The sequence below is a fragment of the Hipposideros armiger genome, unplaced genomic scaffold, assembly GCF_001890085.2.
Source record: "Hipposideros armiger isolate ML-2016 unplaced genomic scaffold, ASM189008v1 scaffold_1311, whole genome shotgun sequence".
Lineage (NCBI taxonomy): Eukaryota > Metazoa > Chordata > Mammalia > Chiroptera > Hipposideridae > Hipposideros > Hipposideros armiger.
The window spans coordinates 196,163-260,737 of NW_017732661.1; the positions used below are offsets into that span (position 1 = coordinate 196,163).

At 41.8% G+C, this 64,575-nt stretch overlaps 1 protein-coding gene across 1 annotated transcript; it reads right to left on the reverse strand.

Moving 5' to 3' along the window:
- Nucleotides 1-6,341: 6,341 nt before the first annotated feature.
- SYNDIG1 (synapse differentiation inducing 1) lies at nucleotides 6,342-60,416 on the reverse strand. Its single transcript, XM_019633429.1, has 3 exons — nucleotides 60,309-60,416; nucleotides 34,525-34,662; nucleotides 6,342-8,700 (listed from the first exon to the last, which is right to left on the reverse strand). The coding sequence occupies exons 1-3, from the start codon at nucleotides 60,414-60,416 to the stop codon at nucleotides 8,542-8,544; spliced, it is 405 nt and encodes a 134-aa protein (XP_019488974.1). The 3' UTR covers nucleotides 6,342-8,541.
- Between the last annotated feature and the right edge of the window lie 4,159 nt (nucleotides 60,417-64,575).

Consider the following 64,575-nt stretch of genomic DNA (forward strand, 5'->3'; position numbering starts at 1 on the left):
GCAGGAAATGGCAACCCCTACACAAAATAGAGCACTATACACTTAAACATAACATACAGGATAAAGAAGAAAAAAAAACACTTAAAAAAAAGAGGAAAAAGACAACTTGCTACTGCAGCACAGAAATCAACTCACAGCATAAATAGGGATAATTTGTGACAACAAAAACATAAAAGGGGAAAGAGTGAAAGAAATGGCAAAAGGGAATGGAGAAAGGAGGCATGCTGAAGAATATGGAATACTCTAAATATGAAACTTTCTTTTCCATAAACTTAAAGGTAGCCACTAAAAAAAAAAAATCCAGAGCTGAAATATAAAACATAAAAAAAGAGGGAAAAATCATAGAATACCACACTGAAATAATAGACAGCAACAAAAACACAAAGAAACAATGGAGACACAGTCTTACCAGAAAACTAAAGATAGAATGATAGGAAATCCTCATATATTAATGGTCATCTTAAATATAAATGGACTGAACTGAACAATAAAAAGGCACAGAGTAGCAGATTGGATAAAAAAAACTAAACCAACCATATGCTGCATCCAAAAGACACATCTCAGCCATAAGGGCAAATATAGACTCAATGTGACGGGTGGAAATTGACATTTCAAACAAATGGTTTTAAGAGAAAAGCAGGTGTAGTTATATTGATATCAGATGAACAGACTTCAGAATAAAAAAGGTGACATTATGAAGATTAACATTTCATAATGTTAAAGGGGACTACACAGCAAGAAGGCATAACAGACATCAATAACTATGTCCCTAATCAGGGTGTACCAAAATATAAAAAACAACTACTAACAGAACTAAAAGGAGAAATTGACCAAAACACAATTATAGTAGGTGACCTAAGTGCATCATTGACAACTATGGATAGATCAGCTAAACAGAAAATAAATAAGGAAATGTCAGCCCTAAATGACACATTAGATGAAATGGACATAATTGTCATCTGTAGAGCACTTCATCCTAGATAATCAGACTATACATTCTTTCTAGTGTACATGGAACATTTTCAAGGATAGACCATATATTGGGACATAAAACTAGCCTCAGCAAATTTAAGAAGATTAAAATCATACCAAGCACATTCTCTGATCACAAGGCTTTGAAATTGGATATCAACTTTCAAAAGAAATCAGGAGAAACTACAAATATCTGGAGATTAAACAACATACTTTTAAATAATGACTGGGTCAAAGAAGTAATAAGAGGAGAGATCAAAAGATATATATATATATATATATATATATATATATATATATAAATTTGTTTGTCTTGTTTTGTTGTTTTCATTTTTATATACCACATATCAGTCATCCCCAATAAACTTTAATTAAAAAAAAACAAAAAAGCATACATAGAAACAAATGAGAATGAAAATAAACTCTACCAAAATTTTTGGAATGCAGCAAAACAGTTTTGAGAGGGAAACTTACATCATTATAAGCTATCTCAAAAAAGAAGAAAAATCTCCAAAAAACAACCTCATGTTATACCTTAAAGAACCAGAAAAAGAAAAACAACGTCAGTAGAAGGAAGGGAATAACAAAAATCAGAGCAGAACTAAATAAAATAGAGAACCAAAAGACAATAGAAAAAATGAATGTAACAAAGAGCTAGCTGTTCTTTGAAAAGATTAATAAAATTGACAAACCCTTGGCTAGACTCACTAAGATAAAAAGACAATAGACACAAATAAACAAAACCAGAAATGAAAGAGGGGAAGTTACCATGGATGCCACGGAAATACAAAGGATCATCCAAGAATACTATGAAGGACTATATGCCACCAAATTCAATAACCTAGAAGAAATGTACACGTTCTTAGAAACATATAGCCTTCCTAGGCTGAATCATGAAGAAATGGAAAATCTAAATAGACTGATCAACAATAAGTAAATTGAATCAGTCATCCAAAACCTTCCCAAAAGCAAAAGTCCAGGGTCAGATGGCTTCACTAGTGAACTCTACCAAACATTCAAAGAGGATCTAATACCTGTCCTACTCAAACTCTTCCAAAAAATCGAAGAAGAGACAATACTTTTTAACTCATTGTATGAGGCCAACATTACCCTGATACCGAAACCTGGTAAGGATAACACACACACACACAAATTTCAGACAATATCTCTAATGAATACAGATGCAAAAATCCTAAACAAAATTCTAGCAAATCGAATGCAATAATACATTAAAAAAATTATACATCACGACCAAGTGGGGTTCATCCCAGGGGAACAAAGATTGTTCAACGTACATAAATCGATCAATATGGTACACCACATAAACAAAATAACGGACAAAAATCATATGGTTATATCAATAGATGCAGAAAAAGCACTTGACAAGATGTAACATCCATTTATGATCAAAACACTTAGTAAGATGGGTACAGAAGGAAAATACTTTAACATAATAATGGTCATATATGAGGAACCCTCAGCTAATATCATAATTAATGGTGAAAAACTGAAGCCTTTCACTCTATGTTCAGGAACACGACAGGGCTGTCCCCTATCACCTCTACTTTTCAACATAGTATTGGAAGTTCCAGCCAGAGGAATCAGGCAAGAGAAAGGAATAAAAGGCATCCAAATAAGGAATGAAAAAGTTAAATTGTCACTTTTTGCAGATGACATGATGCTATATATAGAAAACCTTGAAGACTCCACCGAAAAGCTATTAGAAACAATAAGCAATTAAAGTAGCTGGCTACGAAATTAACATACAAAAATGAAATAAGTCAGACAATAAAAATCGAGAAACACATAATTTCACTGATATGTGGGATATAAAACTAAAAACAAAAGAACAAGAAAAACAAATGAAGAAACAAAACTCATAGACACAGACAATAGTTTAGTGGTTACCAGAGGGTAAGGGGGGAGGAGGATGGTAGATGAGGGTAAAAGGGATCAATTATATGGTGATAGAAGGAGAACTGACTCTGGGTGGTGAACACACAATGTGATATATAGGTGATGTGTTACAGAATTGTACACCTGAAACCTATGTAACTTTACTGACAATTGTCAACAACTTTAAACAAACAAACAAACAAAAAACACCTCAGGGGTGAGGCCCTGAAACTCAGGCCAGGGGCTTTAGGCAGCTTTGGTCATGGCTTGGTGAATATTTGACATGTACATATCTGGGAGCTGTAGTTGTTGGCAAATGGGAAGGCTCCTCCATTAATGCATTTTAAACCCAGAGGCTGCTGTAAATGAGGGAGACCTCTAACATCTTGAGAGGTTCCAGGTAACTGGCTAAGGGTGAGAAATGTACTCCCCATGTTTGAAGAGGTTGGGCCTATTGTCAGGGCCCTGTTGCCAGTTAGTTATGTGGACCAACTGTCTGTGGCATCTTGGGCAGCTGCTGATAGCACAGTGACCTACAGATGAGGCCTTTCTCATCATGGTCCTATTGTAGTTCATTGGGAAGAGCTGGAATATCTGGGCAAGTGGAAACACCTGGTGAAACTTGAGGTACCTGGTAAAGTGGGGGGGACACCTGATGAAGAGGGGAACACCTCGTGAAGTGAGGACACTTGGTGAAGTGAAGTGAGGATGACTGGTAAAGTGAGCATGCCTGGTGAAGTGAAGGGAGGATGCCTGTTGAAGCAGGGGCAGGGAAGAACCTTGTGGCAGATAGAGATAGGTTCGTCATGAATGCCTCTAAGGATAAAGAAGGGAGAGCACTGTGCACAGAAATGAGATAAGCTCTAACCAGTTTCTGCTGAGATATTTTCCATGGTAGTCACCTCAGGTCTTCCACCCTTCTCCCTGCATTGCTCCCACCACCAGCTGGCAGACATGCTGTGAAACATAAACCAAAATACCTTTCGGGTCCCTAAGAGTCTTGACACAGCAACAGTGGGGTCTGGGCTCACGTGCAACTTTTCTTGCTTGTAAAAGCCACAGCTGAGCAGCACAGTGTAAAAGGAAGTTGAGGGGGTTTAGGATCCAATGGTCTGGGATGCATCTTGACTTTGCTGTTTCCCAGGTGCATGACCTAGGTGAAAATTACCTCTGTTCTCTGGGTCTGTATCAATAAAATAGTTGTAGTAAAGAGTTTTTACAGGAATGGAATGAGCTGCTGCCGAAGGGCAGGCTATGCTACAATGAGGGACGAGAAAGCAAGTTCCACGAGTAGTGCTTTGCTGCCTGGAGGGGGTGCCAGGCTGGGGCTTTCCTCGTTGCTCTGCGGCTGCCAATTGCATGGTGCTGGGCAAGTTACCTTCTCTAAACCTCAGTTCTGTCACCTACCCGCTGGGATTCTTGGGACTACATAACGTGCAGGGCCTGTGCAGGGTGGTGTCTCATCCGTGGTGGCTTCAATGACAATGATGATAATGTGAATTTAGGGACACATGGCAGCTCTGGCACACTTAGAAGATTGCTGTGCTGTGCAGCAGTCATGATCAGAGCCATTGGAGATGACATATGACCATGTTCCCCATTGGTCACAGGACTGGGCTGCACTGTGTCTACCTATTAAGTGAGTGGTAGGGCCACATGTGCTTCATTCAGCTATCCTAACAGGTTTGGTCCTGACCCTACAGCACACACATGATAATCCACACCATATAGCACTACATGTGCTTCTGGTGATGGTCTTTGGGAAGGACTTGGTAGAGCTTCATAAAGTACAGACAGGACTGAGCTACAGGTTGTGATAAAAAACTACAGTGAATGTTTAAATTTTAGAAAAAATATTACAGTAAAAGACACATTGCAGTTAATCCTCCCTCAAAATACTCCTCCTTGCTTTGAACACACTTATCCCATCATTCTTGCTACTTTTAAAAAATATATTTATTATAAATGCAATTAATTTTATACTTCCCAAATTCAATTTGTAAGTCGAGTGTTTAACTTCTTTCTCTACCCCCGCCCACCCCACTGGGGAATTAGGGGAGGGGAACAGTGTTGGGAAACTCGGAAGGGTACCAGCCAAGTTGTTGTTCTTCAATCTTAGTTGTGGAGGGTGTCAGCCGCAATCTGGCTGCCCATTGGCAGCTCATGGCTTCTAAGCCCAGCTGTTGTGTTCAACTTTAGTTGCACATGGGCATAACCACCATCCCATGCAGGAGTCGAACCAGCAGCCTTGTTGTTAAGAGCACACGCTCTATCCACTGAGCCATCTGGGCGGCAGCTCAGCTCAATGTGCCAAGTTCAGTCTTAGTTGTGGGCGGGCATAGCTCACCATCGAACAGGCAGTCTTGTTGTTAGGAGCACGTGCTCTCACCAGATAAGCCATCCTTCCACCTGTTGGCAGCTCAGCAGCAGCTCAGCTCAGGCGCAGCATCACTGGCCCATGTGGGAATCAAACCGGCGGCCCTGTTGCTCAGAGCTCACTCTCTTAAGCTAACTCTTAACCAACTAAGCCACTCGGCTGGCCCTATTCTCACTACTTTCTGAAGCAGTTCTGGACGTCCTTATTCGTTATTGTCTTTATGAGTGTTTAAGAAATGTTGTATGTAGAAAACAGCCTGAGGGCCGGCCGAGTGGCGCGATGGTTAATAACTGGCTTGGGACGCCAGAGGGCCCCGGTTCGGATCCCACATATGAGGGCCAGTGACACTGCCCTCTACAGCTAAGATGCTGAACAACAGCTCAACCTGGAGCTGGGCTGCCGTGAGTCACCGGCGACGGCGTGGGCTGCAGTCCCTGTGGCAGTGGGTTGCCATGGGCTACCATGTGTAGCCAGCAGCCAGCGTGAGTAGCCAGCAGCCAGCGTGAGCGTCCAGCAGCCGCTGTGAGCGGCCGTCCAGAAGCCGGCGACTGATCTGCCTCGCCCAGGAAGAGCGCAATGATGGTGCCAACTTGGGCCAGAGAAGCAACGCCCTCCACAACTAGACTGAAGAACAAAACAACAGCAACTTGTCTGTTCCCCTTCCCCCAATTCCCCAGCGCTGTTCCCATCCCCCAATTCCCCAATTAAAAAAAAAAAAACCAAAAAAAAAAAACAGCCTGAGAAATGGGCAAATGGACTCATTCTCCATGACAATGCTCCGTGTCATACATCGCTTCTGGTATGGCAATGCCTGTCAAATAAAAACATTAGTGTTTCCTCATCCACCTTATTCAGCGGATCTGGCATCATGTGACTCCTGGCTCTTCCCCAAAGTCAAAATGACCATGAAAGGTAAAGGTTTTGAATTGATTCAGGACATTGAGGCAGCCATGACAGCGCAACTAAAGACACTCATGAAAGACTTCCAGAACTGCTTCAGAAAGAGGCAAGAATGATGGGATAAGTGTGTCCAAAGCGAGGGGGATTAATGACAATGTCTTTTACTTTAATAAATTTTTTATTTAAACATTCACTGTATTTTTTTATCATACCTCATATTTTAAATGGAGGCTTTTTTCATCTGCATAGTCAGGGGCTGAGAGAGAATGGGAGGTTGGTCTAGCAGGAGGCAGGATACCTGGGCACAGAGGGGCTAGTGTAGAGCAACCATGATGTGGTGGTTGAGATGGTGGGGCGGGATACACAGGGTTGGTTCCACTTCTTAACCAAATCCAAAAACATGACACTTTGGGCACCTCTTGAACTTAAAATGAACTGTTTTAGGACAAGTACAAATAAGTCCATTTCACACAATGGCTCCTGATGAATAAACTCTGAGAGATAGCACTGAAAAGATGGGAGGACACAAACAAGTCGTGGGATAACTACCTGAACACTGGGAATAATGGTGACCACCCCATGTTTCTCACATGACCCATGCCAGGGACTGGGCTCTGTGTCCATACACTCAGCAGAAGTCCTAGGAAGTGGGCCTCATTTATTATCCACTTCTAAAGGTGAGGTTCAGAGAAATAAACCCATCTACTCAGGGACACAGAGCTAGAAAGTAGCACAACTGGATTCAAATCCAGGTTGATTTGATCCCAAATCCATGCTATCTCCAGATTACTCTGACTCTTGCAGGGACATTTGGGCTTCTTCCATATATTCTTTTTGGAGTATGTTTTTGAAGCATCCATTAGAGCCAAATGATAGAGAATCTTAGACTTGACCCAGGAAGGCAGTGACAATAATTTTCAAAATATTAAGTTTTTAAGGTCAAGGGTGAGGGAGATCAAACTTGAGTTCTTTCTTCAGAACAGTGGTTCTGAACTTGTGCCACACACTGGAACCATGAGGCTGTACCTCTGATCAATCAAACCAGGAATTTGGAGCTGGGACCCAGGCAGCAGGAATTCTATAAATGCTGGGGTGGAATCTCTCCTAGAGAGATGATCTAGGCATCCACCAAAAGTATCAGGATAATAATACTTATTAACAGTATTCAAGGTGGAACTCAAACAGCCAGAGATGATTTAATTTTCATCTTAGGAGACCCTACTACTGTTTCAGCAGCTGAGTCCTGGGTGGCTCTGCAATTATTTAAACAAATAAAAACTATAAGTGAAACCCCAAAATTGTTATTATTCAGAAAGAAAAGTCTTAAGCAAAAAAGCTAAAAAATAATTTTTGTTGAATAATGAACACTCGTGAACCAGCAGAGAAATGATATTAAAATGTCTGTGATTACTTATTTCTCAGCATTCATCTAATAACTTAAGCAGCATGAAGCGATAGTTGCACTTAAAAAAATGACAAGAAAATAACTGTTGATTTAGCTGACAGAGAATGGTCATATCCTTCTAAAATCACTAGTGCCACTACTTATCACCAAGGTGAGTGCCAACTCTTTATGCTGAGGGAGTATCCTTAAAGCTCCTTTGCTTTGAGTTCCTGGAGCAAACCTTGGTGTCTTTCTGGGAGGAGTTTTAGGGAAAGACTGTGGCCTGCTCCCCACCCCCAGATCAATGAGGCCCAAGATTGCAGATTGCTGTGTGGTGGCTGCTGAATTTGGACATGTTCCAAGGAAGAGTGGATGTTACTAGGCTGGGGACAGTGTGGAAGGAATAAAAGACTGGGCCTGGGGACAGGTCCCATGCTATTCTGGCTTTGTATGCTCAAGGCTGGACCTATTTGAAGACCAGTGACAACATGGGTCGTGCTAGCAGTATTGTCTCTCTTCCTGCTCAGGGAAGGCAAGTGGACTGGGGGAATGCCAGAGGAGTCAACCAGGGCAACAGACAGAAGGCATGTCCCCTGCCTTCTCCCTATTGCACCATACTCCATAAAAGATAAACACATTGTTACTATTTGTATACTGCTTAATACTATGGTATTCCAGGCACTGGCAGACCGCAGAGAGAGCCACACTGTCATTAATCCACCAGAAACCATCCAGAGATTGTCTCGTGGGTCAGGATCTTTGGAGCTTCCACTTTGAAAGGTTAGCAGTGCCCATTTGTCTCGAGCTCTACACAGTGCTGTGAACATTAAATTAAAGGGCAAAAACCAAGGAAATCCATGGGTAGAAAATTTCAGGTTGTTATGGAGCTGTTTGGCAATAATTTATACTATACAGTGTTACACATATGAGTCTCTCTTGCCAGTCCTGATTTCTCTGCATCCACACGCAACTGCCCCCAGGTTCTTTCTTCCCCTGTGTACCCAGAGGAAGCTCATAAGTGGTTGTTCTTGGAGAGGTAGGCAATGAGGGCTACAGCCACACCCACATAGATGCCAGTTCCGATTGTGATGGAGAGCACAGCCAGGAACAGGGCCCGCCGGGAGCTGGTGCCGGCCTGGTGGAAGTCCCCTTTGGCCACGGCTTTGTTCGTCTGTAGAGTTGGAAAGGAAGGGGGGAGAAGAAAGTCAAGATGAGCAAGTCAGAACAAATGAAGTGAGTGTAGGGCTCGTCTCTGGCTCCCTTTCAATCTTGAACTTAACTTACTCCAGGGAAAAAGGTCTTGCCAAGGGGAACTGTGCATGCTTTCAGCTGTTGACAACAGTTCTAACGGGCAGTGAAGGAATGGGTGGCTGTTGCTTATTACTGCTTCCCCACTACAAGGCACTCAAAGCGCGCGCGCGCGCACACACACACACACACACACACACACACACACACACACAAGACAAAAGAGTCCCAAGGAAACACCCATGGTTGGCGGTAGCCCAGCTGAGCACCACCAGTGTGGGGCTTGGAGGCTAGCATACCAGTACGCCAGGGATGGTATAGATATTACACCTCCAGTGGCCTTCTTTCTACCCAAAATGATGCTTCCTTTCATTTGAACAGCACTAATTTTTTAAAACTATGTTCATACTTATCTTACTTAATCTTTACAATATAGTAGGAGTGTGGGGAAAGATATTATGGTTCTCATTTCCCAGAGAAGAAACTGTGGCATGAGATCATTAAGCCAACTGCAGGACACTTAAGGCTTTACTCTTCAGCTGGTGGCCCTGGAGTTACGCTTTCCTGACTATCGCCCTTCTTTCATAGCTAGTACAATTCATCCATCAATAGAATGATTTGATGTAAGGCCAATACCTAGATTTCAGGATGCTCAATTACATAACAAGGCATTGATTTAATAAGATTCATGTTTCTTGGGGTCATGCGGTGGCAAGAATGAGCAGATTTTGGATGCTGTATCTAATTTGGCATTTTCTGGCAGACCCATATGCCCACCCTAAACCCCTCCCTTTTTTGTCTCACTCTACAAATGAAATTAGAAAAAAGCAGTGGAGATCCTTGTGTGATTCAGCTGTGACCATCATGGCGGGAGTACCTAGTAAAACGATGGCTTATCTGACAGATGAGGGCAGAGGCTGCCAGGGTGCATAACTTCCAGGAGTGCCATGTGATGCTGAGGGCAATAACCCCACGTGGGTGGTCAGATAAAGGCAGAGCCTACTGCCCTAGTAGAATGTCCTAACTCACTCTGGACATCTCTAGGAACCAGATTCTGGCCAGATCCCATACCCACATGTCACCAATAGTATTTCTACATTGTGGGCAGGTATGGGAATCAGTATGTTTTTTTACTCAAACTAAAAACACCAAGGCCTTTGCAATGGACCGCAAAGAGTGAGACTCCAAGAGGACTCACGAAGTGATTTTCCATCCTCTGTGGTCCTGACCCAATCTTATGGGGTCTGAAGCTGTGTTGGGTTGAGAAGGGACTCTGGTCTGCTCTGTAGCCTCCCTCTCTTTTCCCCAATTTCTGGATCTCAAAGGCCAGTTTCTATGCCTTCCTTCCCCTCTGCCCCACCTTCTTTTTGGCTTGGAAATGAGTTTGGAAACTAACCACCACCAATTTTTAATGAAGCAGGGAGGGCTAAAGGGAATGCAGAATGGGAAGCCTCCTAGGACAGAATTAATTAATTAGTTAATTAATTAATTAAGTCTTAATTAGCTGAGTTTAATTTTATCTAGCAGCACTCCCACACTCTAAGGTCCTAGAACATAATTCACTGTAAATGCCTGTCCTTAGCCAAGCAGCCACCTCCATTAGAATGTAATTTGCTGCTATCTCTGCCATTAGCACTGTCCTTTCACCATCACTGGATTCTGCTACAGGAGCAATGCAGAGATACAGAGAGAAAGTCAGGGTGGCCACTTCACATTCCTTACCCCTGGACTCAGGCTACTAACGGGCCTCCTGTGTCTCAGAGACCTGACCTATCTCATCAGAGTTCATGCATTTTAATAATGCCCTTTACTGGTTGCCTTCCTTGCTCGATGGTGAACTCCAGAGACAGGTCCACATCTCACTTGTTCATGTGTTCTGTCTGAAGCCTGGGCTCATGCTCTGGGAGGATGGCAGGAACTCACTAAACATTTTTATTAAAATATAGCTGATGTATAGCTGATATTATATTAGCTTCCTGCTACACCATAGTTATTCAACATTTATATACTTAAAGAAGTGATCACCATGATAAGTCCGGCAATCATCTGACACTATACCATGCTATCACAACATTACTGACTATATTCTCTATGCTGTACATTATATCCCCATGACATATTTGTTTTATACCTGGAAATTTGAACATTTTATTTCCCTTCACCTTTTAAAAATTTTCAATTACAGTTGACATTAAATATTATTTTCTATTAATTTCAGGTGTACAGCATAGTGATTAGATATTTATATAATTTGAGAAGCGATCCCCCTGACTAATCTAGTACTCACCTGGCACTATACATAGTTATTACCATATTATTGACTATATTTTCTATGTTTTATTTTACATCCCCATAGCTCTTTTGTAACTACAATTTGTACTTTATAATCCCTTTCTCATTTCCACTCACCCCACCCAAACCCCCTCCCATCTGGCAAACATCAAAATATTCTCTATATCTACAAGTTTCATTCTGTTTTGTTTGTTTGTTTACTTTGTTCTTTAGATTCCACATACAAGCAAAATCACATTGCACCTGCCTTTCTCTGTCTGACATACTCCACTCAGTACAATATGCTTCAGGTCTATCCATGCTGCAGCAGATGGCAAGAAGCCATTCCCTCCTATGGCCAAGCAATATTCCATTGTATATATGTACCACCTCCTCTTTATCCATTCATCCATCGACAGGTACCCAGGCTGCCTCCTCATCTTGGCCATTGTAAACAATGCTGCAATGAACATATGAATGCACATGCCTCCTCAAATTAGCGTTTTGGGTTTCTTCAGATAAATCGCAGAAGTGGGATTACTGGGTCCTTCTTTGTCTCTTGTTATATATAGCCTTTGTTTTAAAGTCTATTTTGTATGGTATAAGTATTGCTACACCAGTTTTTTTTTAATTGTTTGAAGATCATCTCCCTTCAAATCCCCCAAGTGGCATTGGCCCCCAAGTGCATGCTCCTGGTTTCTCTGGTGGCCTTTGTGAAGAAGGCAGAGCAGTGGGAAATCTTAACCTAAGCTTTGGCTCAACTCTACAGACCACTGCCTCACACCTGTCTGTGGGTTCTCAGCACACACAGCACTGGCGCTCTCATCCCCAGAGCCCCAAGTGTCTGCTTGGGAGTCACTCTCCTCTGTTTGCTATCATAGCTGCGGGACTTTGATCTGTAGTTTTGTTTAGTTCTAAGGTGATTGTTCAACAGAACCCAGGAATTTTGTTGTGTTAGAGACACTATCAGCTGAGATGTGTCAGAAACAGTAAGGAGAGAAAGCCTCATTGATAATCAGGCTTCTTTCAGTTATGCTACTTAGCATCTGCATGTCACAGAAGCTCTGTGAGGCAGCACTGCTGTTTACATGCTCCATACAGACTGGACACCAAGGTTTAACATATGATCCCTGAACATGCTTCCTTTGTTTTAGAAAATGTATCACAATGTTACAAAACAGCTTGCTTCTTCCTTTGAGAGGGTACAGGCTAGGAGAAATGTTTCCACCCTGACAACTTCTGGACTAAAGCTCCAGGCTTTTGGGACGAGTTTTCTTGCTGTGCATGAGGGCAGGAGCTTTTTCCCTAGGTCCCTGGGTCTTTGAACCCCTGATTCTGAAGGTAAGACTGTGCATGCACTTGCATTTTTATAAGAAGAGGGTCAGCCAGGTTCTCTGCTTTCCCCAAATGGCTGTGTTCCCAGCTGCTCTGCCTGCTGTATAGGGAGGGAAGGAGAGGAGGTACTAAGGAGCAGAACCAACACAGCATCTGCTGGCAGGGGCAGGAGGACATCACCAGTGATTTTTGACTGGAATGAGCAGATGTCATTTGCTTGTCCTAATGGGAAATCTAGACTCGTCTCCTCATGTAGTGTTCAGCAAGCACACTGAGAAGCTGGACCCCAGGGCATCCTGTGGGCCTGCTTAGCACCAACTGTGCTGTCAGAGAACTTTGTAGCAGGGGTTCTCAAATCCGGTGGACATTCAAATCCCCAGGGATCTTGAAAACTCCCAATGCCCAGGCCACACCCCAGGTAAGTCAGAAGCCCTGGGCTGGGACTTGGTCTTCTCTGCCTTTCAACCTCTTAGGAAATTCCAAAGTACAGGCAAGGTTAAGACCAAGGTGGCCAACTGTCCTGGTTTCTCAGGACGTGGGACTTGCTGTGCTAGGTTGGGACAGTCCAGGCAAACCGGGATGAGAACCATGACTTTGCAGGGAGGAAGCTGTAGATCCACCCAATGGAGAGGATTCTGGTGACTCATGTATTTCTGGCAGAATCACCTTTTCACTTCAGCAGGCTCATGATGGGTGGGAAAGAAACTGGGTGAGTTGGATGTCTATAAGCTCAGCCTCCCTGGAGGCACCACTTTGGCTCCTCCTGCACGTCACACATGAGGCTACAATTTGCAGGAAGGGAAGTGGCCTAGACCCATGGCTCTCCCAGTTTCATTTTCAGCTTATGGGGTGTTATCTCCAAACCCCAAAATTCCCTCTTCACTGGTTTATGGCCCCCAGGATTTTATAACCTCTTGATTGCCTCCTTTCTAATGGCAGTATCAGGCTAACACCTGTTTATGCAGGGCCAATGCTCCCTGCAGGAGGATGCCTGGTCCTTGATCCTAGTTGGTCCTCCTGGGAAAAGGCCTTCAGCTCTGGGAGGTGACATGAGCCAAAGAAAATGGGAGTCTTAATCTCACTTTCACACTTTGTTCTGAGACAATCAAATAACTCATTTTATGTGGTCTTGGGCTTATTAAAGGGTCTCCTTCCTCCTGCCTTGTCCACACTTCTCTCGCTCCCTCTGAATGCTGCCTGAGACAGATCTTTCCATAGGCAGACCTGTTCACATTGCTCCGGAGTGCCTTATATGGTTCCCATGTCCTGCAGAGCAGCCTATGGCCTTCTGACCCTGACCCTGGACCCACAGGGACCCATCTTTTTCCATAACCCATATCTCACCTTCAAGCCCCTCCCATTGTGAGGCCGCAGGTGTTTCCAGCCAAGGCTTCATGTAGGACTGTGTGAGATTTTACTTCAAATACGCCACTGATTTCAAAAGGGGAGTAGAGAGCCTGAGACATAGTGCCCCTATCTGCACAATGGACCCCACAAATGACTGTGAGGATGAAATAAGGTCCATGTGAAGCCCTTAGCATGACCTGGGCACCTGGCATGCCCAGTCAGCGGGGTCTCTCCCATTGCCACCTGCTTTCTGCCCTCCAGACTCCTCCCATGGTCTCCTACCTGTGGCCAAGAGGCTGACCCATGCTCCACTGCCAGGTCCCTGGCTACTTCCTGAGTACTACCTGGACAGCCCCTGTCAGACACTGGAGGAGAGGACGGGGCTCATCAATCTGTGAGGCCCCAGGACTGACCCCTCCTCCAGCTTCTCCTAAGCCTCCCTACGCTCTCAGCTGCCCCTTGCTCCAGCCACTGCACTGTCCCTTGGACTAGCCCCCCTCTCCACTGTCTTTGTAAATAAACTCTCCTCAAATGATCTAATTGGGGGAGGCCATCTCTTTCCTGACTGCAATTACAGTTGTTATAAATGCTTGCATCAGTTGTGAAAAGGCTCTCCATCTGGAGAGGGGTCCCCAAGGACTGTTTCAGATAGCCTGGTGAGAGACTCGCTGGTGTCCAGCACCCAACCTAGGCAGCCTGCTCTCACCTAAAGGGTGGGTTCATTATCCATTGCTGAGAAACACTGCACCTCCAATTTTGTGACTTAAAACAAGAACAAGTACGTATATCTCTCCCAGTTTCTGAGGGTCAGAAATTTGGAAGCCTCTTTACTTGGGCTCAGAGGGTCCTGGGCTGCAGTCACTTTGACGTTCCCATGGCATTACCAGCAGAAGCAGAAGCATCAGGGGCCCTGTGCATATATGCTTGCTCAGCACAGCTGCCCGGATGAGGGTGGGGCAGGTCACACCTGTTCACAGCACACCCTGGCCTGACCTCTCTCTCCTTCCTCATGTCCCTCTAGTCTCCAGTCCGCTTACAGTGCCCTCATAGACAGATGGCCTGTTTCCACACCATCTAGGGTTCTGCTTCTGGGGGCATCTTTATGGATTGTGACTCAGGCTGGTGCTCACAGAGCCTTCTCTTGCTTGCCAGGGTGACTGTAAACTCCTATGAAGCCACAGGACACATACCTAGTGTCATAGTAGACATAGCCTTCTGCCAGAGCAGAATAAAATTGGTGCCAGCCATCAGGGGAGTGACAAATTCAGGCTTCTGATACTAGGCTAAGTGCTGTACCTCCTTCTGGAGCTCGGGTTCCAAAGACAGGCCGCCTCCAACAGCTTTCTTTCAGTACTTCCTCTGTCACCACGAAGGCAGAACTATGAGGGCCAGTGCTTTGGATGGAAGGGAGGTGACTGTGTGTGACACCAGCCAGCCTGTCGCCCACTATGCAATCCCATTCATGCCCTGAACATGGCAGGAGAGCACCTGTCCCCCTTTGGGCGGGGACCTTCTCCCTTGTGGTTGGATATTTCTTCCCTGCCCTTTTGCACATAGGTCACCAGTGAAGTGTGTTACTTTCTTTTAGGGGGCTTTTTGCTCAGTAAACAAAAAGTGCAGGTCGTTGGCTTAGTCTTGAATAGCACCCAGCTACAATTTCTGTGTGACAGTGGGGGCCCAGTGGGACCCAGAAAGCCATGACTTCCATCTTCATGAAATCTGCTTGGAGTGAGTCACAGGAGAGGGAGAGAGGCCCTTGATACATGGCTTGGAATCAGAAAACAAGAATCAGTGGCCAGAACAGAAGAAATGCTCAGGCTTCAGGGGGCTCACTGCAGCAGGGCTCAGACACAGCCAGGACAAGGGAAATATTCTTTAAGCCCACTGAAACATTTCACAATGAAACACTGAATGTGCACTCTGGTTCTTTATTTATATAACTATTCTCAATTATCTGGTTGCAAAGATGCATAGACAACCCATTTTTAAAAAAAAATTAAAGTTTATTGGGGTGACAATTGTTAACAAAGTTACATAGATTTCAGGTGTACAATTCTGTAATACATCGTCTCTATATCACATTGTGTGTTCACCACCCAGAGTCAGTTCTGTTTCCATCACCATATATTTGGTCCCTTTTACCCTCATCTACCACCCCCTTCCCCCCTACCCTTTGGTAATCACTAAACTATTGTCTGTGTCGGTGAGTTTTGTTTCTTCATTTGTTTTTCTTGTTCTTTTGTTGTTTTCAGTTTCATATATCACATATCAGTGAAATCATATGGTTCTCTACTATTTTTTTTAAAGATTTTTTTTTAATTGGGGAATTGGGAGGATGGGAACAGTGCTGGGGAATTGGGGGAAGGGGAACAGACAAGTTGCTGTCGTCTTGTTCTTCAGTCTAGTTGTGGAGGACGTTTGCTTCACTGGCCCAAGTTGGCACCATCATTGCGCTCTTCCCAGGTGAGACAGATCAGTTGCCGGTTTTTGGACGGCCACTCAGTGCGGCTGCTGGCCGCTCACGCTGGCTGCTGGCTACACACAGTAGCCCATGGCAACCCACTGCAGCAGGGGCTGCAGCCTACGCCGTCGCCAGCGACTCACGGCAGCTCAGCTCCAGGTTGAGCTGTTGTTCAGCATCTTAGCTGTAGAGGGCAGTGTCACTGGCCCTCATATGTGGGATCCGAACTGGGGCCCTCTGGCGTCCCAAGCCAGTTCTTAAGCATCGCGCCACTCGGCCGGCCCTCTTGTTGCCTTTTTTATCCTGAAGTCTGGTTTATCTGATATCAGCATGGGAACACCTGCTTTTCTCTGAATACCATTTGCTTGGAGTGTCAATTTTCACCCTTTCACTTTGAGTCTATATTTGTTCTTGTAGCTGAGATATGTCTCTTGGAGGCAGCATATAGTGGGGTTGTTTTTTGGCCTAATCTGCTACTCTGTAACTTTTTATTGGTGAGTTCAGATCATTTATATTTATGGTGATTATTGATATATGAAGATTTCCTATCATTCTATCTTTGGTTTTCTGGTAGGACTGTGTCTTCATTGTTTCTTTGCTTTTTTGTTGCTGTCTATTATTTCAGTGTGGTTGTATTCTATGATTTTCCCCCTGTTTCTTCTTTTTTTTGTTATATATTTCAGTTCTTGATTTTTTTGTCCTGTGGTTACCATTAAGTTTATGTAAAAGAAAGTTTCATATTTAGAGTATTCCATTTTCTTCAGTATGCCTCCTTTTTCCATTCCCTTGTGCCAGTTCAGACCTTTACCCTCTCCCCTTTTATGTTTTTGTTGTCACAAATTATCCCTTTATGCTGAGAATTGATTTCTACGCTGTAGTAGCAAGTTGTCTTTTCCCTCTTTTTTAAAAAAAATATTTGTTTGTTTGTTTTTTGTCTTTTCCCTGTATATTATGTTAAAGTGTATAGTGTTTAGTAAAGTGTATAGTAAAGTGTAAAGTGTATAGTTATTTGGTGAAGGGGTTGCCATTTCCTAATTCTGTCTTCTGTTTGTAATATACTACTCATGGTTTTGTATTTTTGCTTTTTTGTTTCTGGTCAAATAGCCTCCTTCAGTATTTCTTGTAGTGCAGGTTGTGTGTTAGAAAATTCTCTCTGCTTCTGTATGTCTGGAAAGGTCTTTATTCCTCCTTCATATCTAAAGGATATCTTTGCTGCATACATTATTCTTGCCTCATAATTTCTCTCTCTCAATAGTTTGAATATTTGAGTCCACTCCCTTCTGGCTTGTAGAGTTTCTGCTGAAAAATCTGATGACAATCTAATGACTTTGCTTTGTAGGTTACTGTCATATTTTTCCTGGCTGCCTTGAGAATTCTTTCTCTGTCATTAATTTTTGACAGTTTCAATACAATATGCCTTGGAGAAGGCCTGTTGGGATTGAGGTAATTAGGTGTTCTGTTTACTTTCTGGATTCAGGGATCCCGTTCTTTCCACAAGTTTGGAAAGGTCTCATTGACGATTTGCTTGAATATACTCTCTGTTCCCTTCTATCTTTCTTCTCCTTCCGGTATGCCCATTATTTTTATATTGCTATTTTTGATGGAGTACGAAGGTTCTTGTAGAGTTCTTTCATTTTTTTTAACTCTCAGTTCTCTCTCTTCTTTGACGTGTGTCATTTCCAGATTTCTACATTCAATGTCACTGATTCTTTACTCCATCTGGTCAGCTCTATTACCTAAGCTGGTCATTTCATTCTTTCTTTCTTTTATTGAGTTCTTAATCTACAGAAATTCTATTTGGTTCTTTTTCAAAATTTCAATCTCTTTGGTAAAATGTTCATTTTGTTCTTTGATTGTGTTTCTGAGTTCATTCAACTGCCTGTCTGTGTTTTCTTGCATCTCGTTGAGATTTTTCAGAACTGCAATCTTGAATTCTCTGTCATTTAAGTCATATATAAGTCTTATATGACATATAAGTCATATATGTTTAAGTTCATTTTCTGGAGACTTTTCATTCCCTTTCTGAGCTGCCTTGTTACCTTGGTTATTCATAGCAATTAATGAATTATTATTTCTCTTCCTAGGCATCTACAGGAGTGGGTTCTGCAACAAGTTAGTAGGAAGAGGTCTTTCTTTTGTTTTCCAGTAGGTGTTGGTAGAATGCTTTACTTTCTGTCCTACTGCAGCCTTTTATTCTTCTCATGCTGTAGTGTTATAGTGTCTCTGCACTGTTCCAGTTTCTCACACAATGGGGGGATTCCCTGGAAGATGAGCTACTCCTGTATGAGCAGGTCACCTGGGTCTCAGGGCACCACCTCCATTGGGGGATGTGGAAAGATTCTGAAATTCCAAAGCTTTTCCTGCACCAGATTCAGGGCCTGTGTGTTTCATTGGCTCTGTTTTCCCCCTGCAGTGGTCAGGAGCAGGGTGGGTGTTAGAGGTGGCCATGAGCAATGGTGGCAACCACCAGCACTGCCAGTCCTGCACCCAAGTCTTCCTCCCCTTCACCAGAACTAATTGGGCTGTGTGTCTGTGGCTATGCCCCACAGTGTTCGGAACTGCAAATATTCTATTCTTTTGATCTGTCACTGCTACTGTTCCACTTCTAGCACTAGGCAGGTGGGGGTGGGGCGAGCTCTGGGAGGGTGAAGATGGGGCAGCTCAGTTCTGTGCCTATGTCTTCTGGCCTCTGCTTAGCAGTGAGGGCTTAGAACTGCCATTTTCACCCTTCTTCCCTCAGTCTTTGCTCTGAGGTATCTGCTGTGAGCATTAGGTTCAGGTGTGTTATATGCTGATCCCTCAGGCAGGACTTTGGGCCAGAAGGGGAGTGCTAGCAGTCCTAATTTTTCCTTCTCATGTGACTGTGGTAGCTCTGGAATGCAGGGAACTCGAAGCTCCAAGCTCTGGTCTGCATCCTGCAACTGCACGGCCCTTGTCTCCGCTCTTCCCCCTTCTCTCCTCCCCAGCTCGCCAGATTTGCCCACCTTTAGATGATTTCAGTTGCACATTTCTTAGTCTTGCCTACCTGCTGTGCAGTTAGTCCTTTGTGCAATTATAGTTGTTCAATTTGTTGTAAATTCCAGGGGAGATTTCAAGAGGCTCACCTCATGCCACCATTTCTATGACATCATCCCTGGGAGACATCCTTTGATGATCATCCAGCTGCCATTGCACATTTTTGTTATACATGTTAAAATATTTCCATCTGCTATACTGGGCCCATCCATCTAGCAATGTTTTTTAATCCCTTTGTCTGTGAAGCCAATGCTATTCCTGAGTCTGGCTGGTCTGTTGCAGCCCCATTATTACCCATACCACAACCTTAATTTATATGTCACTCACCTTGGGAGGCTGAGGTTGGCCTGGTCTAAATCCTTCCCCCTTTTTGTCCTTTGGTAGAATTTTCCTTCCCACATGGTCCCATCACTCCCTTCTCCACAACTCCTGGGGCTTGGGCATGCTTTACTAGGTCTTTCTCCCCAATTCCAGCACAGATTTTATGGCTTTAATAGTTATCCTGCTGAACCAGATAAGCTCTAACTATGTGCCTATTACCTTGGATAACCTTTGACTCTCAAGTAAAACTGTGGATCTTAGGTAAATTCTGAATTTGCTAGTGCCTATGGATGTATTCATTGGGTTCTATTCAATTTACTATAAATCAGGGGACATTCAAGAATAATGAACTTCAGGACAAAAGAAGGGCATGGTAAAGTACATAAAACACTAATTCCAAAACTTGTTGATGATTATGAATGACACCATTCAATGTGTGGAATACACAGTTCCATTTTTATGTATGCACATGTTGTAAGCACACAATTTTGAAGTAAAAAACAGTGATGAACATTTCAAAGGTCTGTCTTTGTGACAAGGTTTAGATAAGAGAACAGGAAAATGCTAGTTTGTTTTGGTGAGATAAATGGTGAGAAAGATGGACAGGTAACAGCTTCTGAAATTATCCAAAGCATTTTGCTTCAAATGTTTCAAAAAGTCCCAGTTCAATTATCACACCCATCTGAGGCTTACTGTATGCTCCTGGCTGACAGGAGTGTGGAAGGAGATGAACTGTTTCAGGTTTTCCTCTATCTATCTCTGGTGACTCCAAAGGTGTACAGCAGATAGTCACAGAGACTCCACAGAACCTGACAATGTGTTTGCTCACTTACTTGTGACAAGATTTTCTGGACTAAGGTTGAGTCTATTTTAGAGCATATTGTTTCCATGCTGTACTTTTGATTATTCTTCCTTTAGTTCTATTCCTGACCTGTTATCCTCTGGCTTAAAATACTTTGTTAAGAGACAGACTCTAGTTTGCTTTAAAGTCTTTCTGGCCCTACCGTGCCTTCCTAGTCTTATGTCAATCTACTTCCTTCTGCAGCATAAAACTTACATCAGTGTGATTTACTTCCTCCCTGAGGCAGTGCTCCCACTCAAGTCACCTCTGTCTTTATTGTTTCCACCTATGATGCAGGAGGAACAAGCCAGAAGGACTAGAGAATTAACACAACCTGGGAGCAGCCCTCGACCTACAACTAGCAGCATCCTCAGTGGAGCAGCTTGGAGAAGTGAGATCAGCACTGTCTGCCAGAGATCCCTAGTGGGGTTAGGGCTAGCTGCCAACAGCCTTGCAGAGGGCATGTGCCTAGAACATTTGGTGACTTGATTTGATCTCAGGCATGACCAACTCCTTCTGAGTCTGCCTGGACACCATTAGGTGATACTACATTTACAAGCCACATGGTTCATCTTTATGAAATGGCCAAACAGAACACAGGTGTTCAGATCTCTACATCACACAAAAATAGAGCCAGGACTTAGCTACTACAAAATGCCAGGCCCTGTGCTTTTTATCATCTAAACAGAAGGTTACTTTCTTGGTGCTTGATGAGGCATATATGGACTGTGTCCCATTTTCTCATACATCATGTCAAATTAAGTGCCACTGTAGTTGTGATCATGCACAGCAAAGAACCAATTCAAGTTTCTGTTAGCACCAGAAGAAATGGGAATTCAAGCAAAGGTAATCTAAGTTTCTCAACCAAGCCTTCGCTTTTCTCATTAAAAAATATTCTTATTGGAGACGATCCAAGATGGCAGAGTAGATAAAAACTGTGCTTATGTCCTCCAGTGTCCACATTAAAATTATAACTAAATTATAGAATAATAAACCTGAAGAGCCATCTGAAGCCTAGCTGAACAAAGCTAAGGATATAAAGAAGAAGCCACATTGAGACTGGTAGGAGGGGTGGAGGCACAGAACAGGCCAGCCCCACACCTGCAAGTGGCAGTTGAGAATTGGGAGGTATATCTCAGCTGCAGAGCTCCCCCTGAGAGGAATAAGGTATTCTAGCCCCATACTGGGCTCCCCAGTCCAGAGTACCAGTGCTGAGAAGAGGAGCTCCCCATAACATTTGGCTGTGAAAATCAGTGGGGATTATGACTATCCAAGTGGGACAGAAGGCTGCAGAAAACCCAGACATCTTCTCAAAAAGCTCATTCACAGACTAACTCATTTGCAGGCACTCACCCTAGGCTCTGTTGGAGGGACAGTGACTCAGGGGATATCAGAAACATACAAAGAGAGATTGAGTTGTGTGGCTGTGGGGCAACAATTGAAGGGACAGTCACCATTTTCCCTGTGTGGGGTCCTATTCCTGTGCAGTTGGCAAGCAGGCACCATCTTAGTTGTGTTGAGCCTTCTTCCACATGGCCAAATCTGAATCTAAATTGGTCTGGTGAACTCCATTCACTTCACCTTGGTGACTCCTTGGAACCCCACCCCACCCAAATCACCCAACACCTGAGGCATTTTCTCCACAAGCATCTAGCCCTTTCAGCATTGCACCTTTTCTTGGAAAACTCTCCAGAGTCTGTGGGCTTAAGGTGCATGACAGCTAGCCTTGGTGTGCTCTGAAACTTTTGCTGAGTAGCTCTGATCTCAGCACTGTCACCAAACCAGAATTGACATCAACCTAGTGACCACCACTCGTCCAACCTTGGTGACAACCTGAGACCCCACCTCACCCAACTCGCATACCACTCAAGGGTCTATCAGTGGCTAAGCCTTACAGGAGCTGGCAAATGGCAGCAGACCTTGGGGTGTCCTGGGTTTTTTGTAGAGCTACACCAGGCCCAGTAATGGTAGAAGTCATCCCTGATTAGTAGCATGGCCTCTTCCACACAACTCCAGGTCTAGCACAGGCAGCAACCAACTGTGGATTGCTTTGTAGCTCCTACCAGGTAGTCCTTGGCTCATCACAAGTAGTGGCTGACCTTTACCTGCACCAGAGTCCCTTCCAAGAGGCCCCAGAAAAAATATACCTGGAGGTCAGCTTTAGACCACAGCAGAACATCACCCAATTAGTCTCACAAGCAGCACACTGACAGGGTGGTCTCATCAGACACCAAAGCCTACTGGGGTGAAGCCTACTTAACAGGGTAAGTCCCACACGCAGCAGCCTGAGAGGTATAGATGTGGCCAAACCCCACAACCAGTCAGCCTGAGGGTCAATCCACCCACTGACATGACAATAGAAGTCAAGGTTAAACTATAATAGGAATGCACACACAACCCACACAAGGGACACTCCTGGAACATCCACAGCAGCTCACAAAAGCGCACCCCAGCTGCTGGCCAGCCCCACTGCAGCCTACACCATCGCCGGTGACTCATTACAGCCCAGCTCCAGATCGAGCTGTTGTTCACCATCTTAGCTGTAGAAGGCACAGCACACAGCGTCACTGGCCCATATGGGATCCGAACTGGTGGCCCTGCTGCTCAGAGCTCTCACTCCCAAGCCAACTCTTAGCCAATGAGCCACTCTGCTGGCCCACCATAGGATAATTTTTGAAACCACAAAATTGACTTTGTTGGACGGAGAAATGGGAAATAACTGAAAAAATATTTTTTCCATGGGGAAAGTATTAAACCAAAACCAATCAGCATTAAACTGGAAAAATAAAATGTGACCATGAATAAATTGAACTAGAATCTCTAGGAGCATCCGCAGATGCTTCAGCTATCCCAGTGGTTCTTTACAACCCCACCCCTTGTGGGCCCCAGTGCTGGTGTACAGTTAGCCTGCTGTGTGACCCTGGAGAAGTTAAACAACCTTGCCCAGCTTTCCCACTTGCTAGGCCAATAAAACCTGCCTCTCATTCAGTGGCCCTTGTGAAGATGAAATAAAATCTGTTATAAACCTGTTCTGAAAAAGAGCTCTGGGTGTATTTAAAGGATTTAAACATAGCACAGACCTTTATTTGAATAGCGTTAATACACGTTTTTCACCTGTAAAGTGGTAATAATTCTAGTACCACATATACTGTCACTCTAGTATCAATGGGTGAAGGGGCCTTCACCCCCATTCCCTTTAGTGCCCTGTCTGTATTCTTGGCCTGGCCTGGCCAGAAGTCCAAGGCAGGGTTACCATCCTTGCCCAGGAGGACCCTGCTAGCACTTCTGTGCTCAAACAGGGTTGTCCTGGGAGGGATTACTTTCTCAATGTGGGCTCTGGTATGTCTGACACAGCTTGCATTTTGAATAAAAGCTGAATGTCAGCTTATTATATCACATAGTTTGATTTTGGTGTTAGATCTGGTACAGAGCAGAATGAGTCTACCTGTGATGTTTTCAGTTGTCCGGCATTCTGGGAGGAGGGGCGGTCACTTGGGGGATTGAAGGGCCACCTGAGTTTGTTGGACTCTAGCTCAGTGCTTTTGCTTCCAGGAGGAGGGACATCAGACACATCTCCTGTGCCTGTGGGTCCCTCAGCCTCATGTCTCTCAGGCTCTTCCCTGCCTGCTCTGCCCTGCCACTCCTCCATTACAACTCCAGGCAGGCAACATCACTGTACTTATGGAGGTGGTGGAAGATAGAGAGAAAATTCCCTCTCTAGACACCCTCCACTGTTCTAGTGAAGCCTGTTCAAGATGTCCTGTGTGCTGAGCTGCCAACCATCCCCACTGGGAAGTGGTGGCCAGTCTGCTAAGGTATCTGCCTGTGTTTCTTGCCTTCCTTCCATGCCTTGTTTCCATTTTGCCTCACTTTTGTTGGCTTGGGATTATACCTTCAAATAAAGCATCTGCACCCAAGCTTGCTGCAGTCTTTGTATCCTAAGGAGTCCAAGGTGAGTCCAGGATCTCCTCAGTGCTCATGAGCTACCCCACTATGGTGTCAGGTGTCTCTCAGGGCCCCTCAGGAGAAGCTGCAGCCCGCATTCCAGCCCTTACGGGCCAAGGCCTCACTCAGTCACTCTGTAGTAAGTGTACTCCCTCTCCCAGTCCAAACATCTCCTGGAGATAAAGCCGAAATTGACACTATGGAAAAAATGCTGCATTTTGTAATAACTACAGCTCTTTCAGAAAAAGGCATAAGGTGGAAGGAGGCTGCCCCTGGGCAGGTAAACTATGTCCTGAAATATTAGAACAGGAACGAGGAAAAGCACATGCAGCCCTTCACGTAGCATAAAGCCATGTCTTCTGCACACTTTCTTTCCTCCTAATCTTCACTCTTATGTGCAGACAAATGCACGGTGGACATCCATCATCTATCTCATGGGGAGTGTTCCTCCAAATGCATTCTGGAAGAAGGCTGTGAGGAGGTCTTGGGTGATGGGCTGGGGTAAGAAAAAAGGAGAAGGAAATTCAGGGGCAATCTCTCCCCTGATCCCCCATGAAGGAAATGATGCCATCGCCTTCAGCATACTCAAGACACTGCATGTACCCCTCTGAAGCTCTCTACACCCCAGCAGCAAGGCTGGTGTTCCTTTGCCTCTTGCACAGGCTGCAACACCTGTGCACAGCAAGTGACACTGCATGGTTGGCATAGAGACAGAACATGTAAGCAGGAACTTGTCTAGCTGATGGCCACTGAATCTTCTGAGTGGGGCTGGAGGGCAGTGCGAGGACCTAGAAACTCACCTGTCAGAAGGTGACTGCTGAACCAATCTGAATGCAAGGGAAGCGGTGGGTAGAGCAAGGACCCAGAAATGACACGTAGGTAAAATACACGTGTGGGGAGTGTTGAGAAGCAAATATCATGAAGAAAATGCCACACTTAATGATCTCTTCAAGGAGCTCTTGGCAAAACACACACACACCCACACACACACCCACACACACGTGCAGAATCTCTATGTTATTTGATTTGCAGTAGATCAGAAGTCTAGGCAATGAGCAGGAGTCCACAACAGTTCCCTGCTCCCTCTTTTGAAATCATCTTACCAACCTCTCATTTTTCCAGAGGCAAATCAGTGTGTTCTTTTGATGTTAAGAGACGGGAGTTTTGTTTTTTTATTTGTTTGTCTTGGCCCTTTGTTGCTTTCAGTTTTACATCCCACATATCAGTGAAGCCATATGGCTCTTGACTTTTTCGCAGACAATAGCTTAGTGGTTACCAGAGGGTAACGGGAGAGGGGGGTGGTAGAAGAGGGTAAAGGGGATCAAATACATGCTGATGGCTGGAGAACTGACTCTGGGTGGTGAACACAAAATGTAATATATAGATGATGTATTATAGAATTGTATATTTGAAACCTATGTAGCTTTACTAACCATTGTCACCTCAATAAACTTTAATTTACAAAAAAGAAAGAAAGAAAAAGAAACCGGAAGGTGGGGCTAATCATTCAAGTCTTGATGGCCCCACTAGTTGGTTCTTTTATAATACAAACAACACGGTGGCTCAAAAACCAACTATGAAAACAAAATCCAACAAATGGCATTATTTGGTAGTCTGCCAGGAAACTGCCCTCACTCTCCTTGAGAGGCAAGGCACAATGTCCTGACAGCAATTATAGAACAGTTTGGGTTCTTCCTGGGAAACAGGCTGAAAACCCTGAGAAAAATCCTAGGAACCAGCCATAAACAATTAGTATTAATATCCAGGGTAAAGATTCAGAAGGGAAATATTTAATTCCCTTTAGAACAGCAATGGTGTCCCTCATGTGTTCTACCAGGGCTTATTTGAGCGACAGGTTTTCACACTCAAAATCCCAAATTGTTTCCCTCCACCTTTGCAGAATTTGCAGAGCCCCTAATTTAGAGGGGAAAAGGCACTGCCTGTGATGTACTTGACTTATATATCTACTCTGCAGAGGAAAGTCAAATTCAGGAGAAACAAGTACCTTTAGTATATATCATTACTCAGTATTACCTGGTTCTCTTCCATAATTTAATATTATTCAGTCCTGATGGAGTCAGATGGGGGAAGGACAGACATATCCCTGGGAATGATAATCAGAATACTTGTTTCACTGAGAAAACAAAAACAAAGGACTCTACACTTAATATGCTTCTTCTCTATACAGGGATTCATAATGTCTAAACAATGCCCATGGTTTCTTTTAACGCTACTTGGGTGAAATCAGTCACCAAGTACTTAATTACTAAGCACCACCCCGTAGGTGGGCAATGAGGCTGCAGCAGGGTGGAGATCTAGGCTCTGCCCCTGGAAATGTGAGATGGGACTGGCTGCATGACTTCTTAGGGCCTATATCCTCATTTGAAAATGTGAAAAGGAACACTGCCCTCAGAGGCCTGCTGCAGGATGTGAGTGAGGGATGTGTGCAAATGATCAGCATGGTGCCCAGCACAGCAAATGCTTAGTCCTCACATCCTCCCTTCCCATTTTACTCAGATTCCATGGCCTGACGTCACAACTGCTCCTTTGTCTACGTCACTGAGTTCCTGCATCTCTTCCTCTGTGGTCTTCTTCAGGCATGTTGGCAGCCCTGGCACATCACCCTTCTGCCCACACCAGGGCTGCATGTGCCCTGAAAGAATATTGCTAGGGGAGCCCTGCAGAGGTCCTGGCTGCCAAGGCATGCTCACCTCTACCAGGTGCCACAATCCTGCCATGCCCTCCCTGGCACGTGCCCCTGGTACAGGCCCGTCACTTTTCAAACTTCAGTACCGTGTGCCTCGTCACAGCTTCCTGTGCAGCTCCCATGCATCTCCTGCCACTCTGTATGAACTCATGAGCTCCCTCCACTTCCTGCTCCACATACCTGCTCAAGAACATCTCTCCAGAAATTCTCTTTCACCAGCTCCCCACCCCCAGTGAAACATTGATTTTCCCTGTTTGTTGGATCATGTTCATCAGCATACAAATATGCTACAATTTCTCCTACTTAAAAAAGAAATGCTCTTGATATCACTCCTCCTATTAGCTACCACCCATTTCTCTCTTTCTGTTCATAGCAAAACTTTTCAAAAGAGATAACTTGAGGTACCACATCCAACTCTTCTTTTCCCATAATTTAAGAAATACTTTTTAATTAAAGTATAACATAGCTACACAAAAGTACACAAATCATAAATGTGATGCTCAGTAAGTAAGCAAGTTTTCACTTGCTGAGCTTTACACTTATGGGTATGGTAGCAAGTGTGTAGCCAGCACACAGGAGTCCCTCTTGTGCTCCCTGCACAGTGCCCGCTGTTCTAGTTTCCAGCAGCATAGCTCAGTGTCTCCTGGATCTTTTTCTCCTGTTCTCTCTTGAGCCCACACTCATGGGCTTTCACGTCCAGCACCCCCAAGACTGCTTGTCAATGCTGTCACTGGCCTCCTCATTGCTGAGAGCTTAACTCTCAAACATGGTCTTAATTCCTGTTCTTAGCCCACACGTCTCCCTTGGACCCCTTGCCAAATGTGCACATCCAGCTGTTGGTGCCTCCACTTGTATGCCACCAGGCATTGTAAACCTGCCAGGGTCAAAGGATCAAAGCCCAGCTCCACAGTACCTTTGGCACACAGTACCCTCCACTTCCCCCTGGCCAGTGGAGACTCCACTTTTCAACCTGTCCTTCCATTCTCCCCTCATCTCACACCCGCAACAGAAATCTGTTGGCCACAACCCTTCCACAATCCATGCTTTTCACTAAATCCATCTTCTCACTTTTCACTAAATTCTCAGCCATTACTGCAGTCCACAGCACCAGTGCCTCTTCTGGATGATGACACCAGCCTCCAGCAGATGTCCCTGCTTCTATGTCCCTGCAAGGGCCCTCCACATACTTCCTTATAGGAATTTTTTCTCTCCCTTGCTCAAACACCCCAGTGGCTTCTCACCTAAAAAGCCCAGTGGGCTCTACCCTCACCTGCCCAAGTCTTGTTACCTCTCGGGCTTCACTTCCTACTTCCTCACCCAAAGGGCACCTGCTCCAGCCATGGTGGCCTCCACATTGTTCTCAAACTCACCAGGCATGTTCCCACCTTAGGGCTTTTCACTGGCTGTCTCTCTGCTGGAAAAGCTCTTTTCTCAAGAGATCCTCATGTCTGAGTCTGTAGTTTTATCATGAAATGCTACCCTCTAAGAAAGCCCTTCCATGACCACCCCATTTAAAAATGTATGCCTCATATCTATTTCCAAATTAATTTTTCTTCTTTATAACTTATCACAATTGGGTATTCTGTAATTTACTTTTGTTTGTTTCCTGACTCTCATCACTAGAATGTCAACTCTGTGAAGGTGGGGTTCTGTTTTGATCACTGCTATATACCTGCACACAGAGCAGAGCCTGATGATAGTAGGTGCTCAGCAAATGTCGGATGAATGAATGGATTTCATGTACACAGTTACTGGCCAGGTTGGGCTCCTGTTCTTCTAGGTTTTAGTACCATAAAGAGATTTCCTTTTTTCCCTTAATTTGTCCAATTCCCTTTGTTGGTGCTATTCATAAAATTCATAATCTGATTCTTTTCTCATTTAATTATTGTTATAATGTTGCAGTTAGCAAAGAAAAGAAACATTTTATTAAATGAAATGAAATAAAATGATTAACATAATAAATGCACAAATGCAGAAGATATCTGCAGTAGATGCAGGGGATGGTACCCTTAGGTCTAGTGCCCAGTTACAGACCCAATGCCTCTTGGGGGAGGGTCTCCAGCTTCAGTCTCAAGATGGCACCTGCCACATGGGATTGAGTGAAGGTGGTGGAGATAAGCATCACAGCCCTTTCTAAAATGGGCTTCTCTTCCTCACTACACCACCCTCCAAGCAGGGTGGAGGACCAGATTTAGAAGCAAGTACTGTGCTTCTATTTATGTTTCCAAACAGATAAAAGTCAAAGTTATACTGCAGAAAATTTGATTTTTTTAAATTAAAATTTATTGGGGTGACAATTGTTAGCAAAGTTACATAGATTTCAGGTGTACAATTCTGTAATACATCATCTATGTATCACATTGAGTGTTCACCACCCAGAGTCAGTTCTCCTTCTATCACCATATATTTGATCTCCTTTACCTTCATCTACCACCCTCCTCCCCCTTTACCCTCTGGTAACCACTAAACTATTGCCTGTGTCTATGAGTTTGTTTCTTCATTTGTTTTTCTCGTTCTTCTATTGTTTTCAGTTTTACATACCACATATCAGTGAAATTATATGGTTCTCTACTTTTTCTGTCTGACTTATTTTGCTTAGCATTATAATTTCAAGACCCATCTATGTTGGTGCAAATGGCATTATTTCATCTTTTCTTATGGCAGAATAGTATTCCATTGTGTATATATACACCACAACTTCTTTATCCAATCATCTATTGCAGGGCACTTTTGGTTGATTCCATGCCTTGACCACCATAAATAAAGCTGCAATGAACATCAGAGCACATATATGTTTACAGATAAATGTTTTCAGGTTTTTTGGATAGATACCCAAGAGAGGGATTGCTGGGTCATATGGTAATTCTATTTTTAATTTTTTGAGGAACTTCCACACTGCCTCAATAGTGGCTGCACCAATCTGCATGCCCACCAATAGTGTATGAGGGTTCCTTTTTCTCCACAACTGCATAGAAGAAAACATAGGTACTAAACTTATGGACCTTGGGTTCAAAGAAAATTTGATTTTAAGGATTAGAAATATCTATATTTGCATCATGTACCCATACTTGCTACCTCTCTAATTTCTATAAATAAATCCCTTGAAATTCAGTTTTTATCCATAAAATGGGTATAATACTTTTCCACCTTTCAGATTCATTGCAAAGATTAAATAAGACAAAATGTGCATATTAACTAACTCACAGCAGTGACTCAGCAAATTATGGATTTATTTCTATCCTCAACATCAATCAGAAGCATAAGTTACTAGATGTATTTACCAAAATTGCATACAACACTTTCCTCTCCATAAAGTGGTTTATGAACCTTGCTCACATTGGAGATGGATCAAACAATTAACACTGTTGGAGTAAAATGAAGTCGTGGACAAATGTTACACTTATCCTCCTCCATGGTCCTCCACACTGAGTGCTTAATCACAGTCAGGCTACAGTCCTCCACATTGAGTCCTCAATCACAGCAAGGCTCAACCAACTGCCTTCTTTAGAAATGGCTCTGAGCCAGGCTGTCCTGGCAGTCCCAGCCCACTACCAGTCAGCTCTGGCCTTAGACACCATTCAACCTCACTGAATCCTGATGTCATGGTCACAAAGTGATGTAGTGGCAGTGCCACAGCAGACTTTCTACAAGATCATGTATGTGCAACAGCACTAATCAAACTGAAGCAGCATCAGGTTCAAATGCAGGTTCCCAGGATGCACCCCCACTCCCAGAGGCTCTGATTAAGCAGATCTGTGGTAGCGTCACACAGTGTGCATTTCCAACAGTGCTGGGGATGCTGATGCTATTGGTCAGGACCATTCCCTGAGAAGCCAGATGCACAGTATTTAACATGGGAGCAACACCTAGTAGATCACCATATGTCACCCAGTTTACAAACACTTTTATTACTACCATTACTATTAATACTATTTAACACCTCTTGCAAATTATAAAATCTGCTGGAGAAAAAAATCCTGTGTGTCTTTCCAGTCCCTTCTTCTAGGAACCCACATGTGTGCTGACAATTTGGATTTCCAGTAGAGCGTGTTCAGCACCTGCTGATTTCCAGGAAACTTCTGCTTTCCAGGAGCCTTCTAACTTCACTTCTCTAACCCCTGCCTGCTCTATGCCACATTTAACACCATTTTATGGGTCAGGAAACTGAGGCATGGAGAAGTTGCCTACTGACTTGGGCCCAGCTGGAATAGGACAGAACAAAAAATATCTCAGGTTCTATTAAGTCTAGAGGCCCGATTAATTTGTCTCACCACTTCTCCATGTTATCCAACCACTGAGATTTTTGTTTCATTTTCCTGGAATGGCCTTTTATGTTCCCTTGACCTCATTGAGTGGTTGTTCTGACAAAGTGCAGACACTGCCTAATTGCCAGTGACTACTGACATACACTGTGATATGATCTGTGGTAAAACAAAGAAAGAAAGAAACAAACAAACTAAAGTCATACCGATGTCAAAGATTTCCTTGTGAACAGCATCTGGAACTTGAGGGGTCTTGGCTTCATCAATATGCTGATTACTGTACTCTGACATCACCACCCCAGCCCTCAGCACCTCTGGGCAGTAGGAGGCACTGGAGACAACCACAAAGGACCGTGCAGAGAGACTTTTGGACTCTCCAGTGCCCCGCGTAGAACTCCCAGCTGGTTTGCCCAGGAAAGCCCTGATTTAATTTAGTGTAATAACTCTCAGAGTATGTCTGTTCTATTGCATGCACACACTTGCCCTTTGGCAGCTGCCTGCTATCTGAGTACTTGCTGAAGATTTTGTGTCTGCAGTCAGGCTATAGAGGCACAAACAGCATGCATGGCAGGCTTGTGGCTGTGCTGAAGCCTGTGTGCCAGAGGTGGTTGCCTTCAGGTCTGCAGCAGAGTACAGAACCATACAGCTGTGGACTGTAAAGGAGAAAGCTGGTCTCAGCCTGGGAGTTCCCATGTGGAAAGATTTGGATACAAGCCCTGTGAAGGGCATTCGCCTCCAGAGATTTCTTCTCTTCTGTGATCATCCTCAAAACACAATGAAAAGAAGGACTGAGAGCTGGGGAACTCTGGGGTCCCTCTTTTTATTCCAACACTGAATGCAACCCCTACACTTTTGCTTTTGCCTCTGAGAGATATGATCAGAGGCCTCCACAGAAACTGCATTTCACATTCACTGTTGAACAAATAATTAGAATCCTCTTTATCATTGAAGGTATTAAACTTCATGACTTCTCAGGCCCAAGTCTAAGAGGTTCTTACCATGTGAAGAATAAAATTACTTTTTGAGAAATACTAGATTTTAAATGCCAGTCTGTGCAATTGTGGCTTTGATTTTTATTATAATACAATCTTTCAGACAAAGATGCTGTGCATAGTTTTTCCTGCTCCAGAGACAGAGGCTTCACCCTAGGACATGTGGGGCAGCCAAGATAAAGGACTGCCTCTCCATCTGGTCACATAGGCCACTTTTCCCTGTGCTCTCGCCTTTTATTCAGGGCTTACCCCCTCTAGGTACCCTGCAGATTTGTTTATGTGATGTCTACTCTCATCAATTTGAACAGGTAACACCTGTCCTAGTAGAATCCAAGATAAAAACAATCAATCCTACTCTAAAATTTGGCAATCAGAATAGAGCTCTGATGTCACTGGTGCCTGCCTGCGCAGGAGGTGAGGGTACAGGCTTTCCTTAGTGGGCTTGGTCCCAGGAGGCTGGGAGTGACTGACCCTCTTTCACCTTGCCGTGTGGGGGGACTGGAATGCAGAAGAGAGGGCTGATGTCATATATTCAGCTCATGGGAAAAGCCAGACCTGCCCATAGTGTGTGAGAAGCCAGTTCTCTTTGGTCCACCCTGACTTTCACTTTTGTAGTGAAATGACTCTGTCAACATGCAGTACATTCTCTAACCCAGGTTCCAGGTGCAGTGTACACAGGAGTGGGTCAGCTCTCCACCTCCGGGGTCTTCTTTGAGCATGTTCCACATATGGAGGGCATCTGTCCATATGCTTTCTCCAGGTCCCACCCTGGGTTCTAGTCATCAGCGTACACAGTACCCACATCTTCTCCTCAGGGTGCAGGCACACCCAGGCTTCGCTCTACCCCACAGCCACTCAGGCCCCTACCAGACAGGACAGTCTTGATTTTCAGCCCATGCTTGTGTCTCAAAAGAAGGGGGGGTCTTTTTTGTAGGACAAACTCACACAATAGATGTTCAGGCTGACCCTCCAGGCCATCCTTGGACATGGAGTAACCACTCAGCCTAACCTCAGCAGTGCAAGACTTTCCCATCACCCACTACCCCATCCATCATCCTCCAGAACCAAGACCACAGAGCAGTGCTGAGCAGGGCCCCACCTCATCCTGCAGCTTTCCTACCCCTGCTGAGAAGCGCCTGCCCTCAGGAGCACCCCTGCCAGTCAGTTCACTGTTCTCCTCTACTCCTCCGTGGTGTCAGGAAAGGAGGGTGGGGGCAGCCAAAAAAGAAAAGGGCCTAAAGGGGCTCTCACCAGTCAAACAAAACAGAATCAGTACTGAAGTCAGCAAGAAGCAGTGAGAGGCCACTGCTGGGCTGGGTTGGGCCAGGGAATTTATTTTCAAGCCAAGAGAAATAAATAAATGTTTCAAGCAAAAGACCTGCCAGAGTCAGCTGTTTGCAGCTTCAGCCCTAGAGTCCTAGAAGCTGGAAGGGGACCCCAGAACTGAGGGAAATTCAAGGAGCCTCGAGGACATCAATGAGCATGGTGTCATGCTCATCTTGGCCAGCCTATGGAGCTGCCTTTCTCTCTGTTTGGTTGGGATGATAGTGTGGGGTATGGTGATGCTGAAATCTCATGCTTTAATTGGCAAGTATAAACATCTTCCTTTGATTAATAAAAATGGGGACATCGGTTATTTCTGAAAGAATATTTTTCATTTGCTAAAGGAAATCTTTCAAAAGCTGGGTTCCATGAAGGCTTAACAAGGAGGATTCTTTGCAGTGAAAAAGGGCTGGGAACCAATATCCTTAGAAGCCCTGGATGAAGGAAAGCACAGCCACCAATTCCTCTAGCAGAACATTAATTTGGGATGAGTATACACAGGCTGTTGTGAAACTAGAATCTATTTTATATGCATGCACCTTTCATAAAGAAAACAAAACTACCTTCGTCTCCTTTCTCAGTAAGTTAGACGTCATCGCCCTGGGCACAGCGCTTCCAGCACTGGGTCAATCCTGCTGGCAGGGCCCAAGTTCCTACTCAAAGGCCAAGCTCCCCAACCTGTCTGCTTTTTCCAAGTGGACACCTGTTTCCATCACTGAGCCCTCTTCCTGAAGACTGTCCTCCTTGCCCCAGGGGTCACAGGCAGTCCTATGATAAAAATGAGGTGAGGTGGCCTTGACCTCCCAGGGTCTATTCTCCAACCATAAAGTATGGACCCCTCTGATAGCATGAGCTGAATGGCTTCTTGGGCTCTCCTCATCAGCCTGGGTTTGTTGTGTGTGTGTGACTGACAGAGAGAGGACTTACCTCATGGGACAGGTAGAAGGCCGCGATACCCAAAGGCCAGAAGCAGCAGAGCATAGAGAACACGCTGAGGCCCAGGTGGTCCCGCGGAGGCATCATGAGGAAGTTGTCCTCGCTTTCCGTGTCACTAGAGTAGTTGCTCTGCAAGAGAGAAACAGGTGGGGATGGAACAAGGGAAGAGAATTGATAAAGGAACCGCTCTACAATGCCCTCTGGACATGGAAGTGGAGGCTGGCATAAGGAGAAGCCCTCGGGGAGGTCACTGTTGTTGTGATTGCCTGCAAGTACTTCCCTCCAAAAGGAAACCCCCAGTGGAGGGAATTTTTACCAAGAACAGAAAGAGAAAAATCCCAGGTACAAGGCTCTTGAGTCATTCCACAGAAGATAAAATCCTACAGAAGCCAATCACTTCACAGATCTTTGGGATGAAGTGCTGGACAGTGGGGGTAAAGGTCTAATCTATCAGAGGATAGAACTGAGCACTCTCAGAAGGCACACATACATATGTAAATACTACTCTTTATTTTGAGACAGAAGGATTTTTGAAAAGCAGCTAAGATGATTCTAACACTGACCAAACCTCCCTGCAGAGGGCACAACAGTGCTCCAAGGTGCTAATGGGCTGGGTCCTGCCAATGTACTTCCATTTCTACATGCCTGAGTGGAGGATGCTTTTGTCCTTATTGCTTATCCCATTTGCTGGGTCCCCCACTGTGAATTTTCTCTCCTCATCAGCACATGCTACACTCACACTGAGTCATCCTAAACCAGGGTCACTCTATGTGCTTATTTTACTCCAGCTTTTGTTTCCTAAAAAGGAAATGGAGCGTTTCCTCCTGACAAAGAGGGTCATTAGCTTCCTAGCTCTCTTTGTGAGTGCGGGAGCTTGTTTAACAAGCGGCCTCCTATTGCAGGCTGGAGACATTCTGCACTAAACTGCAGTGCACTCTGGCAACTTCCTTAGGTGGCTTCAGAGGAATGTGGTCACTTGAAGCACCAAACACTCAGGTGGGTGCTCGACGTGAGCCTAACACCTACATGGACAAACTTTGCACCAGGACCACCCCAGCAGCCCACCTTCGTATCACCTCTGATATTCCTACTCAGACACAGATGAAACCCACAGGTGATGATGGTACCCTTTTTGATCTTGGTTAATTAAAATACACATAAAATGCCAAAAAGAGACTCTAATCAGTGTGCAGACAGCAGAGGTGCTGCAGTGAAATGATAGAAGCTTCATGTTAGGACTGTTTTTTTCTAGTTGATTGAGAGAAAATAGTGGAATACTGAAGGGCTCTCTCAAATCACAAGCAAGGGCCTTCTCTGGAGGTCTGATGGGATTTCGGTGACACACTGTCTACATAGCACCCATCCGCCTCAGACCTGCGGATCAGGGGCTCTGAGTCATCACTTCTCAGAGAGGGCTAGCCCCTTCTTGCTGGATGGGCACTGACTGTCTCTGCCCAGGTTAGTCAGGACCAGTAGTGAGTTTGGGACCACACAGCACCCCCTCCACAGAGCTGTGTCTATGAAATTTATATATTTTTTGTCTTGCATCATCACCTCCTATATGGTCTCCTCAATAATAAAGGAAAAAGAAAATTACCATTTTTATGTCTGTCAGAGAAGGGAACTAAACAGCTCTTAGGAATGCATAATTCATGAGTGAGATTCATGGGTGGAGACTGAGGGTTGGTTGGGTAAAGATGCACATGTGCCACCTGGTGGGAATTTAAAATATTTGATTTGAATGAAGGCTGTGCAGTGTTGCCAGGCAGGGTCTGAATGTCTTAATAGCTGCTCCTCTCCACAGACAAACAGCAGTGTCAACTCCGTGGTCTCCAAACCCATACTCTGGAAATAAGTTGTTGGGTTCACCGCTCCTTAACAAAACTTAGACAAAAGGTTTTTGTTCCAGAGACTTTATTGACCAGGCCTGGTGACTGTCTCTCTCTCTCAAGAGAAGAGATCAGCCCCTAAGTCTTGGCGGGTGAGGAATTTATAGCTGAAGCTGGATACAGAAGCAAAAAAAAAGTGGTTAGTGTGTAAAAAGGAAAAATAGTTAGTTTATCTTATTTTAACAAACTATAAAACATAGTTAGGTTATTATTTTTAATGAGCTAATACATAACTTGCTTATCTTCTTGATGGGCTATAAAACATGACTTGTTTATCTTTTCCTAACAAGCCATATACTTTGTTTATCTTCTTTTACTTTCTTGACAAGACAATTTGTTACGGTTTTTGCGGAAGCAGGAGCTTTTTAAATTCCTCTGGGCGGGGGTACTCTCCGAAATGAGCTTGCTTAGCCTAGGGTCTGGGCCTGGGTCCCTACAAAGTGACCTGGAGTGTCAAGGCTGTGTTGGAAAAGATGAACTGCACTTTGAAGTGCTCTCTGCATGAAGTTCTAGGAAAGTCTGGGAAGGAAGGAAACTACAGTGACAATCTCAGAGTGGGCCATGTCCAAAGATCCCACTTGGAGGCATGGATGACCAGGACTGAAAAGATAGCCACTTCTTCTAGCCCTCAATTCAGACCCTGAGCTAATGATCTTCATGCTGATGGGTCAAGATGCTGCTGGTGGGTATCCTCGCACATGTGCAACAACTCTGTCTATGGATATTTGTTTAGTTTTTGTTGTTGTTGTTCACAAAGTGTTTTATGTGTGTGTACCTGAGCTGGCTAGATTTTCACAGCAACTCAGTAAATAAAAAAATAGGTGCTGTTCCTATCTTTATTGTTATTTCTATTTTATAAAAAACAAAGCTGGGCTCTGAGAAATATTGCCAAATCACAGAACCACTCAGTCAGTGGCTGCTCATTCCAGAGCTCTCTACTGTGTGTTGTGTTTGGACATCAAAAACATGGCTATAAACAAACTCTGTTTTGCTTCAATTGCTTCTTATCCAAAGATAAGGTGCCTCCTCTGCCTCAGGGATTCTGAATACTTTGCTTCTTGAGTGGTCTGGTTCATGGTGGTGACAGGGAGGCCAGTGATGATAGTGGTCAGTTGAGAGTTTTCCCATTCAAATAGCCACTGCTGTGTGAACTGCTGCTCAGACCACATAGGAATGCTGGCAGCATTTACTTTCATTTTTGGAAGCTGCTTAGAATTACACCACTATCCCCATGAAACAAAGAGTTAGATTTCAGGGCACCATCTCGCCAAAAAAAATCTTTACAGATTTTTATTTAGAAGCATGAGGGAAGCACACTCTGTAAATTACAAAGTTGAGGCTACATGGCACCAAAACAATTAGTCAACTGGTTAAGATATATTTTAAAATAGATTCTGACAAATTACAGGACAGATGAAACAGCTCAGCTATTTTCATGTTCTTTTTTCCATTAGTGGGCTATAAGTGGCCATGGGCATCATGCCACCAAATAGCAAGAAGAGGAGATGAGCCTGCCTGGATGAGGCTATGTACACACCAATAAACCAAGTAGAGAAAATACCCACAACCACCACCACCAGGTGAAATTCATCACCCACAGCAGCTGTTTCTAAAATTTTTCTTCATGGGTTTTGGAATTGGAATATTTGCAAAGCAGACTGACAACATTCTAATAGAGGTTACAGCCTATGTGTAGGTCCTCCCTTTTGAGCTAAATCTTTGGAGGAGGCAAATGTTACAAAAAGCAGAGAAAATCAGGAACTCCTGGGTCCCTCCCCTGGTACCCTGCTGGTCTTCCTCCCTACCACCACAATCTGCCCATTCTGTGTCCTGTTTTCATTGTCTCCCCTCCATGGGAATGCACTTAGTCACCTCAGGGGTTTCTTCCTTGGGATACTTTAATAAAATAATCATAATGCCAGGCACAATGCCATGTTTCACAAGTCATAATTTCACATTCATTCAGCTCCATGAACAACTGCTGTGAGGGGGCAATTTTAGGGGTGGGAAACTGTGGTCAGCCATGTCACTTTGTCTCATTCAGGCCTTACTCATCACCCTATTACCTCCCTTTGAGCCTCATGCTGCCCTCTTAATTCCCCTTGGCCTTCTCTGCTTGCTAATTCTGGAGATCATCTACCTCTCTGCGTGAGTGAGAAAGTGCCGGACTGTTCCTGAAGCAGCCTGGAATCCAGGACTTCCTACAGAGGCTCTCTTTCCAAAAGCTCAGTCTGAAAAAAACATGGACATGCTTGTAGGGATGTTTGTTTTAGAGTGTTCCAGAGAGCACTGTTTTAAAACAGCAAAATTACAGGGTGACAGATACTAGGCTAGTTTCATTCTTTTGCATGAGGTTTCCCAATTCTCCCAGCACCGTTTATTGAAGAGGCTGTCTTTTCTCCATTGTATGTTTTTGGCTTCTTTGTAAAAAATTATCTGTCCATATTTATGTGGGTTTATTTCTGGGTTTTCAATTCTATTGCATTGGTCTGTGTGTCTGTTTTTCTGCCAATATCATACTGTTTTGAATATTATTGCTGTAGATAGATAAGCGATAGATAGATGATTGGATAAAGAATATGTGGTATATATACATAATGGACTACTATTCTGCCATAAGAAAAGATGAAATAGTGCCATTTGTGACAACATAGATGAATCTTGAGGTTATTATGCTAAGTGAAATAAATCAGACAGAAAAAGTCGAGAACCACATGATTTCACTGATATGTGGGATATAAAACTGAAAATAACAAAGTAACAAGACAAACAAATGAAGAAACAAAAACTCATAGACACAGACAATAGTTTAGTGGTTACCAGAGGGTAAGAATGGAGGGGGGTGATAGATAAGGGTAAACGGGATCAAATATATTGTGGTGGAAGGAGAACTGACTCTGGGTGGTGACCACACAATGTGATATATAGATGATGTATTACAGAATTGTAACTTGAAACCTATGTAACATTACTAACAATTGTGCTCCCCTATAAACTTTAATTTAAAAAAATACATACATACTTAAAAAAGCCCAGCAAAATTACAAAAGAATTCTACTTAAAATTCTGTACAGTCATGAAAAATGCTGGTGCAGATGTTTATTTATTGTCCTGAAAAGATTTTTATAATAACTGATGGGAAAAATCAGGGTAGAAAGTAGAATATATCATATTTCCTCCACAGTGTCAGAAATTAGATGCTTCTGGATGGTGGGCATATCGTTGACTTTTTTCTTCTTCCTTTTTGCATTTCTGGGTTTTAGTTTTTCAACAATAAGCAAAGTTTATTTGGCAATGGATATTTAAAGGTGCAGATGTGCTAACAGCTGCGGGGGCTTCTACCATCTCTCTGTCTTCACAAAAAACCCTGTGGAATATGATTTCCCTAAGATTCAGCATGGGGAAATCACATAATGTGGGCCCACTTCTCAATGAGCAGCTGAAGTAACAGGATCAGGAGGAACCCAACATTACCTGAGGGAGTGCACTGAGATGCAGGTCAGACATGACTACTGGTCCCTTGGACCTGTCTCACTGAGTGTCGAGACCAGAGGCCCATGTTGTCCACATCTGTGCTAACTAGTGCACAGCCATAGCTGCATGGAACTTAAATTATCTAAAGTCAAATATACCTAACAATTAGTTCCTCAGCCACACTACCATATGCCAAGTGCTCAATAGCCAGAGGTGGTTAATGCCTATCACAGTGGATAGCACAGGCATAGAGAATTTCCATCATCTCAGGAAGTTCTACTGGACAGCACTGTCTTATGGGCTCTGACCCCTATTAACTTTGACCTCACTCTCTTCCACCCACAGGGAGCTCTGTGCTGTTCCCCCAATATGCCCAGCATGCTCCTGCCTCAGGGCCATTGCACTTGTTTGCTGTTCCCTCAGCCTGGAACTCTCTTCCCCAGATACATACATGACTAGCTTCCTGTAATGCAGGGCTTTTCTCAAATGCGACTTTTCATCAGAGCTTTCTCAGATATCCTGCAAGACTGTCATTGCTGTTTCCCACCGCTATCCCCTTACCAAAGGTGGGTATCCTTTGCTCTTCAGATGGTGCTGGCTTATATACTGTGTGACTCCTTTCCTCTTAGCACCAGGAGGGCAGATATTTTTGCATGTTTTGCTTACAGCTATACCCTAAGTGCATACAATAGTGCCTGGCACACAGTAGGCACCTAATGTACATGTGTCAAATGAATGAATTCATGTGTACCCTTAGTCAACATGGATAGCAACAACTGAAGCAGCAAAGCTTCCAGAGTTTGCCCAGAGTTCCCTGGGCTTCCTTTGGGCTTATCAGCATCCATGAATGCATTCACTGTCTACAGCCCTTCTGCCCCAACTCGGCTCTTCTCCTTCCCCACCTAAAATGCCTTCCATATGTGTTCCAGCATGCACATCCTAACCATACATTTGATACCACAGGGAAAGGGAGGGAGAATGATGATTCTGTCAGGTTCAAGGCCGTCTTACTTAGGGAAGCTGATGAACAGCACCAAGAATAAACCATGGCCAAGATTCAGGCTGGTGGATGAAGCTCCCCAACTGTGTGTCTGTCAGAGGCATATTTGATATTCTATGGTCTTGGAAACCAGCACAGAGCATAGTATCCCCATCTACATCAGAGGAGTGGAGAAGTGTGGGTAACCACCTTTGATACCCCAGAAATGTCACTTAACAGAGCTTCTACTTCCACAAAAGAAAATAACTCCTAGTGAGCCATGTTGGGAAGGCCAATGTCTGGGTTTTGAGCCCAAGGGTCCTTGGAGGGCCAGCACTGGGACCATCATCCTTTACCTGCAATATTGTGGTGGGTCCTAGGTGTCCACTTGTGTTCACTTAGGGGTTATCTATGGGCAGCCTGGCTGTGGAAGACCAGGTGAAATCAATCTAAATGCACCAGGCTCTCCCCCAAATCTTGCAGCCCACTGGCCTCTGCTTTACCCAAAATCAGACCACATGAAAACCATAGATGTCTGCTGACAACCTATTCTGTTTAATGCACACATGGCTTGCAGATGCAAAGATACATAGAGATCTGCATTGAGATCTGGGGGTTCAATAACATGGAATGCAAGAAAACAATATTTTAGTTTCTAAACAAACTTTGCCATATATTATTAACTAATTATTTTGGGTATATAATTTAGTTTTCTCTCCTATTAGGTAGTAATTTTCTTGTAGATAGAGACAATTTTCTACACTGGTGTGACAGAGGCAAAAGTAAGTTAACAAAACTCCTCTATTTAACATGAAACTGCTTTTTTGTGGCCCTAAAGAACTTGTCTGTTGAGCACATTGTTGTATGGGCCATGTAGAGAACAGGGCAAGGGGCTGGAAAGAGCCCCACTGTTTTCACAAATTGGTATGGATTTGGGGATCCCTAGGGATACCTGTGCAGGAAAGGTGTAAGGGAGAGGGGGAGAGGAGAGAAGGGCCAGGGGGTGTCATTTCACTCTCTATTCTAATTCCTAAAACCTGGGAATTCGGTTATTCTTTGTTAACCAACTCTCCATTGATCTCCATTAATTCAGAAGTAAAGAACAGGAACACAAGATTTTCTAATAAATATGTATTTCCAACTGCAAATTGTTTGAGTTGCTCCAGTAACAACAATCTAGATCTGTGCCCCTTCTGTGTTGCTAAAAATGGGAAAACATCCACTTAGCCATAGTGGTAGGTCTAGTCCAGGGGTTGGCAAACTTTTGAGATGGAAGAGCTGGCTAGTCTAACCAGTTGGTTCCCATTTGCTTTTGGGGGGACATCACAGAGCACATGATGCAGGTGGTAGCATCATTTGTCATTTAAAATGAGACACTTCCATGCTATAGTTTATGCAGTGGGCCTAAGGCCTCTGTGAAGGTCAGGGGATGGGATAGACAGCCTTCAGTTCCCAAACCTTCTTGTATCCAAACAGTTTCAACTTTTCCTGTTTTGCATGTTGGGTTCCCAGGCAAACTTTTATAAAACAAATGGCTTTCAGCTAAAAAAGGAAAAAAAATGTTAGAAAATATGAGAGTTAATGCATCACTGAGAAGCAAAAAAATTTTGGCCTCCTGCTAGGAGGCCAAAAATAATAAACATAAATTATTTTATATTCCCTGAGGAGAGAAGTATTTTTAGAAGAAAGTAATCCAAGTAAAAGTTTAAAAATGAAACTTTCTCAAGTTGGGGGGAAAATAAAGATAACTCAGAAGAGAAATAATTTATTCTGTTCTTTAGATTCCACATATAAATGAGATCATATGGTATTTGTCTTTCTCCATCTGACTTATTTCACTTAGCATAATATTATCTAGTCCATCCATATCATTTCAGATGTTAAAATTTCATTCTTCTTTATGGCTGAGTGATACTCCATTGTATAAATGTACTACATTATCTTTTTTCTTTAATTAAAATTTATTTGAGATGACAATTGTTAGTAAAGCTACATAGGCTTCAGGTGTAAAATTCTGTAATACATCATCTACATATCACATTGTGTGTTCACCACGCAGAGTCTGTTCTCCTTCCATCACCATTTATTAAATCTTGTGTATCCTCATCTACCACCACCCTCCTCCTTTATCTCCTGGTAACAACTAAACTATTGTCTGTGTCTATGAATTTTTTTATTTGTTTGTTTGTATGGTTCCATTGTTGCTTTCAGTTTTACATTCCACATATCAGTGAAATCCTATGGTTTTTTACTTTTTTGTCTGACTTATTTCACTTAACATAATAATCTCAAGATCCAGCCATGTTGTCGCAAATGGCACTATTTCATCTTTTCTTATGGCAGAATAGTATTCCATTGTGCATATATACCATATACTCTTTATCCAATCATCTATTCAAGGACACTTTGGTTGTTTCCATGTCTTGGCCACTGTAAATAAAGCTGTAGTGAACACTGGAACACATCTATCTTTATGAATAAATGTTTTCAGATTTTTTGGGAGAGGGATTGCTGGGTCATATAGTAATTCTATTTTTAATTTTTTGAGAACCCGCCATACTGCCTCCCATAGCAGCTGCACTGATCTGCATTTGCACCTACAGTGTATGTGGGTTCCTTTTTCTCCACAGCCTCTCCAATACTTGTTATTATTTGTCTTGTTGATGATAGCTATTCTAACTGGTGAGAGGTGATCTCTCATTGTGGTTTTATTTGCATTTCTCTGATGATTAGTTATGTTGAGCATCTTTTCATATGTCTACTGACCATCTGTATGTCCTCTTTGGAGAAATGTTTATTCAGGTCCTCTGTCCATTTTTTAATTAGATTGTTTGTTTTTCTATTGTTGTTGAGTTGTATCATCTCCTTATATATTTTGGATATTAGTCAGATGACATGATGCTATATATAGAAAACCCTAAAGATTCCACCAAAAAAGCTATTAGAAATAATAAACAAATACAGTAAACTTGCCAGCTACGAAATCAATGTACAAAAATTCATTTCATTCCTAACAATAAAATCTCACAAAAAGAAATTTAAAATTCATTTTGCAGTTGCAACAAAAATAATAAAATACCTAGGAATAAACTTAACCAAAGATGTGAAAGACCTATACACTGAAACTATAAGACATTTTTAAAAGAAATTGAAAAAGACACAAAGAAATGGAAAGACACTCTGTGATCATGGATTGGAAGAATCAACATAGTTAAAATGACCACATTACCCAAAGCAATACACAGATTTAATGCAATCCCCATCAAAATCCCAATGGCAGTTTTTAATGAAATAGGACAAAAACATCATCAGATTTGTATGGAATCACAAAATACCCAGGATAGTCACAGCAATCGTAAGAAAAAATAATAATGCTGAAGGTATCACACTCCCTGACTTCAGCTTGTACTACAGAGCAACAATAATCAAAACAGTATGGTATTGGCAGAAAAATAGACACAAAGACCAATGGAATAGAATTAAAAACCCAGAAATAAACTCACATAAATATGCACAGATAATTTTCAACAAAGAAGCCCAAAAATATACAATGGAGAAAAGATAGCCTCTTCAATAAATGGTGCTGGGAGAATTGGAAAGCCACATGCAAAAGAATGAAACTACACTGCTATCTGTCGCTGTGTACCAAAATTAACTTATAATGTATCAAAGACCTAAACATAAGATCTGAAACAATAAAATGCATAGAAGAAAACATAGGTACTAAATTTATGGATCTTGGGTTCAAAGAGGGTTTTATGAATTTGACTTCAAAGGCAAGGGAAATAAAAGTTAAAATAAATGAATGGGACTACATCAAATTAAAAAGTTTCTGCACAGCAAAAGAAATCATTGACAAAATAAAGAGGCAACCAACTGAATGGGAGAAGATTTTTGCAAGCAACACTTCTGATCAGGGGTTAATATCCAAAATATATAAGGAATTCATACAACTCAACAACAAAAAAACAAACAATCCAATTAAGAAATGGGCAGAGGACCTGAAAAGACATTTCTCCAAAGAGGATATACAGATGGTCAGTAGACATATGAAAAGATGCTCAACATCACTAATTATCAGAGAAATGTACCACATTTTCTGTTTAAAAAAAAATTTTTTTTAAATTAAAGTTTATTGGGGTGACAATTGTTAGCAAAGTTACATAGATTTATATGGTGATGGAAAGAGACGCTGGGTGGTGAACACACATTTTCTTAATCCAGTCATCTACTGATGGGCATTTTGGTTGTTTCCATGTCTTAGGGAATATGTTGTAAAGATTTTCTAGGGTGTCAGATGGGCACATGTCTTATTAGGGAGACCTCTTCATGGACAATGTAGATGCCTGACCACAGTGCTGTACACCTGAAGCTGAATAATATTGAATATCAACTATAATTTAATATATATACGAGTATAGTCACAGGATGTGGAGTACAGCACACAAAATGGAGTCAATGGAATTATAACAGCTATATATGATGTCAGAGGGGTAGATTGGGGTAGAGAGTTATCATTTTGTGAGGGGTGTAAATGTCTAACTATTACATTGTTTTGTACACCTGAAACTAATAAAAAAAAAGAAGAAGAAAAATCAAATCCAACACCAGTGTCTTACATTTTCCTCCCATGGCCCATAATTTTGGGTATGTCTGGGTAAACAAGGTGCACACAGCTCTGCATTAGCCACCCTTCAGGGATCACCTTTAACCTTGCCCTTATCTTCTGGAAACTCCCAATTTGATTCTGGGGTCAGGGTGGATGATTGTAAATATTTAAGAAAATTATTTGCTAAACAGATTCTGCGTGGAATAAACCAATATTTAGTGTGAAGTGGGAGGATGGAAACTAAACAGACACACCTTAGTGGGTCACCTCCAAGAACAGTGCTCTTTGTTCTATTTCTTGAAAGTTTGTTTTCCTCATTTGTGGTTGGAGATTCAGGACTTAACTCCTACTGTATTCCCATGATCAACAGACTTGATGAGTTTCAGATCTTAATTTCCTGTTAAAAAAGGTTCAGCCTTTTGGGGCAGGCATCAGGTTCCCAGAAGACAACTCTAGGAAGAGTCTCTGCAAGGCTACACTGGCATCCACTATGGTCAGATAGCAAACTCAGCAAAGGCAACTAGAGGAGGTTGGTGATGCACAACCATGGTTTCACTGGCCAGGCCTGGGCATTCTGGGGAGATAGGTGTTCCTTCATTCAGAGCTGCTGTCAAGAAAGAAACTTCTGCTGATGGTCAATTGTCCTGGACAAAGTGCAAACTTTGTCTGAGGAGTGACTCATTATCTTCTAAAAGTGACTGTAGCCTTGGGGTCTGTAATATTCTGGAAGCAGAAGCCAAATGAAGCAAAATTCACTAAGATTCAACTTTGTGTGTAGCTCCTGGTTTGTCTTCGCTTGTGAAGGTGGAGTGTGATGATAATTATACTAGAGGGCTGTTATTCAATAATTTAAAACTTGTCTTCTAACTATGGGCATTTAATCCAATGGTTGGATTAGAATAACAAGCTCCATGTATGACTTTCCCTATCAGGGTAGGTCTTCCTGTGGCATGGAAGGGCTCAAATGCCCTGGGAAAACAGCAAAATACTTTCTTACAACCCATTTTAGTTTTGGTTCCCCCCTAGAAGCAGATTTTGAGTAAAGGATTGACCTATGATTATTTCTTTGGAAGGTGGCCATAGGGAAAACTGGCAAGGAAGAGGAGAAGTGAGACATGGAAGGGAACACAGCCAATAAAGTTACCAAGGCAGTATGGTACCTCTGTGGGTATCTGGAGTCTGGTTCTGCTGGACCTCAGGGAGCCAGAGTGAGACCATTCCCAGAGTAATCCCACCAGAATAAACTATCTCCTGTCAGTTATTGGGTGAATGCCATGCATAGGGACAGAAATTCTCCCATACTCTGCAGGTCAGGCTTCAGGTCCTCAGAGAAAGTTTTTATATAGGCAGAGGCCAGATTAAGGTGCTTCTCCTATATGGGTAATACCTGAATGGGGGCTGAGAGCACTGGCTGCAGAGCCTGTGAAGGAACTGGGGGGTGTTCAACACCCTAAAAGCTTCAATCAGGGCAACATTATGTGGAGCAAGACCACCATACTCAGTGAACATCTGGAAGGGAGTGTGAAAATGTGGGACACACAAAGGACACTGACATCCAGGATGATAAACCCCATTCAACTTCAAATAAATAGGTGCAAAGAATAAATACATATTATGTGTTTTCTTTTTTTAATTAAATTTATTGGGGGGACAATGGTAAGAAAAATTACATAGGTTTCAAATGTACAATTCTATAATACATCATTTATATATCATGTTGTGTGCTCTCCACCCAAAGTCAGTTCTCCTTCCATCACCATATTTGATCCCTTTTATCATCTCCTACCATCCCCTTTCCCCCCTTATCCCCTGGTCACTACTAAACCATTGTCTGTGTCTATGAGCTTTGGTTCTTTATTTGTTTGTCTTATTCCTTTGTTGCTTACAGTTTTATATCCCACATATGAGTCCTATTGTTCTTGATTTTTTGTCTGACTTATTTCATTTAGCATAATAATCTCAAGATCCACCCATGTTGTTACAAATGGCAGTAGTTCATCTTTTATTATGGCAAAGTAGTATTCCATTGTGTATGTATACCACAGCTTCTTTATCCAATAATCTACTGAAGGACACTGGTTGTTTCTATGACTTGGCGACCATATATAAAGCTGAAATGAACATCAGAGCACATATATCTTTACGGATAAATGTTTTCAGATTCTTGGGATACATACCCAGGAAAGGGATTTTTGGGTTATATGGTAATTCCATTCTTAAGTTTTTGAGGAACCTTCACACTGCCTTCCATGGCAGATGCACCAATCTACATTCCCACCAACAGTGCATGAGGGTTCCTTCTTCTCTACAGCCTCTCCAATACTTGTTATTATTTGTCTTGTTGACGATAGCCATTCTAACAGGTGTGAGGTAGTGTCGCATTGGATTTTGATATGCATTTCCCTGATAGCTAGTGAAGTTGAGCATTTTTTCATATATCTGTTGGCCATTTGTATGTCTTCTTGGGAGAAGTTTCTGTTCATATCTTCTGCCCATTTTTAAATTAGATTGTTTATCTTCCTGTTGTTGAGTTGTATGAGTTCCTTATATATTTTGGATATTAGCCCCTCATCAGAGGCATTGTTTGCAAATATCTTCTCCCATTCGGTTGGTTGCCTCTTTGTTTTGTCAACGGTTTCTTTTGCTGTGCAGAAGCTTTTTAGTTTGATATAGTCCCATTGATTTTAGCTTTTATTTTCCTTGTTTTTGAGGTCAAATTCATAAAATCCTCTCTGAACCCAAGGTCCATAAGTTTAGTACTTATGTTTTCTTCTATGCAGTTTATTTTTTCAGGCCTAATGTTTAGGCCTTTGATCCGTTTTGAATTAATTTTGGTACATGGTGACAGATAGCAGTGTAGTTTCATTCTTTTGCATGTGGCTTTCCAGTTTTCCCAGCACCATTTACTGAAGAGTCTTTCTTTTCTTCATTGTATGTTTTTGGTTTGTTTGTTGAAAATTATTTGTGCATATTAATGTGGGTTTATTTCTGGGTTTTCAACTCTATTTCATTAATCTGTGTGTCTGTTTTTCTGCCAATACCATACCGTTTTGATTATTGTTGCTCTGTAGTACAAGCTGAAGTTAGGGAGAGTGATACCTCCAGCATTGTTCTTTTATCTTAGGATTCCTTTGGCTCTTCAGGGTCTTTTGTGATTCCATATAAAAATGATATTTTTTCAATTATTTTTCTTTTTCTTTTTTTAAAATTAAAGTTCAATAAGGTGACAACTGTTAGTAAAGTTACACAGGTTTCAGTTGTACAATTCTGTAATATGCCATCTATATATCACATTGTGTGCTCACCACCCAGAGTCAGTTCTCCTTCCATCACCATATATTTCATCCCATTTATCCCTTTTCTTTAAAAAATGTCATTGGGAACTGGCCGAGTGGCGCGATGGTTAAGAACTGGCTTGGGACACCAGAGGACCCTGGTTTGGATCCCACATATGAGGGCCAGTGACATTGCCCTCCACAGCTAAGATGCTGAACAACAGCTCGACCTGGAGCTGGGCTACCAGGAATTGCCGGCGATGGTGTAGGCTGCAGCCCTGTGGCAGTGGGTTGCCATGGGCTACTGTATGTAGCCAGCAGCCAGCGTGAGCGGCCAGCAGCCGCAGTGAGCGGCTGTCCAGAAGCCGGTGACTGATGTGCCTTGCCAGGGAAGAGCGCAGTGATGGTGCCAACTTGGGCCAGTGAAGCAACATCCTCCACAACTAGTCTGAAGAACAAAATGACCACAACTTGTCTGTTCCTCTTCCCCAATTCCCCAGCACTGTTCCCATCCCCCCAGTTTCCCAATTAAAAAAAAATCTAAAAAAAAAATGTCATTGGGATTTTGATGGGGACTGCATTAAATCTGTATAATGCTTTGGGTAATATTAAATGCCATTTTAACTATGTTGATTCTTCCAATCCATTAATATGGAATGTCTTTCCATTTCTTTGTGTCTTTTTCATTTTCTTTTAAAAATGTCTTATAGTTTTCAGTGTACAGGTCTTTCACATCCTTGGTTAAGTTTATTCCTAGGTATTTTATTCTTTTTGTTGCAATTGCAAAAGAAATTTTTTTAAATTTATTTTTTTGAGATTTCATTTTTAGTGTATAGAAATACATTGGATTTTTGTACATTGATTTTGTAGCCGGTAATTTTACTGTATTCATTTATTATTTTCTAATAGCTTTTTGGCAGAGTCTTTAGGGTTTTTTATACAAAGAATCATGTCATCTGCAAAAAGTGCCAGTTTAACTTCTTCATTCCCAATTCAAATGCCTTTTGTTTCTTTCTCTTGCCTGCTTGCTCTGGCTAGGACTTCCAATGCTATGTTGAATAACAGTTGGTGATAGCAACAACACTATCTTGTTCCTGAACATAGAACAAAAGGCTTGAGTTTTTCACCATTAATTATGATATTAGCTGAGGGCTTGTCATATACGGCCTTTATTATGTTAAAGTATTTTCCTTCTTAACACATTTTATTAAGTGTTTTAATCATAAATGATGTTGTATCTCGTCAAATGTTTTTGCTGTATCTATTGATATAATCACATGATTTTGTCCTTTATTTTGTTTATGTGGTGTGTCACATTAATTGATTTGCGTATGTTGAACCATTGTTGAATATCTTGTTGGATGAACCCTGCCACTTGATTGTGATGTATAATTTTTTTAATGCATTGCTGTATTCGATTTGCTAGAATTTTGTTTACAATTTTTGTATCTGTATTTATCAGAGAAAATGGTCTGTAATTTCCTTTTTTGTGTGTTATCCTTACTAGGTTTTGGTATCAGGGTAATATTGGTCTCATAAAATGAGATAGGGATTATTGTTTCTTCTTCAATTTATTGGAAGAGTTTGAGTAGGACAGGTATTAGATCCTCTGAGTGTTTGGTAGAACTCAATAGTGAAGCCATCTGACCCTGGACTTTTGTTTTTGGGAAGGTTTCGGATGACTGATACAATTTCCTTACCCTTGATAGGTTTATTTAGATTTTCCAATTCTTTGTGATTCAGCTTAGGAAGGTTATATGTTTCTAAGGACTTGTCCATTTCTTCTAGTTTATTGAATTTGGTGGCATATAATCCTCCATAATATTCTTGTATGATCCTTTGTATTTCTGTACTAACTGTGGTAACTTCCACTCTTTCATTTCTGATTTTGTTTATTTATGTTTTTTCTCTTTTTATCTTAGTGATAAACCCTGGATAAGGGTTTGTGAATTTTCTTAATCTTTCCAAAGAACCAGCTTTTTGTTGCATTAATTTTTTCTGTTGTCTGTTTGTTCTCTATTTCATTTAAGTCTGCTGTGATTTTTATTATTTCCTTCCTTCTGCTGATTTTGGGTTTCATTTGTTCTTGTTTTTCTAGTTCTTTAAGATGTAATGTGAGGTTATTTATCTGGGGTTTTTCTTCTTTCTTGAGACAAGCTTGTAATGATATAAATTTACCTCTTATTACTGCTTTCACTATATCCCAATAACTTTGATAGGATGTATTTTCATTCTCATTTGTTTCTATGTATCTTTTGATCTCTCCTCTTATTTCTCTTTTGACCCAGTTGTTCTTTAAAAGTATGCTGTTTAGTATCCACATATTTGTGGTTTTTCATGCTTTCTTCTTGCAGTTATAACCAGTTTCAAAGCCATGTGATCAGAGAATATGCTTGGTATGATTTCAATCTTCTTAAATTTGCTGAGGCTAGTTGTATGTCCCAATATATGGTCTATCCTTGAAAATGTTCCATATACACTGAAAAAAATGTATAGTCTGGTATTCTAGGATGAAGTACTCTATAAATGTCAATTATGGCCATTTGTCCTAGTGTGTCATTTAAGGCTGATATTTCCGTATTTATTTTCTGTTTAGCTGATCTATCCATAGCTGTCAAAGATGTATTTATTCCCCAACTATAACTGTATTTTGTTTAATTTCTCCCTTTAGTTCTGTTAGTAATTGCTTTGTATATTTTGGTGCTCCCTGATTGGAGGCATATAGATTGATAAGTGTTTTGTTTTCTTGTTGTATTGCCCCTTTATCATTATGAAATGTCCACCTCTGTCTTTTGTTTTTTTTTATCCTGAAGTCTGTTTCATCTGATATAAGTATGCATACTCCCACTTTTCTCTGGATACCATTTGCTTGGAATGCCAATTTCCACCCTTTCACTTTGAGCCTATATTTGTCCTTGTGGCTGAGATGTTCTCTTGGAGGCGGCATATGGTTGGGTTTAGTTTTTGATCCAATCTGCTACTCTGTGTCTTTTTATTGGTGAGTTCAGTCCATTTACACTTAGGGTGATTATTGATATATAAGGATTTCTTATATCCACTTTGTCTTTTGTTTTCTGGTATCTCTGTGTCTCCATTGTTTCTTTGCCTTTTTGTATTTTATTTCAAAGTGGTGGTATTCTGTGATTTCTCCCTCTGTGTCTTCTTTTATGCTATACATTTTGGTTCTGGGTATTTTTTTTTTTTAGTGGTTACCATTAAGTTTATGTAAAAGAAAGTTTCTTGCATACAGTATTCCTTTTTCTTCAGCATGTTTTTTATCTCCATTTCCCTTTGCAGATTCAGATCTTTACTCTCTCCCCTTTTGTTTTTGTTGTCACAAATTATCCCTGCTTATGCTGGGAGTTGATTTCTGAGTTGTAGTAGCAAGTTGTCTTTTTCTTCTCTTTTTTCCTTACAAAATATTTTATATTCTTTAACCTTTTTGTTATGTGTAAGTGGATATTGCCCTATTTTGTGTAGGGGTTGCCATTTCCTGCTTCTGTCTATTTGCTCATAATGTTGCTCATGGTTTTGTGTGCTTTTGTTGTTTGTGTGTTTCAGGTCAAATAGCCTCCTTCAGTATTCCTGTAGTGCAGATCATGTGTTAGAAAATTCCTTCAGCTTCTGTATGTCTGGAAAGGTCTTTATTCCTCCTTCATATCTAAAGGATATCTTTGGTGGGTATATTATTCTTGGCTGATAATTTCTTTCTTTCAATAGTTTGAACATTTGATTCCACTCTCTCCTGGCTTATAGAATTTCTGCTGAAAAGTTAGTTGATAATTTAATAGGCTTCTCTTATAGGTTACTGCTTTTTCTCCCCTGGCTGCCTTAAGAATTCTTTCTTTGTCTTTAATTTTGACAGGCTCAATACAGTGTGCCTTGGAGAGGACCTGTAGGGATTGAGGTAATTAGGTGTTCTGTTTGCTCTTTCGATTCAAGGGTATGGTTCTTTCCAAAGTTTGGGAAGTTCTCATCAACTCTTTGTTTGAATATATTCTCACTTCCCTTCTCCTTCTGGTATGTCCATTATTCTTATGTTGCTCTTTCTAGTGGAGTCCGGAAGTTCTTGTAGAGTTCTTTCATTCCTTTTAACTCTCAAGTTTCTCTCTTCTTCCATCTGTGTCATTTCCAGATTTCTATCTCCAATATCACTGATTGTTTCCTCCATCTGATCAGCTCTGTTACCAATGCTGGTCATTTCATTCTTCGTTTATTTTATTGAATTCTTAATCTCCAGAATTTTTATTTGATTCTTGTTAAAATTTCAATCTCTTCAGTAAAATATTCATTTTGGTCTTTGGTTGTGGTTGAGTTCATTAAACTGCCTGTGTTTTCTTACATCTCATTGAGTATTTTCAGAACTGCAACCTTGACTTCGCTGTCATTTAAGTCACATATTTCCATGTCTTTAAGTTCATTTTCTGGGGACTTTTCATTTTCTTTCTGAGCTGCCTTGTTACTTTGGTTATTCACAGCAATTAATGAATTATTATTTCTCTTTCTGGGCACCTACAGGAGTGGGTTCTGTAGCAGGTTGATAGAAAGAGGTCTTTCTTTTGCTTTCTAGTAGGCATTGCTCAAATATTTTATTTTCTCTACCATTGCAGCTTTTTATTTCTCTCATGCTGTATAGTTTTATTTTCTCTTTTGCTGTTCTGGACTCTCATGCAATGGAAAATGGGCTTCTCTTCTGTAAGCAGGTTACCTGGGTCTCAGGGCACCGCCTCCATGGGAGGATGTGGAGGGCGATAGAATTTTGAGCTTCTGAAATCTCAGTGCTGCCCCTGCAGCCTGATGCAGAGCCTGTGTGTTTCAGTGGCTATGGTGGCCCCCGCAGGAATCTGCCCAGAAAAGTTGGGGTGGTGTAGGCTGTGAGATGCAGCTGGTGCTTTTGAGGCTCTGAGTAATGCCGACTACCCACCCACAGCTGTCTTGCCCCTACAGCTCTTTCCCCATCACCAGAATTAGTCAAACCCTGTGCATCTGTGGCTGTGGGAATGTTTCTCCAGGTCTCAGGGCTGTAGATATTCTGTTCTTTAATGTGACATTGCTACCCTTTGTTCTGGAGCCTGTTTCTAACACTGGGAGGGTGGGCATGGGGTGAGCTCTGGGAAAGGGGCTGGGCGGGGGGGAGAAGTTGGCCAGGCTCCGTGTCTTTGTTTTCTGTTTTCTGCCTGGCAATGAGGGCTTAAACCACAGTAGTCACCCTTCTGCATTCAGTCTTTGCTCTGAGGTGTCTGCCTCGAATGCTGGGTTCAGCCATATTATAATGCTGATTCTTCAGGAAATACTGTGGGCTGCTGGAAGTCCACCTGCAGCCTGAATTCTTCCCTCTCCGAGACTGCAGTGAACTGCAGACTGCGTCCTGTGGCCTGCAGCCCACATCTCTGCACTTTCCCTTCCCTCCTCCCCTGATTGCCCAATTTGCCCACCTTCAGGTGATTCGAGACACGGATCTCTCAGACATGCTTTTGTGTTGCTTAAGTTATCCTTTGTTGAATTATAGCTGTTCAGTTTGTTGTAACTTCCAGGGGCGATTTCAAGAACTCCTCATGCTGCTATTTCTGTAATGTAATCTTATATCGTGTGTTTTCAAAGACAGAATTGAACAACAATTTCTGAGACTTGGTGTAAAATAACACTACATGAATCAGGTAAAAGTGAGCTGGGTATAGCAAGCAACCAATGTATGTTGATAAGTATATTATTTTTTCTCTCTCATATGTCTTTGTTTTCACAATGTCAATATAATTGAGTTGTATACTGGACCTCGGATTTTGTGATGAAATTGAGATTGCCAGTAAAGGACCTAGGACGAGAGGCAGAATCACATGCAAAGTGGCATGCCTTGATGTCCTTAGTCATTTTGACTTTGGGGAAGAGCCAGAAGTTGCACTGTGCCAGATGCAGTGAATAAGGTGGATGAGAACACATCATAATGTTGTTATTTGACAGAAATTGCTGTATACCAAAAGTGATGTGTGACACAAAGCATTGTCATAATGCAGGATGATTTATGCCACATTCTAAAACACACTCTCTCTCAGATGTAGCTCACACCCGACTGACTGCATCAAACAAGTTGAAACTTGTCACACACTGTTACTAAAGTTCGACATGCCGCTTCCTGTATTGAAGAGCCCTGTCTTTTTGTTGGATGGCACGTGGCAGCAGCATTCACTGTATTTTTTGATCACAACAAAAAGTTTCCATGTCACACATCACTTCTGGTATGGCAATTTCTGTCAAATAAAAACATTATGGTGTGTCCTCTTCCACGTATTCACCGGATGTAGCACCATGTGACTTCTGGGTCTTCCCCAAAGTCAAAATGACCATAAAAGGTAAACATTTTTTAATTGATTCTGGACATCGAGGCAGCCATGACAGTGCAACTGAAGACACTCATGAAAGAGGACTTCCAGAACTGCTTCAGAAAGTGACAAGAATGATGGGACAAGTTGTGTTCAAAGTGAAGAGAAGTATTTGGAGGGGGATTAATGGCAATGTGTCTTTTACTGTAATAATTTCTTTTTTAATTTAAACATTCACCATATGTTTTGATCACACCTCATACTTTAAATTGATTAGTTTTCTTTTGGGGATTAAACATTGCATCCTTTTTTTTCCTACTTTGCTTTAATGGAAACACTGTAAGCATTATGGGAAAAAATACTGAATTCACTTTTTTCATGACACATGAAAAATTCATTTTACATTGTAATGTGGTATTTCATCCAGTTTGTCCTCTTCATGTTTCCACAGAGAAGCTTCTTAGTGGCATTTTGGTATCACACACCTTCCCAGAGAGGCATAGCATATCAAACATCTCAAAGAGATATGCCTGAGCTAAACAGGTTAAAAGTGGCTTCCAGAAAAAAGCATGGACACTGTGCAAAGACAGGGCAACTGAGTGTCCACTGCCAGAGTCACATAGCAAAGGACTCTTGGGGGAATCTGGCAGAGGATGGCTCACAAGTGCCCATAGTAATGCTACCCATAGGTTGCCTAACCTCAGGAGCTCAGAGAAGAATAATGGGCCAACGTTTAGACTAACAAGGGTGAAGAGGAATGGGCTGGGAATCAAAGGAGCCTTCTCAGGAATAACGGGCAAGTCTGGGGAATGTTACATCCATCCATCCACAATCATCCATCTAGCCAACAGTCTCTGAGCTTCTAGTAAGTGCCAGGAATTATTCTAGATGCTGTGGAGTGATACAGGTAAACTCCACAGTTCTCCTTTATTTGAGACCAATAGGCATCTATAATTGAGTTTTTTCAGAAAGGCAACCTTTGGTTTGGAAAATATTCTAATTCTTACAAACTATACAGCCCACTTGGGCTACCGGTGCTTTCAGATGTGTCTGGCTATAGTCCATGGGCCAAGGGGCTAAGAGAGACTAGACTGGGCAGATGGTTTCTGGAATCACCTAAACACCAGATTCTCCCTGTTCCGTGTTTCAGGCAGTTGGCTTTTCTTTTTGTAGTGATGGAAGATGCAGATTCGAGATCTCACATCACACAGGGGTTGCTGGCTTTGATACAAGCCTGAAACTTTGAGAGGACAGAGGAGACATCAAGCAAGTCAGATGGGGGATCCACATTCTACCCATTCTGGAGCAAGAAAGACACAATTTTCACTCAAGCCAAGAGGTTCTGGTATACTGGGTGGAGGACAGGGCTAGATAGCATCTGGGGACTAGAGATGGCCACTAGGGAAAGAGCCACAGTAGGGAGCTGGAGAGAGGCAGAGCCATTCCTGATAGGCACAAAGCCCTCTCAGAGCTGACAGTTTGTAGAGAAGGGAGATGTTCCCAGGTTGAGATCCGTGGGGAGAAGTATACAGAAAGGAGTGCAGGCAGCCTCAGTCTGCTTCATATATTTAGATCATTTCTGGATTATCCATTTTTTGGCTCACTTCAAAAGGGATCCAGAATGACTAGGATGGCACAAAGAGTAGAATACTGTCCTACCAGGAAGAATGGTGACATCAAGAGTGTTATGCCCAGAACCTGGCACCCTTAGGTGGGAGAGTGAAGGGGTGAGAGTTGTCTTAACATGTGAAGAGCCATCCTTAGAAGCAGGCAGGCATGGATCCCTGGGCTTCTAAAAGGGGCGAGTGTTGGAGATTGCATCCAAATCTACTCAGAACAGGCTCAGGAGTTCATACAATAAGATGTTCAAAAGCAGTTGCTCTTGGTTAAGATTGTGGCATATACAAATGACTTAGACTGGTGGTTCTTAAATCAGAATCACCTGCAGGCCTTTAAGAAAAATACTGACCCCAGATATTTTTATTTAATTTGTTGGGGTGTGGCCTCCACATCACTGTGTTTAAAAAAGAGAACTAAGGAGGAACAGATGACAGCTGAGGATAGGGGTTCCGGACTGAGCACAGACCCAAGGACAGAATAGGTGTTGTATGGGCTACCTACTGCCTTTTGGTTGCTCCAACTTTTATTCTACCTCTTTCTATTTTACAGTCTACAGAGTAAGATCTTTCTGGCTAAAACAACCTTGAGATTTCTTTTCAAATAAAATATCAATAGCATGTCATTCATAACATTTTTCACATTCTTCTTGTTCTTTATTTGGAATCTTTGTTTTTGAAAATACAATCTGTTCTTGTGTTTCAAAATGGTGCCAATATTGCTTGGGAGAAGTTTAACATGTGCTGCTCATCAGCAGTACCCAAGACAGAAAGATATTGGGATGCTACTGAAACTGACCATGTGCCAGCGGGCCTGAGTTCCACTTCTGTTTTTTGCATTTGATACAAGTGACTTTTTAAAGCACTTTACTAAACAAAGTCAAGGTTATATAAAGTTTTCACAGAGAAGACTCTCAAGCTACTTGGTTTCATTTCCATTAAATGGAGCTTTCTCATAGATTCATTTATACATCAATAAATTAATCAACACAAGTGTTAATTATGTGCCTACTCTGTGGAGCTCTAGGCTAAACACTGGAGGCCTATCTAGGAGTTTATGCCTCTGATCCTCACTCTAGAGGCTGTAACTCACTCACCTACAGCCCTTGTGGGAAAAGTGGTCTTCAGACCATCAGGGCATAACTCAGATTTCAGGTCCTGAGGGCCAGGTTCTCCTCTGTGGCACTTTGCCTGAAACCCTCACCCCTTCCTTGACTTTCCTCCTCATCTTTCTTCTTCCACTGACTGGCTGATCTTACCCAGGAGAATTTCTGAGTGAATCACTTGCTCATTAATCCTCATTGATGTCTGCTTCTGGGAAACTCAACCTAAGATGATTGTCTCAAACAAGAAAAAAAAATGGAGTAAACAAACATATAAACAATGGTGCTGAAACTGTGACCTGGATGCTAGCAAGAAAGTAGGCAAGTGAAGGGCAAGGGAAAGAACAGTCCAGGCATAAGGAATTGCTGAAAAGGCCCATGTGGTGGTTGAGACATTGAAGGAGGCTACTGAGACTGCAGAATGGGGGCGAGGAAGCAAAAGGCATGGAAGCAGTAGGAGAGGGGACTGCTCATTGTGTTCCCTGAAGGTCACCAACCGGGAGTCTGCATTGTATTTAACTCTGAGTGATCAGCTACCTAATGATATTTTAAAAGGGATAAAAGCAAAAATACTGGAAGAGGAGACTGAACAATCGACTCATCTATTCAAAGGTTTGATTTTTCCTCTGTTTTCCAGAAGAAACATGAGAGTAATGTTCCATACAATCTACCATATCCAGATTTCACCCAGCATAGGCAAGTACAGTAGTGGATGGTTTGCTGATGAAATGACTATCTTCTGATATTTGATCTCAAGTTGCAGAAGGCCCACTCCATTTCATCCTGGCTCCCTCCACCACCAAGCCTCCCTAAAACACCCCTGTTGTCTCTGTTAAATCATTTTTGTGTCTATATTTTGAAGTCTAAACCTGCATGGATAATGTCTTATGTAAGGTTGTAAGATTCCAAGCAATGTATTCTGTTTCTAACTATACTCCTTTAACTCTGAGATATGTTATCTGCCTTCACATATTCTATTTGTTTTATGATTACACAGACTTCCCTCATATCCCTTGGTATTTCTCACCTTTACAAACATGAGATTTATAATTATTTGTCTTCTAACATATGGCAGCACTACAGATTGGCTTACTTTTTGCTTATAGGTACTTTTGAGGTACAATGTGAAACTTACTGAAGCCTCAGATTAACTGTACAAAGGAGACATTTTTCAATTAACACTGCTGTACAATGGCATGCACCTCTTTTTTTTGTAGATTTTTAAAGACTGGAAAGGGGCTATTTTTCCTAACACAGTCTAGCATTTCTCTGGTGACAGGTTCATGACACACAATGCAGTTCTCATTATCTAGAAGGAAAACATAATTTCTTGTGGGATATTCAGCCAGCTACAATTTCTATGACAGCCAAGGTAGTATTATCCCACTTCCTTCCACTTATAATGAAAATACAACCCTCATTATAGATCAGCCTGGATAAGAATCACTCAGCACACTTTCCACAGTAAAGGCTTCTTTCTTACCTCCTTCTATTCCTGTCTCCTCCAAATGAATAGAAGCACCAGCTGTACACCATCATACCAGGATCCATAAAAATAGAAGTGTTTGTTCTTCATCCATGTGGACATCTCCCTCACCCTTCTAATGATTTGAACAGGTACAGCTCCTTGAACAAACAAAATGCTTCTTATATGAAAATCTAACTTAAAAATCCCAGTATACTGAGAGTCAGTAGAGCTGCACCTTCTCTCACATATTATAGTTTCTTTCTACATATGAGAGTTCATCATGCATCCAAAACTACATGTTGTTGTTGTTGTGTGATTTTTTTCTTCTGTTTTTAGGAAACACTGTGAAATGGTTTTTGCTAGAAAAAAATGAAAAATATTGGTAAAAATAAAAGTTGGGCTAATCTGGAACTTTAATAGCTTGGTGCAACAGTAATTGCAGTTTCAGACCGTGAATTTTAAATTATTATAACTAGGCTCAATCACATCTTTATTAATCAAAATAGGAACCATTACAATCAAGAAATAAGTTTGTTTATTCCTGTAGCATAAAAATCCATGCTTTGGGATTTCGACGAACTCTTGGAAAGCATTTTCTGCATCCTGCTGGTTGTGGAAGCATTTTCCCTGCAAAAAGTTGTTGAGATGCTTGAAGAAGTGGTAGTCAGTTGAGCCCTTTCTGTTGACCAATGCCAGCTGCAGGTGTTGCAGGTTTTAGTGCATCTCATCAATTTGCTGAGCATACTTCTCCCGGTTTTGCCAGGATTCAGAAAGCTGTAGTGGATCAGACCAGCAGAGGAACACCAAACAGTGATCATGACTATTTTCTGGTGCAAGTTTGGCTTTGGGAAGTGCTTTGGGGATTTTTCTAGGCCCAACCCACTGAGCTGGTTGTCATATAAAATCTACTTTTCATCGCATATCACAATCCAATCAAGAAATGGTCCGTTGTTGTTGCATAAAATAAGAGAAGACGACACTTCAAAATGACGATTTTTTAAATTTGTGGTCCGCTCATGAGGCATCCACTTATCCAGCATTTTACCTTTCCAATTTGCTTCAAATGCCGAATGACTGTAAAATGGTTGATGTTGATTTCTTCGGCAACTTCTCGTGTAGTTGCAAGAAGATCAGCTTTGATGATTGCTCTCATTTTGTTGTTGTCAACTTCCGATGGCCCACCACTACACTCCTCATCGTCAAGGCTCTCATTTCCTTTGCAAAACTTCTTGAACCTCCACTGTACTGTACATTCATTGGCAGTTCCTGGGCCAAATGCATTGTTGATGTTGTAAGTTGTTTCCACTTCTTTATGACCCATTTTGAACTCGAATAAGAAAATCACTCGAATTTGCTTTTTGTCTAACATCATTTCCATTGTCTAAAATACATATAAAATAAACAGCAAGTAACAAGTCATTAGCAAAAAAACAAAGTGATAAATGCACATTAAAATGATGTATAACATAACCACATTTATTTAAGAATGTATTCCAATATCAAAGGCAAATTTTAACAATGTAAAAACCACAATTGCTTTTGTGCCCAGTAGCATGATTAAAAGACAGCTGAACTGTACTGTAATATGAGGACTATGCTTCTCATTACCCCTTTAAAACAAAACATTTTCATCACCAACACCTTGAATTCAAAGCATGTGTGTCTTTTAACAAATTTTATGTATAATGCTTATCATCATTTCCTTTTTCTTATAATATCATGATGTGATAAGTAGGATATGATGTTTTCATCAACATTGGCCATGGATAAATGCTACTCCCAAGGTCTCAAGGCTAATCACTAAAGAAGTCTTTTTTATATGCATATTAGAGAGTTACTAAAGTGCCAAAGTCAGTGACAGGCTTGTGAGAAGAAATGTTTTCATAAGTCATTGACCAGTTCTACATTACAGTGAACTCCAAAGGATCCTTTATGTTTGTACTAAATTTTGTTTAAATGAGCTTTACTGGAAATACATGGACTGGCAGCTAAACATGGGGAAACTTTATTAAATTAAAATTTGGTTTATAATAAAAATTTTATTGATATTTGTTTTTTTTAACTAAAGTTTATTGGGGTGACATGGTTAGTAAAGTTACATAGGTTTCAAGTGTACAACTCTGAAATACATCATCTATATATCACATTGTATGTTCACCACCCAGAGTCAGTTCATCTTCCATCACCATATATTGGGTTGTCGGAAAAGTCATGATGCCTTTTTGCAATGAAAAACATAGAAAAAATACGTCATGACTTTTCCAGCAGCCTAATATTTGATCCCATTTATCCTCATCTCCCACCACACCTCCCACTTACCCGCTGGTAACCACTAAACTATTGTCTATGTCTATGAGTTTTTGTTTCTTTATTTGTTTGTCTTGTTCCTTTATTGCTTTAAGCTTTATATCCCCACATATCAGTGAAATCATATGGTTCTCAACTTTTCTATTCTGCCATTTAAGAAAAGATGAAATAGTGCCATTTGTGACAACATGGATGGATCTTGAGATTATTTTGCTAAGCAAAATAAGTCAGATGGATATCTGTTTTTAAAAAGTATGGAAAAGATTAATCAAAGTTATGGGCCTTCTCTTCATTGCTATTCAAACCACATTTACCCAAGTTAAAGAGCATTTAGCTCACAGCTACATGTAAATATATAAAACCCGATTTCATTACAGTAATTATAGCTTTACAATGACAAAAAAAAATCCAGTTCTCTAGCAATGATTCCCTTTCTGAAGGCAGCCACAGGTATAACAGGCCTCTTCTCACCCAAATTTTGACTAGTGGCTCAAAAGACACAATTAAGAGATCTGATCAGTACAAGTTTAAAAAAAGGCTTTTCTTTCTTTGGCATACATATTTGGTTTGATGACCTCACCCTTTACTTATCAGAAAGTGTTTCAGGAGAATATGAAGAATGATACCATTTGCATTATTATGACAGATGGATTTATTATCTCAGAGATTCTCTCCTTATCAAATGGCTATAACTACAAACTTCAATGCCTTTTACTGATTAAGATGATAATATGTTTATGAGAATATAAAATTATTAATATTTAGTTTAAGAACTATGCCTTGAGTTATACATTTAAATTACAGTTATTCTTGATATGGAAAATTAAAATGATAAATAGCATACTACTATTCCTGTCATGTTTACATTTCACAAAATATTTTTGAATTTTTCTTTAGAAATTTTAAGTGCTGGCATTCCTCATTTTATTGTGCTGTACTTTATTTAAGCACTTTGCAGATATTGCTTTTTTTACAAATTGATTTGTGGCAATCCTGTGTCAAGCAAGTGTATTGGTGCTACTTTTCCAACAGCATTTGTTCTCTTTGTGTCTCTGTGTTACATTTTGGTAATTCTTGCAATATTTAAAAATTTTTATTATTATATTGGTTGTGGTCATTTGTAATCAGTAATCTTTGATGTTACTATTATAATTGTTTTGGGGCTCCCTGAACTGCACCCGTATACGATGGCGAACTTAACTGATTAATATGTGTATTCTGACTGCTTCACCCACTGGCCATTTCTCCCAACTCTTTCTCTCTCCTCAGGCCTCTCTATTCTCTGGGACATAATAATATTGATATTAGGCCAATTAATAGTGCTACCATGGCCTCTTCAGGTGAAAGAAAGAGTGGAACATCTCTCATTTTAAATCAAAATCTAGAAATGATTAAGCTTAGTGTGGAAACCATGTGAAAAGCCAAGACAGGCAGAGAGCTAGGACTCTTGCACCAAAGAGGTAGCAAGTTGTGAATGCAAAGAAAAAGTTCTGAAGGAAATTAAAAGTGCTACTGCAGTGAACACGTGGATGATAAGAAAGTGGAACAGCCTGATTGCTGATGTGGAGAAAGTTTTAGTGGTCTGGATAGAAGATCAAATGCCCACAAAATTCCATAAGCCAAAACCTAATCCAGAGTAAGGTCCTAACCCTCTTTAATTCTATGAAGGCTGTCAGAGGTGAGAAAGCTGCACAAGAGTCATAGTTTCTGGATCTTTGAATTCCTATCTAAAACAGACAGAGCAGCTGGATAGCAAAACCAAAAACCATGGCCAACATTTTCAACAAAGTTACGTGACAAGATGTCACCTCAAACCTCAAAATACAAGCAAGTAAAGACAAACCACAATCACCACATGACCTGCACAGTATCAGCATCTATGTTAGAAGAAGGAGGGGGAATCAATGGCGTGATTGAAGGGCCCAAGACTAGAAGAACCTCAAAACAGCCAAAAAGTACTCACTGAAGGCCAATAGCTGGGTGTGATACCAACAGAGACAGTTTAACTGAGAGAACAGGGAAAGGGACAGTCAGAGAGCCCTGCTAAAACCACGATCCTCCAAAGGCTACCTGTGCTCATGCCCAAGGCTCTACTCTCTGAAGAACAACACCAGAGATTTCACACTACAAGGGAAATAGATTTCACTAGAATAGCCAGGCATGTAACTAAATAAATAAACAAGCAAACAACAAGCTCCAGGGAGGTGGGGAAGTGGGGAGAAAAATTGTTCAGAGTTGCTACAATACATTATCTAAAATGTCTAGTTTTCACCAATTATGAGACATGAAAAGAAATAGAAAAGTATGACCATACACAGGGAGAAAAACAGGCAATAGAAACTACTTGAGAGGGCCCAGATGTCAAGCTTAACAAAGACTTCCAAGTAGCCATTATAAATACATTTAAAGAACTAAAGGAAACCATGTTTAAAGAAGTAAAGTATGATAAAAATGTCCCATTAAATGGAGAATATCAGTAAAGAGATTTAAATTATTAAAAAGCACCAAATAGAAATTCTGGTGAGTACAATGTTGAATAATATATTGAAAAGTACAATAACTGAAATAAAAAATTCACCAGAGGGGCTCAATAGTAGTTTTTAACTAGCAGAAGAAAGAATCAATGAACTTGAAGATAGACTGACAGATATTATGCCATCTGAAGAGGAGAGAGAAAAATGAACAGTGCCTCAGGGAAATGTGGGAGACCATCATGCACACCAGCATATGCATAATGGGAGTACCAGAAAGATAAGAGAGAGAAAAGGGAGGAAAAAAACCCCTAAAATAATGGCTAAAAACTTCCCAAATTTGATGAAATATGTTAACATACATATCCAAGAAACACAACTAATGACAAGTATGATAAATGCAAATCTACACTCAGATACACTGTGATAAAAGTTGCTCAAAGACAAAGGGAAAAATCTTTAAAGAAAACACTGACGTCTTGGTTGGATAAATTATTATGTCCAGGTATAGAATACTATGCAAACATTTAAAAG

What these genes read in the sequence shown, in the direction of transcription:
- SYNDIG1 (XM_019633429.1), bottom strand. Translation starts at nt 60,416, where the DNA reads ATGAGAGCAATCATCAAAGCTGATCTTCTTGCAACTACACGAGAAGTT. An exon ending in ATTTGAAGCAAATTGGAAAG is followed by an intron (nt 34,663 to 60,308) that starts GTAAAATGCTGG and finishes TCTCTCTTGCAG; the next exon opens with AGCAACTACTCTAGTGACAC. An exon ending in CCTTCTACCTGTCCCATGAG is followed by an intron (nt 8,701 to 34,524) that starts GTAAGTCCTCTC and finishes CCAACTCTACAG; the next exon opens with ACGAACAAAGCCGTGGCCAA.